The sequence below is a fragment of the Mirounga leonina genome, unplaced genomic scaffold (assembly GCF_011800145.1).
Source record: "Mirounga leonina isolate KUSES-001 unplaced genomic scaffold, KU_Mleo_1.0 Mir_454, whole genome shotgun sequence".
Taxonomy (NCBI): Eukaryota; Metazoa; Chordata; class Mammalia; order Carnivora; family Phocidae; genus Mirounga; species Mirounga leonina.
Genome location: NW_023270763.1, coordinates 7586040 through 7652799, shown reverse-complemented (window position 1 = coordinate 7652799; position 66760 = coordinate 7586040). Strand labels below are relative to the sequence as shown.

The 66760-nt window shown below is 55.1% G+C and overlaps 6 protein-coding genes across 8 annotated transcripts in view; 4 read left to right on the top strand and 2 right to left on the bottom strand.

Moving 5' to 3' along the window:
• PLOD3 (procollagen-lysine,2-oxoglutarate 5-dioxygenase 3) overlaps positions 1–1546 on the top strand; it is a 7712-nt gene extending 6166 nt beyond the window's left edge. For 2 of the 3 annotated variants that reach the window (XM_034988555.1, XM_034988554.1), the window contains 2 exons: positions 218–343; positions 702–1115. In XM_034988555.1, coding sequence (XP_034844446.1) covers positions 218–343; positions 702–857 — 282 coding nt within the window. In that variant the 3' untranslated portion in view covers positions 858–1115. Of the gene's footprint in view, positions 1–217; positions 344–701; positions 1116–1203 lie in introns of those variants that run through there. The other variant, XM_034988553.1, reaches the window with a different exon arrangement.
• A 1473-nt stretch (positions 1547–3019) lies between these two features.
• MOGAT3 (monoacylglycerol O-acyltransferase 3) lies at positions 3020–9442 on the top strand. Its single transcript, XM_034988182.1, has 11 exons — positions 3020–3100; positions 3549–3713; positions 3913–4088; positions 4197–4468; positions 5098–5388; positions 5622–5729; positions 5816–5886; positions 6174–6378; positions 6684–6858; positions 8046–8248; positions 8339–9442. The coding sequence occupies exons 1-11, from the start codon at positions 3020–3022 to the stop codon at positions 8491–8493; spliced, it is 1902 nt and encodes a 633-aa protein (XP_034844073.1). The 3' UTR covers positions 8494–9442.
• A 12094-nt stretch (positions 9443–21536) lies between these two features.
• Positions 21537–25986, top strand: NAT16 (N-acetyltransferase 16 (putative)). The gene is given in 5 exon segments (XM_034988552.1): positions 21537–22225; positions 22228–22364; positions 23134–23256; positions 23258–23323; positions 23895–25986. Coding segments are annotated over 5 exon segments (1152 nt in total). The 5' UTR covers positions 21537–21969; the 3' UTR covers positions 24465–25986.
• Positions 25987–31144: 5158 nt separating this feature from the next.
• Positions 31145–34169, top strand: VGF (VGF nerve growth factor inducible). Its single transcript, XM_034988549.1, has 2 exons — positions 31145–31342; positions 31850–34169. The coding sequence occupies exon 2, from the start codon at positions 31870–31872 to the stop codon at positions 33721–33723; it is 1854 nt and encodes a 617-aa protein (XP_034844440.1). The 5' UTR covers positions 31145–31342; positions 31850–31869; the 3' UTR covers positions 33724–34169.
• Positions 34170–34918: 749 nt separating this feature from the next.
• AP1S1 (adaptor related protein complex 1 subunit sigma 1) lies at positions 34919–41124 on the bottom strand. The gene is made up of 5 exons (XM_034988550.1): positions 41025–41124; positions 39015–39193; positions 38239–38347; positions 37100–37237; positions 34919–35893 (listed from the first exon to the last, which is right to left on the bottom strand). Exons 1-5 carry the CDS (start codon positions 41025–41027, stop codon positions 35846–35848), a joined length of 477 nt encoding a protein of 158 aa, XP_034844441.1. The 5' UTR covers positions 41028–41124; the 3' UTR covers positions 34919–35845.
• An 8575-nt stretch (positions 41125–49699) lies between these two features.
• SERPINE1 (serpin family E member 1) lies at positions 49700–57202 on the bottom strand. Its single transcript, XM_034988548.1, has 9 exons — positions 57082–57202; positions 56231–56502; positions 55405–55638; positions 54463–54657; positions 53661–53859; positions 52617–52717; positions 52413–52499; positions 51763–51846; positions 49700–51423 (listed from the first exon to the last, which is right to left on the bottom strand). Exons 2-9 carry the CDS (start codon positions 56499–56501, stop codon positions 51386–51388), a joined length of 1209 nt encoding a protein of 402 aa, XP_034844439.1. The 5' UTR covers position 56502; positions 57082–57202; the 3' UTR covers positions 49700–51385.
• Positions 57203–66760: the final 9558 nt, after the last annotated feature.

Sequence of the window (66760 nt, the reverse complement as noted above, 5' to 3'; positions counted from 1 at the left end):
CTTCTACCTTCCCACACCTGGGTCCTGGCTGGAAGTCTCCCCATGGCGCCGTTTCAGCCCCCATAGCATCCGGAGCCTTGTGGAAAGGGCTTCCGCAGAAGGGCAGCCGGGAGGAGTTAGTAGAGAGACCCCCGCGGCCCTCCCCCTACCACCCTCCTCAGAAGGCCCCCGGGACCTCACGGCCATCCCTCCAGTGTCTCCTATCACGTCTCCACAGACCCGGGCAGTGATGAACTTCGTGGTCCGCTACCGGCCAGATGAGCAGCCTGCTCTGCGGCCCCATCACGACTCGTCCACCTTCACTCTCAACGTGGCCCTCAACCACAAGGGCCTGGATTATGAGGTGAGCCCCGAGCGCCCTCCCGCGTCAGGGCACCAGCAGGGCCCCTCCACACGTGCACGCGTGCGCACATGCACACACTTGAGCCCCCGGGACTTTGCTCTCCTGCCCCCTGATGACCCCTACACACCCTTCAGTCACCTGCCCTGCCCCACGGCACGTCCTCTTCACGTTTCTAGTTACTTCGAAGGTGCCATCTCCTGGACCTCTTCCAGGCTGTGTGCCTCGCCACGCCCCCCTGTGCCTCCCTTGTGTGCCGACACCCCAAAACCCCATGCCTGCCTCCCTCCCCACTGTGGCAGCCAGCCCCCCAGCCCCCTGTCTGCTCACTGTCCACTTCCGTTCCCCTGTCCTCTTCCAGGGAGGTGGCTGTCGCTTCTTGCGCTATGACTGCATAGTCTCGTCCCCACGGAAGGGCTGGGGTCTCCTGCACCCCGGCCGCCTCACCCACTACCACGAGGGGCTGCCCACTACTCGGGGCACTCGCTACATCATGGTGTCCTTCGTCGACCCTTGACACTCAACCACTCTGCCAAACCTTCCCCGCCGTTGTGCCTTCCTGCGCCCCCCTCCTTGGAGATGGGGGTCTGTCTGGCGCCTCCCTTCCTGAGTGGATGTTCGGCGTGCCTGGGACTGAATGTGTCGCCTCCCCCCCCCCAACACACGGCCCTCTCAGGAAGCTCCTGGAGCCCCCTTGCCCCTCCCCACAGTCCCCAAAGATTCATGGGGAGAAGGCTTCTGGGGTTCCCCATACAATAAATTATTGTTTCTCAGCCTCCCTCCCAATAAAGGAGGATTTGTAACTCGTGAGTCCGCGTTCGTCTTTCCCCTCCCTGCTGACCCCGTATCCCTCCTGCCCCCAGAGCGGAGGGAAGACCTGGAGCTACTCCAAAGAAAAAGAACAGAGAGGAAAAGGCAGAAAGCAGATGGTAGAGCAGCGTGGGAACCGAGAAGCTTCCCTGGATCCCATTTCTCACTCTGCTGTATTGCCTAGGGGTTGCGGGGGAGCCTGAGAAGGGCCAGGCACCCAGGGCTTCACTTAGATTCAGGTGAAAGCCCACCCTGGCCTCCCCCAGCCTCTTCTCCCTGACGCGCTCTCATCCCTTCAGGGCATCTTCTTCCTTGCATGAAGCAAGGGGGTGGCAGAGCCCTGAGCTGGCCTCTGGGGACAGTGCTAAGGGAAGGGAGGCCCCCTGGAAGCATGTGTTCCAAGGGAAGACACGGGGGGCTTCTGGGACCCAAGCTTTTAGTCAGGGAGGATCAGGAAAAGGGAAGCCTTGGAGGGTCATCCCAAGAAAGCTTCCTGGAAGAGGGGAATAGAAAGTAGCCTTGAAAAAGAGGTGAGACCTCCTGAGAGCTGATGTCTTCCAGCTTCTGGGGGGCCATCAAGCTCTTGCTAAGCCAGCGAAACCCCTGGAGGCACCCTGAGGACCTCAGGCCATGTTCCTTTAGCTTGATCCTTCGCAGGTCCTAGCACCAGCCTACCTTCCTGAATGTCTCTCCCAACTGGTCCCCTGCAGAAGCCTTTTGAAAACCAAATGGGCCCATTTGCTGGTCCTTGGGCATTTCTTGCCTCCAACACCTCACATGCAATCCACCCCTTTCTTGCTATTGCCCGGACTCCCAGGAAAACCTCTGTGACGCCTTCCTTCCTGACAGGTGGGACTGGTCCCCCTTCCGTGTGGACTGAGCATCTCTCTGGCCAGACTTTTCAGTGCATCTCACCCAGTCTCCCTGCGGATGGAAGTAGGCTGAGCAGGGACAGGAGACATTACTTCCTGGGGTGGGGTGAGGGGCAGCCCACAGGAGAGTGAAGCAGGGGGCAGGACAGAAAGGGTGAGCCAGCCTGCGTGGCATTGGATGCTGGCTCATCCTGTCTCCTACCATGCTCATTTACTGAGCATCCCTCACCTGCTGGGCATCTGTCACAGGGTTAGGGTTGATGAGAACAACAGCTGGCTTCTTGTGGCTCACAGCTGGGGTAGACCTTAGCCAGAAAATCGCCATGAAGGAGGGAACGTGGGAAAGTATTTTATGCCAGGAGAGAATGGGACAGAAGATGTATGTCAGACTCGCCTAAAGAAATGACATTCCCTGACCCGGAGAGGGTCCACAGCTCTGGCCCGTGTTGGGGAGGGCCCCGGCCATGTGAAGACTGGTCCCCGCATACTTGGAGGGTGTGCCCTTTTGGGCTGGCCAATTGCTGGCCTTTCTGGCCATTCCTGCTGGAATGTCTCCCCACAGAAGCCTAAGCTACTCCTTAGGGGCCAGACCAGGGCAAAAAGGGGTTTCTAGCTGCTCTCACTCGTGTGGGGAGCCCTGCCATTCGTGGTACATACCAGCCTGGCAACACCCCATTTTCCCAGACCTCTGCCAGCCAGCTCCTCAGAGGCCCCTCAGAGGCCCAAGGTCCTGACCTCCCAAGGTCCACACACCCTCACTCCCAGGCTCCTGGCCACACCCCTGGGCATTTCTGTTTGGTCCTATTGGTCACAACCCTGTGAGCTCCGGTAGTCGTTAACCCTTTCTTGCTGGGGCTCACAAGGGTACAGGGTTCAGGTCAGCAAGGGGGGTGGACACAGGAGCCAAACCAGGGCCAAGGGTCAGGGCGAGGGGGTTGGACCACAGGGAGTGTACTTAAGAGCCCACGGTGGTCCCTATGGGATGTGCCTCCACAGTATGCCAGCCTCCTCCAGCCACCTTGCCGGGGTCTTCAAGTGGTTGCTGTCCTGCGATGGGTCTTCTCCTACTTGGGGCTCGGTGAGGCTCAGCACCTGGCACTCTGCTTCCCTGTTACCAGGAGGGAGGCAGGACAGGGCTCTCTGGGGGCTGCTGAAGGAATGAGAAGGAATTAGCTGGGCAAGAGGGCCTCCAACAGGGACGAGAGGGCAGAGGCAGGTAACTGGGGACTTAAATGCCTGGGTCCTTAATATCCCCCACTCCATCCTCCAGCCCAGGTGTGCCTGGCCACGCTGCTCCTTACTCTTCTAAGCCGAGCAGGGACACGCCGAGGGCAGGAGGCCGACGATCTGCCTGGGTCCGCAGCTGGGCCATCTGGAGACATTTCCCAGATTGCGTCCCTGTCTTGGTGAGGCCATCCAGGAGTGGTGTGCTGGGTGGGGGCAAGGCTTTGGAATAGACTCTTCTCTGGTTACCCCCCAAAGTCTAATCTCACGGTCAGAGTGGAGTATGTTGCCTCTGCCCCCAGCTGGTTAAAACCGCCGAACTGGATCCCTCTGGCAACTACCTCTTCAGCTTCCACCCTCACGGGGTCCTGGTCACCGGGGCCTTCAGCAACTTCTGCGCGGAGGCCACCGGCTTCTCCAGTCTCTTAACCTGGCCTCCGGCCACACCTCCTCATGCTGCCTTGTTGGTTCTACCTCCCTCTCTTCCCAGACTACATCATGTGTAGTGGTGAGAAGTGGGGAGATCCCCCAGTCCCTGCTGTGTCACCCCCCACATCCCTGGGGTGGGGGGGTGGGAGCTCCTGGTCCCAGCTCTACCTTCCTGGCACCCTCCCCCCCCTTTTCTCAAAGACCCAGGCATCTGGGCCCCCTCTCCCCTCCCCCCAGCTTTGGTGCCCGCTGACAAGGCCAGCGGCTGCCTGTCTGTTGTTCCGGCCTGGGGGCGGCCGGGTGGCGGTCCTGGACTCGGGAGGGCCCCTGGAAGCGCTGGAAGCAAAAGCCGGCGAGCTGATTTTGTGGATCCGGAATCAGAAGGGCTTTGTCGCGTTGGCGCGGGAACAAGGGTGAGGAAGCCGCAGTGGCCGGGCGGGACGCTCGCGGGCTACCCTGGCGCGGAGGAGCGTGGCGCGCCGGCGAAACCCGGAGTCAGGCGCGCCTCGGCTCTCCCCCAGGGCCTCCCTGGTGCCCTGCTTTCTCTTTCGGGGCAACGAGCTCCTCCAGCAGTTCCCGAACCCTCCCGGCTCGCGGTTGCGGAGCGCGCGGGAGGCGCTGCAGCCGCTGCTGAGCGTGGCCCTGCCGCTGTTCCCAGGTCCCTTGGGCCTCCTCCTGCCTTTCCGCACGCCCGTGCACACCGTCGGCGAGCCCCGGCCTCTGCCCCCTCGGCTCCCCGCCGGCGCACCGGCTCCCGCGGAGCTCCGGCCCCGCGCGCTCCCGGCGCCAGGAGGTGAAGGTCCCTGCCTGCTGGCCACGCCTTGGCCGCGCCTCATCCCCTTTGGCAACCGGCCAGGCCCTGAACGCTGTCCCGGACGGTCGCGCGGCTGGGCGGGAAGGGCACGGGCTGGAGAGCCCAACCACCGCCCCTCTGGCGTCCCGTTCTGCCCACCGTGGGGGCGCCGATCCCGGTGCAGCGAAGCCCGCGGCCCAGCCGGGCGCAGGTGGACGCGCTGCACGCGCTCTCGCGCAGCTGTTCGAGCAGCGCGAGGCGCGCCACGGCCTCCCGGCCCACCCGCACCCCCTCCTCGCCTGGGCGCGCCGCCCCCGCCCTCCCGGTGCCCGCGGCGGCCGTGGGGGGGGGGGATTAAACGTGGCAACGGAGCTGCGATGTGTGCGTGTTTGTGCGGGGCCGTGCCTCCGGGTGATCCTGACCCTCCCGGAGACCTGCACCCAGATCCGGGGCGCGCAGCGGGGGCGTGCCCGGCCGCCCTGGAGATCCCACGGTCTCAGCGGAGCTTCTGGCCCCCGCCCGCGGCTGGGACCCGGTGGGCGGGCTCCCCGGCTCCTTCTGAGCCTCCTCCCCACATCGGTTCCCGGACGGCTGGCACACTCACTATATCCCTCACCTATTCCCTGCAGCCGCCCAGCTCCGCCCAGCGACCAGCCCAAACCGACCAACGCTTGCAGTTCAAAGATTATTCTGGGGACGTCTGGGGCTCCGGATCCACACACACGCGCAACACACCCGCAGTCCCGGGAGAGCCCAACCTTCTTCGTTTGTGCTCCGGGCCCTGGAGCCTCGCTGGCAGAGGGCAACGACTGGGACAGGAGTCTCCACAGCCCGCCGCGACCCCACCATGGAATCCGTGCAGAAACAGTGGCCAAAAGTAGTGAGCGCCTACCAATACGTGCTCACTTTCCTCTTCATGGGTGAGAGGCCTGGTGCCCTGGGGTCCCCAAAGGGAGCAGGGACCTGGGGGAGAAAGGCTGGGGCCCCATTTGCCTGTGTGCCTAAGGGCAAAGGGACCAGGAGAGGGCCAGAGTTCAGGCTGGGAGATGGCTGGGTACACACCAGCCATCTGTGAGGGGGGAGGAGAGAGCCGCTGCATGGAATGACCCATCTTCCAAAGCTAATGCACTCTTCTTTGTCATCTTTCCCGCAGGCCCTTTCTTCTCCCTTCTTGTCCTCTTCCTCCTCTTCACGTCATTCTGGTCCGTCTCTGTTCTCTACTTGGTGTGGTTCCTCCTGGACTGGGACACGCCTAACCAAGGTGAGTGCTGCTGGGCATGTGCCCAAGGAGCGGAGATGGTGGCCAGGTGCCTCCAGAAATTCTTCAAAGCATCTCTCTGCCCCAAGGTGGAAGGCGCTTTGAGTGGACCAGGAACTGGGCCGTGTGGAAACACGCCAGGGATTATTATCCTATCAAGGTGACAGGTTACCCTCCACAGAGACAGTCTTCCTCCTCCCTCTCCTCAACCCCCACCCCCACCCCTACTCACCCCTGCCTATGCACCCTGGGCTCCCTAAACTCAGACAGTGGGGCATGGGGCAGGGGCTGCCGAGTGGTGTTCCAGAGTAGGCTCTCTGTGCTGCGCACTCCATTCAAGGACCTTGAACTCTGAAGTCGGTTAGGGTGGAGGGCAACTCTTTTCAGCTGGTGTCCTGCCTTCCACGCCTCTTTCCCCTCATCCTACCTAATCCCCTCTGCCCCAAGCTGGTGAAAACAGCCGAGCTGCCCCCTGACCGGAACTATGTGCTGGGTGGCCACCCACATGGGATCATGTGCATCGGAACCTTCTGCAATTTCTCCACCGAGGCCAACAACTTCTCCAAGCAGTTCCCGGGGATTCAGGTCTCATCGGCAGCGCTGGCCTCCCTCTTCCACTTCCCAATCTATCGTGACTACATCATGTCCTATGGTGAGCCTCGAGCTGAGTGGGATGAGGCACCTGTTCCCTCCGCCCACCCTTGACTGCCTCCCACGCACCTCCCACAGGGACCTGGCCTAAACATTGGCCTGGCTCACAGTGGGCATCAGTGAATAGCTCTGGTTGCAGCAAATGTCCTGCATCCTTGCTGGGAGAGGCACTGTAGGTCACACCGACACGGGCGTGGGGATGGCAGGTTTGGAGGGAATGGGGTGTGGGGCTCACTAAAGGGTGGGTGAGGGGCTAGGCAGCCCAGAAGGGCGTGGTGACCGTTCCCCACCTCCTCACACACGCAGGAATATGTTCTGTGAACCGGTGGAGCCTGGACTTTGTTCTGTCACAGCGCCGGCTCGGGCAGGCTGTAATCATCATGGTTGGGGGTGCCCAGGAGTCCCTGTATGCCATCCCAGGAAAGCACTGCCTCATTCTCCGGAATCGCAAAGGCTTCGTGCGCCTGGCACTGAGGCATGGGTGAGTGGGGTGCAGGTGCCCAGCCCGGGGCTGCTGTTGATGGTCAGAACTTCACATTGTGTCTGCGGCTCTACACTCTTTTGTCCCTACCCATCCAGGTCCCTGTAGCCGGGCCTCTGTGTCCCCAGAGCCCACACTGTGCTCCCCGGTGCATGTCAACACTTGAGCACTTTCTCTGTGCCAAGCACCGTGCCCACTTTTGCCAGGCTTCTGCCCTCTCTGAAAGAGCAGGATCATAGTGCAAGTAGCAGGACCTTGGGCTCAGGAGTCCTGGATTCAAAGCCCTTTCTGACACTACCTCAAAGGCGAGACCTTGGACATGTTTCTGTGAGATAGGACTAATACTTACCTTGCTACAATGCTGTAGTTGCAGAGACTTGATGAGAAAATGTATACAGTTGACCCTTGAACAACATGGGTTTGAACTGCAACAGGTCCCTTATACACGGATTTTTTTTACAATATAGTACTGTAAATGTATTTTCTCTTCCTGATGATTTTCCTTTTTTTAAAAGTTGATTCATTTATTTATTTGAGAGAGAAAGTACATGCGTGAGTGGAGGGAGGAGCAGAGGGAGAGGCAGAGAACCTCAAGCGGACTCCACACTGAGTGCAGAGTCCAACTTGGGTTTCGGTTCCACAACCCTGAGATCATGACCTGAGCTGAAACCAAGAGTTAGCCGCTCAGCCAACTGAGCCACCCTGGCACCCCCTGATGATTTTTTTTTTTTTTTTAGATTTTATTTATTTGAAAGAGAGAGAGAGAGCGGGAGAAAGAGCATGAGTTGGGGGAGGGGCGGAGGGAGAGAGAATCTTAAGCAGACACCCTGCTGAGTGCAGAGCCTGACACGGGGCTGGATCCCAGGACCCTGGGATCATGACCTGAGCTGAAGGCAGGCGCTTAACGGACTGAGCCACCCAGGCGCCCCTAGCTTACTTTATTATAAGAATACTGTATATAGTACATATACAAAATATTTGTTAATTGACTATGTTATTGGCCATGCTATTAGTAGTTAAGTTTTGGGGGAGTGTTAAGTTATATGAGGATTTTTGGGGTGGGGGTCAGTGCCCCTTACCCCATGTTGTTCAAGGGTCAAGTAGGGAGGGATTTGCGGCTCTGTCTTGGGATGCTCTGAAAGCCACTGGCCTGACCACCCTTCTTTTCTCTCCTTGTCCCTTCCCAGGGCCTCCCTAGTACCTGTGTACTCCTTTGGGGAGAACGATGTCTTTAATTTTAAGGTTTTTGCCACAAACTCCTGGCAGTATATGTGCCAGATCACCTTCAAGAAAATCATGGGCTTTGTTCCTTGCATCTTCTGGGGCCACGGGCTCTTCTCGGCCAACTCCTGGGGCCTGGTGCCCTTCGCCAGGCCCATCACCACTGTGGGTGAGTACCCATCTCCAGGCAAGAAAGCTGCTGTCGGCTGTGTGGGCAACAGAGCTCCCCCGCCAACCTCTGTCTCTCCTCTTCCTGCAGTGGGCCGCCCCATCCCAGTGCCCCAGCGCCTGGACCCCACTGAGGAGGAAGTTGACCACTATCACATGCTCTATTTGGAGGCTCTGGAGCAACTCTTCGAGGACCACAAGGAAAGCTGCGGTGTTCCAGCTTCTACTCACCTCACCTTTATCTAGCCCCTGCCGCCCCCCCCCCCCCCCCGCCCCCAGCCCTGAGCCCCTCAGCCCAGGGCACCGAGACCCCCCACCTACTGCCTCTCTGTACTGCTCCTTCTCTCCCACCACTATGTTGTAGAATCTGATGCCTGCAGAGCTTGCACCCTGGCTCTGGGGGTAAGGGGGCCCAGGCATGATCCACCCTCATTCTCCTGTACTGCGAAGCTGCTGCTTTGGATTGGGGATCGGAATTCCCCTCCCAGCAAGCCTTAATTCTGCTGCATGACCTTGCGTACATCTCTTTCCTTTGCTGATCCCTTTCTCCCTCTGTGAATGAAGGTGTCTGCTTCCCCAAGAGCTGTAGGGCCTTGGGATTAAGTTGGGGCGGGTGGCTCTAGGGAGGGGTTCGCTTTGCAGGGTGAGCTGGAGAAGATAGGATGGATGGTGGAATAGTCAGCCTGAGCAAAAGCTGAGCTTGGTTAAGGGTTCCTGGCCATATGGGAAGTGGAGTGATCTCCGATGGTAGAAAAGGTAGCGTTGGTCCATAGCTTGTTACTGCACCCCTCTCCATCCTTTATGTTTCCTTGTGGCTGGGAGATGAATGAAACAGGGACCTGTTTGATCAGCACGAAGCCCAGCTGCTAGCCCAGTGTTAGGTCAACATTAACCCAGTCGCTCAGTAAGCACAGGACTCTTGTGATGATCAAAGAATTAAGATGTAAGGGCTTAGAACGGAGATTGGCAAAATATCATCATTCCTCATCACAGACAAGGTGTCAGTCCAAGGAGAGGGTAAGACCGGACAGTCTAAGGGTCCTCATGTGGTCATAGCATTCCCTGACAACATCAGTCCTGTTTGCTGACTGGCTTTGCGTCTGTATCCAGGACTGCAGAAAAACTTGCTGAAATGTAATTGGAATGCAACTGTATTAGTCTCCCACTGTCCTATAAAATACATTCAGTAGAAGAATTTTGTTGTTGTTGTTGTTCCTGGAGGAAAATCTGAGCAGCCCCGGGACTTATCTGGGTCACAGGTGGTAATTTCTTCATTCACCTTAAGTTGGTACATAGACATGTAGCGTGAGTAGTAATCCACACTTGGATCTTCATCCAAGGGTAGGAACCTTCCATCTCCAGCAAGGGCAGCAAGTGGAATACCTGCTTGACCAGAAGGGGCAGCTGGGGAAGGTGGAGTAGAAAGGGGATGGAGCTGACCTCTTTCTTCCCCCACCTCCTCCTCCCTTTCTAGCCTCTGTTACTGAACCCTAGGGACTGGAGTATGGGGCAGAGGAGGAGAAAGAGGATCCCAAACATTCTTGACGACATTGTCCTAGGATAGCTTCATATTCTCTGGGCCTCCAGACCTTCCAAGCTGATTCCTTTGCCTCGGGGCGGGGGGGGGGGGCTCTCCTGGGTTCTTCAGAGTATTCTCTTTTAGATTCCTCTGCCTCATCATCTGTCCCTGGTTTTGGGCCCATGGCACTCGACATAGGATTTCTCCTTAGGAATCCCATTGCTTTTCTAGGCTGGGAAGTAGAAAGAGGGATGGAAAATAAACAGCTCCAGGTTGGAACATGCTTAGCTTGGATACCATTAGAATATAGGCTGGGCTCAATGCAGCCACTTGTCCTTCCTTCTTTCCTGAATGGGAACATCCAGTCAGCTACCATCTAGCCATTAGACTTCTCTGGTGGACACGTCCCCCAAACCCTGGGGCATGCTGACCTCTTTGAGTCTTGCAACCTTTGTCACTGATCCTGTGGAGAAAAGCCTTGCCCTCCAGGGTAAGGCTCGCAGAGCTCAGAAGTCCTTCCCCCACACCTCTCTCCTTCTTGTCCAAATTCCAATCTTTGTCATGGGTCGGGGACTCAAGAGTATCTTCTCAATCATTTACTTGGAATATGTGGTCTTGCTTGGTGCATATTGTCTGGTCTGGTCACCTCTGGAATGCATCGCCTACTTGTTGGAACTTCGTGCCCCAAACTGTTTTTCTCTGGATTCTATCCCAGAGGGACAAAGGCATCAACTTCTAGTGAGAACCTGCCACCAAGAGCTGGTGGTATGAGGATTAGATCGCTGTGGGCCTTCCTCCAAGAACCCCCCTGCCCTTCTCCCCTGTGAGTGGTAGATGCCTATCTCTGGGGAGGGGAGGTTGGGCTGGGTGGTAGGTGAGGAGTGGGACCTTTGAGGACTGGGGGAGAGGGAGGAGAGGACTTCACTCCCCATCAGTCATTTCTCCTGTCTGAAATCCAAGACCAATAGAGTCAGGGGATGGGAGGGATTGGCCTGAGGCTGGAGAGAAACAGGAGAGGCCAAGAAGCACAGTAAGGACTGGGTTGGCCCTAGAGTAAAAAGGAGTAAAGTGCTCCCAGTACTTGTGAAAACAACTGGGCAAGTTTCTCAAGAAAGTGATCATGTCTGATCCCGGTGGAGAGAGGGAGAATTGAGAGGGAACATTATGTTTCATGTGGAGACATCTGGGTGAGAGGAGATGTCACAACACAAACCAGAAAGGTACAGGAAGTTCAAGATCAGGCTTCTGTCTCTGGGAGAGAGACTGGGTGCCCATATCCATATGTGTGTTTTGGGGGTGGGGTGCAGCAAGCAGAATGTGTCATCAGTGCTGAGGGCTTGGCAAGACTATGCAGGGCAGAGGGAGTTGGAAATGACACCCCTGGGGCGCCTGGGTGGCTCAGGTCATGATCCCGGCGTCCTGGGATTGAGCCCTGCATGGGGCTCCCTGCTCAGCAGGGAGTCTGCTTCTCCCTCTGCCTCTGCCCCTCCCCCTGCTTGTGCTCTCTCTCTCTCAAATAAATAAAATCTTCTAAAAAAGAAAAGAAGGTGACACCCCTGGACAATGACAATTGTCCCCTGCTGGATTGAGATACCAGGTGAGACACTCAGAATGGCTCTTTGCACATCAGTCCCCTGTTTCCCAGAAGCCGCTCCTCAGCAATCAGAGAGGTCTTGCCTCTTCTCTCCCATCCAACCCCTTCTCCTGCTGTCAAGATGCTCTTTGAAAAACACTGCTTTCTTCATGTAATTCTCCCTGCTGGATCCTCACTGTCACTGGATTCTCGTTGTTAGAAGGTGTGAAATCCTCAGCCCTGCATTCGAGGTAGCTTTCAAACAGAGCCCAGCCCGGCTTCCCAGCCATCCCTGACTCGGCCCTCCTTCCTAAGTCGAGAATGGATGGAACTCCTACCAAGGAGTCACAGCTCAGCTCCCAGGGCTCAGCCCTCACCATGTGCGGACCTTCAGGTTCACGCACTGCCTCTAATCCTCCCATCTACACCACAGTGTCCCCGCTGAGCTCGAAATGAGGTATGCACGGAAGGGCTTAGCGTGGCACCTGGCAGGGTGCTCAGCAAACATTAGTTATTGTCGCTCTTATCTCGCCCACCTCTTTCCACACAATCTTTTCCTAGCCATGGCCACATCCCAAGCCTTACACTATGGGATCCGCATTATGTGCACCATCACATTATGTGGACTGGTGTTCTGTTACCCCAAACATATGGCTCATCCACGATCTTTTTTTTTTTTTCTAAAGATTTTATTTATTTGACAGAGAGAGAGACAGCGAGAGCAGGAACACAAGCAGGGGGAGTGGGAGAGGGAGAAGCAGGCTCCCCACGGAGCAGGGAGCCCGATGTGGGACTCGATCCCAGGACCCTGGGATCATGACCTGAGCCGAAGGCAGACGCTTAACAATGGAGCCACCCAGGCGCCCTCATCCATGATCTTTTATCTCATATTATTAAATGCGGATGTTAAGGGCGGGAAGTGTGTCTTGTTTGTTTTTGCATTTTGACCGTGTTCTGGTGATGGCCATGCACCAGGCATGAACAAATGAAGCGTGTCCAAGAGACCTGTGCAGAGGGAACCAGCTGCGTCATTTGTAGATTGTGCCCAGCACCAGGAAGCCCAGCTGGGGGAGGGGGGCAGGGGTGCATGGGAATTCCCTTCACAGAGCCAGGGGGGGGGGGGGGGGGTTGCATCCATTGTGGGAAGAGAGGAAGATATACTAGTTTCCTAACAAAGCACCACTCACTTGGTGATTTGGTTTTTTTCTAGATTTTATTTATTTATTTGACAGAGACAGAGAGAGTGAGCACAGGTGGGGGGTGGGGGGTGGGGGGGTGGCAGGCAGAGGGAGAGGGAGAAGTAGGCACCCTGCACAGCAAGGAGCCTGATGTGGGACTCGATTCCAGGACCCTGAGATCATGACCTGAACCAAAGGCAGACATTTAACCGACTGAGCCACGCAGGCGCCCCGCACTTGGTGATTTAAAACAACAAAAATTGTCTCACAATTCTGGAGACCAGAATCGAGTGTCAGCAGGGTCTGTTCCCTCTGAAACCTGTAGAAGGGAAACCCTCCCTCCCTTCTTCCAGCCCTGGGTGGTGCCATCAATCCTTGGCCCACACCTATGTCACCCAGTCTCTGTCTCTGCTGTCACATGGCCTTCTCCCTCTGTGTCTCATCCAAATCTCCCTCTCCTTATAGAACGCCAGTTCTAGATTCGATTAGGGCCCACCCTTATTCAGTATGACCTCATCTTAATTTGATTATGTCTGCAAATAACCCATCTTCAAATAAGGTCTCTTTTGCGGGTACTAAGGGTTAGGACTTCAATATATCTTTTTGAGGTGGGGAGGGGGGCAACAATTCAGCCCTCAACAGCTGCCTTTTAAAAATTCACACGGAAGTCCTCTGCTTATGCCTGGGGTCTGCACAACCCCCCAGAGATGGTCTTTTGTGCAAATTATGTTGGGTGGTGGTGAGCATTCACTACGGGATCTTTTCTTGGGGAAGTGTGCGTGGCAGGTGCATAGATACAAGAACATGGATCACTAGACCTTCCTGAAGTGTCTATTGTATTTTCAAGAGGTCTGGGGCCCACAGTACAAAACCGTTAATGAACTTCCCAGTGTCACTCCTTTTCCAATGTAGCCGAATGATAAACCCCAACACTGTGATTTCTCCTCCTGATCTGGAAGAGTCTAACTTATAAATATATGAACTGAGGAAACCTTATGAGTAACTTGATGCCTCCTCTGGCTTTTTCCTTCCCTGTCATCCTCCATGTGGCCACCAGAGGGCTGTCTCTACTCACAAGGCAAAAGTGTCACTCCTGCTTAAAACCTTCCCCCGCTGCCCACAAGATGGGTACAACCCAGAACTACTTCTTCTTGTGAAGCAGGCTGTTGCTCTGGGCTTTGCTCAGGCTGTCCCCTCCCCCTTGGCGAGACCTTGCCTTTCTTTATCCTTCTGGAGGGGATTTTTTTTTTTTTAAGATTTTATTTTTAAGTAATCTCTATACCCAACGTGGGTCTCGAACTCATAATCCTGACATCAAGAGTCTCAAGCTCTAAGGACTGATCCAGACCGGCGCTCCTGGAGGGGAATTTTTAATACCCAGTTAAGGTGGCATTTCTAGGACACCTCCCTTAACCTATCAGCCTGCCAGGTTGGTTCAGGGCATCCCACCTCTGCATCCCTAAGAGCTCCATCACAACCCTTCTGTGTCACTGTGATGCACCAGTTTATCCAAAAAGTTGGATAACTTGAGCATCTGGAAGGGACGGTAACTGTATCATATTAAACATGCTTAAAACCCATGAGTTCATAGTGGTTCTAAAAATAATAATTGATCACCATTGAAAGTTGTTGAGGCATCAACTTTTTATTTTGAAGACCAACAAATAAAAGGAAAAATTTTAAAGCATTTAAATGTCCATGGAGCCGGACGTGGGGCTCGATCTCACGACCCTGAGATCATGACCTGAGCTGAAATCAGGAGTCGGTTGCTTAAGAGACTGAGCCACCCAGGCGCCCCCAGACATTTATTTCTCATGGGTCTGGAGGCTACAAGTCCATGATCAAGGTGCTGGTAGATTCAGTTTCTGGTGAGAGCTCTCTTCCTGGCCTGTAGACAGCCACCTTCTTTCTGCCTCCTCACAAGGCCTTTTTCTGCAAATTTGAGGGTAGAGAAGGATCTCTGGTGTCTCTTCCTCTTATAATCCTATTGGATTTGGGCCCCACCTTTATGATCTCAGTTAGCATTGCTCACCTGTGTAAAGGCCCCTATCTCTGGGCGCCTGGGTGGCTCAGTCGTTAAGCGTCTGCCTTCGGCTCAGGTCATGATCCCAGGGTCCTGGGATCGAGCCCCTCATCGGGCTCCCTGCTCGGCGGGAAGGCTGCTTCTCCCTCTCCCACTCCCCCTGCTTGTGTTCCCTCTCTCACTCTGTCTCTCTCTGTCAAATAAATAAATAAATAAAATCTTAAAAAAAATTTTTTTTAAAGGCCCCTGTCTCCAAATACAGTCACACCTTCAACATTTGAATTGGGGGGTGGGCACAATTCCATCCCTATCACCGTGATGAAGATTTACTGAAATACCAGAAATGATATGAGGTCTGAAACTTGTTTCAAAATATCGGCGTGCTTGCGGTGTCCAACGATATCAGCTCTGAGCTGGTAATTGTTGAAGCTGATGATAGGCTAGTGAGGCTTCATTATACTGTTCTATTTTTGGGGTGTGTTAGATAGTCTCTAGAATAAGAGTGGTGGGGTTTTTTTGATGGCTAGCTCAACTGAGCTCTTCGAGAGCAGAAATGGACCCATCAAAGCGACGTTAATGTTTGCAAATAAATGACAGACATTACAACCAATGTTGGTTCATGTGGACCGGAGAGAGGAACCTGGTGATGGGTGGGGAGAGAAGATGTGGAATTTCAGGGACTTCTAGGCACAAGCCTTCATACTGAACCTTTAGAAATGCAGCATGAGGCTGGGTTGTGCATTGGCTTGGGGTCAAGATACCAGGAGTCTGGTTTTACCTCTACCCAGTGGGTGACCTTTGATAAATGATCAAAGGTGGTTTCACCTTCCCCCACCCTAGAACTAAGTTGAAGTCATTCCTTCTTTCATAATATACTTATTAAGCACTTACTGTGTGCCAAGACCTGAATGAAGTACCAGAGGTATAAAGATAGCTTTAACAACAGGGCGCCTGGGTGGCTCAGTTGGTTAAGCGTCTGCCTTAACCCAAAACCCAAAAATCTGGAGGAGGAAGTCCTGGTCATCAGAATCCCAGGATGCGGAGGTGTTCAGAGGCCAGGGAAGAAGATCCAAGGTGGTCTGTTGAAGGGGAGCCGTGAAAGACGATGATGGGGATAGGGAGGGCCCTGCAGCTGAGGATGGGCCCAAATAAAAGGACAGGGAGTGATGATACTACCCAACTGACAGTAAGGCACACCCGTCCAGAGAGAAGACACACAATAGGCACTTCCAAATATAAAAGACCCAAATAAACAAGCCCAGCATGAGGGTCAAAGCCAGTATGGATCCCAAAGTCCGAGACAGTGTTTACCAAATTCAGAGCAACTAAGGGAAATCTCCAGCATTAACAGCACTGACGTTTATTTCGTGCTTTGCTGTTTGCAAAGCATTTTCACAAAGTACATCTGACCTTTGAGGGGTGAGTGGGCAGTGGGGTCTGCATTTGCAGCCAGAGGCCCTCATAGTGTCCCTTGCCAGCTATGGGATCTAGCCCACATTGTGGGACTTCTCAGAACCCACTTTCTTCATTTGTAAAGTGACTAAACAGCCTCACCCATCCTACAGTGTTGTGAAAATTAAACCGAAGTGCTGTGCAAACATTCTGGGTGGTTCTGTGGCTCACCACCAGAAGGGGGTGGGGGTGGGGGACCTGGAACCCAGACATGTGAAGCTAGGACTCTCATGTCTCTACCAGCAAGCAGATCACTCCACTCTTCCATCCCCACCGGTCTTAACCTGGGCGGATTTTAAAGCCCAGTAGCACAAGGTGATGGCCCCCCTCCCTGCATCCTCAAAGCACTTAAGGATGTTGAAAGCCTCTTGTTCTCTCTTGCCCAGGAGGGGTAGCCAGAAGATTAGTCATCTTCCAACCTCTTACCACCACCACCCCCTGATCTCCCAGGGGAGTTGGGACAGAAGCAGTCTGAGTGTGGTGATTCTGGAACCACATGGTTTTTGACTGGACCAATGAGTGGCGACTTCTTCATTCTGCATGACTGGGACATGAAGTGTTAGCAACTTCTTCATTCTGCATGACTGGGACATGAAGTGTTAGCAACTTCGGGAAACTTTCTATTCTCATTGGCTGAGGGAACAGAAGTGGTGAACGTTGGACCAATCCCAGAATTTCTGGTGGCAGAAGGCGAGGCTTCTAGCGAAAAGGGAGGGATTAGAGCATGGTTGCATCTCCCTCCTGCCACTCCTGACTTTGTCCTCCAACACCTATAACTTTTTGAGGAGCTATCCCACAATTGAGCATATCCCACCTTAACTGCAGCTTTGTGAGATGTGCAGTGTGTTAGCAGTTTTAAAAATCAGAAATAGGGGGAAGTCCTATTAAGAAAAAAAAAAAAAAAAAAGGAAGAGGGATCCCTGGCTGGCTCAGTCGGTGGAGCATGCAACTCTTGATCTGGGGGTTGTGAGTTCAAGCCCCACATTGGGTGTGGAGATTACATAAATAAAAACTTTTTAAAAAGACAAGAAAAAGAAGAAGGTTAAGTGACTTGTCAGTTACTTATTGGCCTACCTGGGCCTAGAATTCCAGGGATGACTCTCATCCATTTAACCCTTGGGGTGGCCATGTGTATGGAAGCCCAGGAACGGGACACGAACCTCCACCTGATCACATTAGTACAGCCCATTGGATCAGTTTAGCAGGTAATGGAGTTATCACCTTGGAAAGTATTTTTAGAAAGTGGGAAAAGTTAGGTGGGAAATCAACTTTGGTGGGAAGGGGGAGCAGGAGAGCTGGGCAGACCCTGGAGGGAGGGCAAGGGAGAGGGGCCCCCATGCCCAGCAGACCTTAATATTCCCTGCAGCACTTTATAGTTACTATAGGACTTTCACATCCTGCACTTACCTGGTTCCTTACAGGGTAGAACAGCAGGTGGTTTCTATCTCCGGGGGGAGGGGACGTGCTCAGGAGTTAAGAGCCTGGACCACCAGCTCCTTGGGGTGGGGGCAGTGCTCCAAGTCCACACTTGGCTGACCCTCCCACCCTTCCTCCACCCACCCGGTTTAGCAATGGGTGCAGAACCATGTATGCAGATCCTCAGGACGTGCGTGGGTGCAGAGGTCTGTGTTCATGTGCTGAGGGGGGTGGGTTCGTGGGTGTACCTGGAGTCTTTCTGCGTGCTGCCCTGCGGGGGGCCTTGTTGCCTGCCGGCCAGCGGCTGAGCGTGAGCTGAGCCCACCCGTGCACCCGCGGGACGAGGCTACTTCGTGCCCCCGGGGAGCGGTGGCCCTTCTGGCCGGTCTTGGCCTGGCTCCGCTCCCTTTAGCCTCTCTGCTTCTGTCCCCGGGTGTCTCCTTGCACCCCCATCTGCAAGGGTTTCCAATTTCCTCCATCAGTTTTTCCGACCTGGTCCCCAGGGCTCTGCGTGCCCTTTCCAGTAGCTCTGACTTATCTGGCAGCGGGAGGTCAGGGGAACGGGATTAGTTTGAGGGGGTGGCCCCTGGAAGAGGGAGGTCTGCGAAAGCGGGGGAAGGAGAGGGGGGACCAGGACAGAGCGTAGAGGTGCCGGGGGCGTGGGGCGATAACTCAGCCAGCAGTCACCCCCTCCGTCAAAACCCAAGGCACCTCCCACCTTTAGTCCCGCTGCCCAGCCGGGACAAGGGGCGGAGTCTCGTCGGCGGGACTTGAGGTCACCCAGCTGCGCCCGCTCCCGGGCCCGCACGCCGCCCCCCCCCCGGCACCTGCTCTCCGCCCCCCCGCCCCCAGGCCGCCCCGAGTCCACTCCAGATCCGGGCCGGGTTTCCTCCGCGCCACTAGGGTCTCCGCCCCTCGGAGCTGCGGCCGGTGCCCAGCAGAGCGTCGCTGCGGGAGGCAGCCCCCGAACCCCGAGCCTCCCGGAGCGCGCGCCCGCGTGCGGGACTGAGCCGCGACGCAGACCCCACACCCGCACTCCAACTCCGAGCTGGGACTGCTCCGGTCCCCGCGCGTCACCCGAACTCGACCCTCGGGGCTCCGAAGTGACCCCTCTCCCGGCACCGTTCGCTGTCCGCGTGGCCGGCCCGGCTCCGTGTCTCGGCATCCCGGCCCGGGCTCCGCATCCGGCGAGGTAGGGGGCCGCGGGCCTTGGGGGCTGGGGGCTGGCGTGCTCCTCCTCCACGGAATGGGGGCAGCAGAAGGCCACAGCCCCCCAGGGCAAGACAGCCGCTGCGCCCCCTACAGCCCTACCCCTCCGGGTCCGGTGACCTAGATAACTGGGACCGGGACTTTGCCTAGATGTTCAAAGGCACTTTCCCGTCCGTCATCCCTCCCCCCACCCCGTCGCCATTGCGTTCCCACCTGTCCCCAGAGCCTGGCGCCCACGGGGACCCCTGCCAAGTAGGCAGCTTCCTTCGGAAGCTCTCCGCCTGCCGCCCCCACTCCTCACTCCTGGAAAGGGGCAGAGGAAAGATTGGGGAAGACTCTCCAGGACAGCCCCCTAATCCATGGCTGTGGCCCTGGGGCATCCCCCACCGCTCGTTGGTCTATCTTCCTCATCCCCTGCATCTGCCCCATTTCATCTTGACTCCCCTGCCTCTGTTCCCGAGGTCTCTATTCTCTTCCAGACTCTTTTTCTGGCTTTCTCCTCCCCTTGACCCCTTCCCCCTTCGCCCACCGTGGGGAGAAGGAGGTGTATCGTTGCTTTCTATTTAGGTCTCCCTGGGGAGGGCGTGCAGTGCTAGGACTTTTTTGGCATCCGCTGGACCCCGAGTCACGAGGTGTCATGTCTGTGTCTGGTATCTGTGCCTCCTCCCACTCCTCTCTCCCATCCTCTCCTGCCCCACACCTCCCTGTCCGCCTTTGTCTCCTTCCTGCCTCCCTTCCTGTCCTTTTTGCTCTCTTCTTTGGGCGCTTTGTGTAGCTTTGTCTTTGTCTCCGCCTCTCCGCTCTCTGCTCCCTCTGCTCCCTCTCCTCCCTCTTCCAGCTCCGAGAAGCTGTCGACCTCAAGGGCATCAAAATTTCAGGTGTGTGGGGTGCGGTGGAGGTGGGGTGGGGGCCTCCCAGCATGCCCAGCGAGGACTGTAATCATCCCCTCCCGGAGTGATCATTCATATTTATAAGATTGAAAGAATGGATCCAAGGATGCGGGGATATGGAGGGCAAGGGAAACGCTGCCCCTCTTCCTGGAGCTGGGTCCAGGAGATGCCTGAGCTACATCTCCCGCAGTGCCCTGGAAGCACAGGGCTGCCTCTGTCTAGACACCTTATGGGAATGATAGTTCAAGGAGCCAGGTTGGAGGGCGCTATTCTGAGGGAATAGGTGTAGAGGAGTGCCCAGAAAGAAAATGAGAGAGATGAATTTGCAAGCTCTTCCTTCTTTCCTGTGACCCCCTTACAAACAACCTTATCCAAGATGTAGGTAGATGCACCCTTTGGAAAGAGTCTCCCCCATCTTGAAAGTGAAGGAGGGTAATGGAAGCCTAATGTCTTGAATTAGTTGGATGTGTCCTTGTCTACAAGTTTCTCACATTCTGTCCCTTTTGGGGGCAATGGGGAGTTGCTGAGCTCAGCAGAGAACTACCAGCTAGTATTTTTCAGGGACCCGTGAACAGCTGGTGAGTTTGCCTGGAAATGTAGATGGAAGCCACAAGCTACCTTGTTCATTTCCTGAGACCCATCATCCCCAGAGCCTGCCACAAGGAATCTGATGCTTGAGCTGGCCCCAGGCTTGTTGTTGGCATGGAAGTGCTGACAGTGGGGGGAGGGCACTGGGGTTTCCTCCCAGCATCCCATTTCTGGTTCTTAGCCTTTAGTACTTGGGACCTTTGACTCCTGCCAAGGAAGGACCCAGTAATTCCTATCCTTGCTCTTCAGCCTGGGCTTGGAGATCCAAATACACCAAAAAGAGGTCTCCCCCACTGGCCGGGGAGCCAGGAAAACTTAAACTTTAGCCTGGCTCGATCCAAGCTGAGTCACCTTAGGCCAGATCTTAACCTCCTTGGGTGTCCGTTTCCTCATTGTGAAAGAAGTGGGTTGAACCTGAAGGTCTCTGGTGGCTCTAGCAGGAGCTCTAAGATCCTCTGAGTCTGGCTTCCCCTCTTCTCTGATGATATTGGCCTGATGCTGTCTTACCTCATCCAGGTAAGGATTACCTGGGAGGGCCTTAGACAACAGCATCAGGCTGAAAAGAAAGAGGGAAATGGGGCTCTTGTTTTGAAGCTTTAACTGTATAGCAAGCATGCTGTGCTTATGTAAGCTATGTTTGCGACATGGAAGCTAAGACCATCCCTAAACTCCTTGGTGTCATTGTTTGTCCCCTCTCCCAAACCTAGGTCATGTTCTTGTTAACAACAACAAAACAACCAAACCAACATGATCCCCCACAAAGTAGCTGATATATGTGTCTCCTGGGATGTTGGTTAATGAGGCTTAAGGTAGGTTATATGAAGGGACTATTATAACTGGCTGAAAGAGAGGAAGCGGATTTAATTGGTTGATCTGGTTTGTCTGGAGAAGAGAGGTCTGGAAATGAAGAGTCATTAGGACTTGGGGAGGGGGCTTTCTCTTGGCCCTGGCTCTGGCAGGGAAAACAGAAGAGCTGGAGGCCAAACGGTGACAGATCCAGAGGAGCTAACCCAAAAATGAGAATAGGAAGGACACAGAAAATCTTGAGTAGGAGGTAGGGTAAGAATTATAGGAAGAATTTAGAAAGAAGAACAGAGGGAGAGAGAAAATCAGAAGAGACTCTCTGGAGGGAAGGTAAATGGAAGAGGGGCATAGGGGATCTACGTGACATTCTGTTTGCAGGAGCTCCAACAGAGCCCTTTCCCAAATGATCATCTGGCCCTAGAGTGGAGCCAGGTCTCCCTATGGAGAAGGAGGAAGGAGGAAGGGAAAGGCGGGTTTGATAAGCCTGGGAGGAACGACTTGAAATTTTCTCATGTCCGCTCTGGTTTATGTTTGAATATATGTGTCAGAGGTGGGAGTGGAGGGTACTGGAGTGGCAATAGGGGGAAGATCTGGAGTCTACACCCCCCTTTGCCCTGGGATTGTGACTGGCAGTGGTAGGAAGGGGGGATTGAACCCTCTGTTTTTCCCTGGGACCCCTTTTGTAGGGGGAGTGGAGATGGTGGTTTCTCATGTTCTCACAGAGGTCTTGGAGAGGTGGGGGGACCCTTTCAATTTTTGACCCCTCCAAGGGCCTTCTGCCCCTTGTCTGAGTCCCTGGGAGCAACTGGGGGCGAAGGAGATCTCGGGACAGTGTCTGAGGAGCTCATGGGGTTCCTGATTTGTGACTGCTGAGGTCCCAACCCTGGAAGGGTTGGGAGCTCTGGGAGCTGGTCGGAGCAGGAGGTCCTGTATTCCCAGGGTCTGTGTGGAGAGCAGAAGAGAAGGGGTATTTGTGGAGGAAAGGGCTGTGGGGACTGGGTGTGTAGGGGGCCCCATGTGGAACCAGGGGCTCTGACCACAATACTGGGTTGTCTTTTTTCTGCAGGGTAATGAAGTTGGAAGCTAGTTGTGCTGCCAGCTCAGAGGTCCCTAAGCCTGAAAAGGAGGCTGAGCCAGATGCGGAGCCGTACTCAGACACCCGGCCACAGGAGGCGGCGGCCAAGTCCAGATCTGGATCCGGGCCTGAGGCTGAGACCAAGACCCTGGGGGCTGAATCGGGGCCTGAGGCCAAGGCCAAGTCCTTGGGGACCAACCCCAGGTCCGGATGGGGGCCTGAGGATAAGGTCGAGCCGTTGGACTTCGTGGTGGCACAGAACGGGAGTTTGAGGAGGTGCTGGCCATCTCTGGGGGCGTCTACGGTGGCCTCGACTACCTTCTCAGCCTCTACCACAGCCGGCTGCGGCATCCCGACGGCACCTTGGTGCTGGCCAAGCATAACGGAGTGGTGAGACCGTGGGCCCTGCTGAAAAGGGGGTGAAGCTACATTTGGGTGACTGGGATCTTAGGAAGGAGACGAGGCGAGGCTCTCGTCCGGATGCTGAAGAGTGGGTCTGCTTTGGAACCAAAGAGTAGGGCGTGCGGATCCAGGGGCCCAGCCAGTGAGCGTAGAACGGAGGACGTGTAGTACTTGGAATAGCGGCGGAACCGGAGGGCGGGACTGGGGACAGCTTCGGTCTTTGAAGATTCGTTTGAGTTTCTGGGGGCAGAAGCATAAACAGAAAAGAGCAGGCAAGAGAGGGTAGACTGGAGGTGAGAGCAAGAGTGGGGTCAAGACCCCCGAGTGGACTGAACTCTCGCACAAAGAGCACCCGGAAGCGGTGAGCGGCACAGGCTCCGAGAGGGGGTCGGGGCGTAGCTAAGAAGCAGCGGGGGCGTGGCAGGGGCTAGGGGGCGTGGCAAGCTCCTGGGGGTGGAGCCAGGGAAAGGGGGTGTGGCGATCCTCAGGGACCTGGTGCGAGCCGAGCTGGAGCATCTCAGGAAGTGGACGGAAAAAAAAAAAAAAAAAAGAGGTGGACGAGACCCGGACGAATGGGCGTTCTGCCGGCTCTGGAATTCGAGACCCGAGTGCTGAGGCGATCTCCCTGGGCAGGCCCGGGTCTGGCCTGGCGCCCGGGGTGGTGACGACGGAGTGCTCAGCGTGTGGGAAGAGGCGAGTCCTGTGAGCCGAGAGCCCCGGCAGGGGCGGAGGGCCCCCTAACCGCGTCAGGCCGCAGATCGCGCTGGAGTCGGTGCACGTGATCGACGCCCGGGAGACCGCGCTGGTGCGGGGGCTGCGCGTGGCGTCCTGGGAGCGCGGCAAGGGCGTGGCGCGACAGCACCCGGGGGTCAAGGTGGCACAGGTTCACCCGGGACGACCAGCTGGGCCCCCGGGAGCTGAAGAAATACCGCCTAATCACCAAGCAGGTGAGAAGGACTCGGGAGGTCAGCTAGCCAGGTGTCCTCCCCCCTCGCCCAGTCACCGGCTTGCTTTCTCTGCAGGCTCTGCCGAGGGGGGGCGCGCGTGAGCCCAGCCCCGGACTCCCAGTCCCGACCCAGACCCTTTTGCCCAGGGGCAGTCAAAAAGCTCCCGACTCCCAGCCGTCAAACCCTCAGTCCTTACTCCAGATGGCTGCGGAGCCCAGGCGTCCGGAGTTCCGTGACCCTTCCTCTCCTCTATTGATTCTGCCTCCCTTCAGGGACCCAAAGATCCTAATCTGAGGCTTTGTCCTTTCCCTCCGCTTCCCCTATCCTACCGACTGATCTATTTCCCACCCTTCCCCTCCCCTCGGAGACCCAAGGCCCCACACTGAACCCGCCCCTCCTTGGGGATCCAGGCACATACTCCGAGGCCTCGCCCCTGGTTCCTCCATGCTACCTTCGGGGGGCCGGGGGCAGGCTTTCACATACCCCACTCCACCTGGCCCGGCACGGTTGGTCCTCCCGAGGGGCCCTACTGGGATCCCGTGAGTGTGAATGTGGGAGTGAAGACGCCGAGAGGCGCTGGGCTCTCCAGGCCTCCGCGCCCACCCCGCGCTCACCCTTGAACCCCGCGGTGCTGCGGGTCTCTGGCACCTTCTCGCGGCTGCCCACCGAGGCCGTATCGTCGGAGGCTGGTGGCGACGTGGCACGCCTCCTGCTGTCGCCCTCCGTGCAGCGCGACGAGCTTCCGGGCGGGACCGTCATCCAGGACGGGCAGCCCTACCGGCCGAGGGAGAGCAACCCGCGCCTGCTGGCGGCCAAGGGCCTGGAGTGGCGCGTGCACAGCCGCGCGTGCCCGCGCGTGCTCACGCTGTGCACGCGCCCCTTCCCCATCCCGCAGGGCGGTGACTGCACGTGGCGCTACCTCAACATCAACGCCTTCGGCAGCGATGGCGTGCAGGTGCAGAGCCAGCTTCTGTGGCACCTGCAGCGCTAGGCCCCGCGCCTCGCCGGCCTCATCGTCCTGTGCCAGCTTTTCCTAGAGCCCCAGTTATGGTCACAGCTGGCTGACTTCTGCCAGGCCGGCTTGGGGCTCGAGCTGGTCAAGGGTTATACAGAGCAGTACCTGCTGGAGGCCGACAGCTAGGGCCTCTCCTGTCGGAGGGGAGAGAAGCAGCACTTTAGATCTGCCCTCGGGCGCTGATCTCCAGAAAGCCCTGCCCGCCACTGTTTGCAAGCTCCGCCCCCTCCCCCTGCGCTCCGCGGCGGGCTCTGAAGCCCAGCCTTCCTCGGAGCGCCCTCCCTAACCGTTTTACCCTTACTTCTCGGTCGGCCATCCTGCCTCTAGCGCGCCCAGAAGCTGTTGCCCACGCCTTGATCCGAACCGCCGGGTTTGGGGGAGGCCCTTGCGCTGCTATTGTCCGCCCTTTCCCCCTTTACTGGCCAAAGAATGGGTTCCTTCCCAGGCTTCAGAGCCTTTCCTTGTCCGTCGCCCTGGCCTGACAGTGAACTCTGCCCTTCCGGGCTTCTCCCTTCTGCCCCCTCGTGGGTGGAAGCGGACAGAAGGGTGTGCTATGCCCAGCTGCCCAACACGCATTACTTTTCTTGCTCCCGCCCTTTCTCAAACTCTCAGGGCTTGCCCGGCCCTGCCCTCCTTGCCTCCCTCCCAGCCTTCTGTGCTTCTGCGTCAGTGTCCTCTCCCTCCTTCTCTCTGTGCCCCCATCCTCCTCCTCCCTGGGCCTCCCAGACACTTAGCTCCTCTCATGGTCCATTTGTCTGCTCCTCCATTCCTCTTCCCCTTGACCTTTTCATCACCCACCCTGTGTGCAATACGGTGAGAGAGGCTGTCAATGTCCTAGAATTATAATGCCCTGTTGACCCTCCGGTGTCGCATCTTTCCAAGCCTGCCCCCTCTGACGGGTTTCCTCCAACTTTGCACCATGTTGCTATTTCAGAGGCCCCCTTCCCATGCCCCCAACCAGTGGCCTGAACTGGGCCGTGGACCAGGGGGTTTGGGCTGGAGAGTTTGGTGTGGGGAGGGCAGATCCCTCAGCCCAGTATGGGGCTGTCTTCCGGTTCTAACCAGGCTGCCTTCTGGCGCCCCTGGAACCCCCACCTCCAGATATTTCTGGACATCCCTCCCTTCCTCGGGTTTCTTTATGCTTTTTGGACTTTGACAGTTTTCTATTTGAATGCAAGTAGTAACAGCTGCAATTGCTCAGCTGTGGATCCTCACATCTACCACAGAGGGAGGAAACAGAGGCTCGCAAAGACCAAAGTGCCTTCCAAGTCACTCAAAGTAGCTGGGAGCCCGGCAGGGACTAGAATTCAGGTGTCCCACGCCCCGAGCATGCCTCAGAACCGCACTCCGTGTGACCGTGAATGCTTGAACTTGTCGTTGGTCGATGGACAGTCGGCGGGGATTTGTTGACAGCAAGCACAGGGGTCGCTGGGGATGGAGTCAAAGACGTGGGCAGAGGAGGGCGCCTGGAGGTGGAAGAAGGTGGGCAAAGAGGACAGCCGCTGCTTCATCACCTCCCCCAGTCCCGGAGGCTGGTGGCGACGTGGCACGGCTGTGCGGCACTGCCTTGCTTGGCTGCCTTGGGCGCCTGGCCACGCTGCCACCCTCCCTGTCGCTTCAACCGCCGCTGTATTGCAATAAAACGGACCCTTAGCCCTCCCTCTGTGTCTGTTTCACTTCTCAGTGGGGGAGGGGTGAGACGCATTATCCGCCCCCTCTCCCTTCCCCAGCAGCCTGTATTAGAGAGGATCTCTAAGCCCTGTGGCAATGGGGCTAATGACTTCCTGGAGCTGGAGAGGGCTGCTGGCCGCGGCTGCCCCCACCCCCACCCCAGCCAAGCGGCAGAAAGAAGCGGTTGCTCAGGAGCGAGGAGGGCAGCTGCGCGGCGCCCTGGCAAGCCCGGGTCTCTCTTTCCCCTGGACCTGGGAGTCCGCTGCTCCCCAATTCTATGGGCTTCTCTCCCAAGTTCCCTTTGGCATCCAGGACCGGCCTCCCTCAGCCCCACAATCCAGGCGTCTAACTCCCGGCTCTCGGCTCTCTTGGCCAGAGCGCTCGCTTTCCGGATTCCTGGGTGGGCACCGCGCGGAAGGGGGAGGAGGTGGAGGGAGCTTGGGCGCCGCCCCCCGGGAGCCGAGCTCCAGAGCGCCGGAGACTGCGATTCCGAAAAGTAACACGCGGGGGCGCCAGGACGCGCGGACGCAGGCGAGGCAGCGCAAGGTGGTTTCCGTCCGTGTGAGTGTGTCCATGGGCGTCTTTGTGTGTCTGCGTTTCTGTACATGTGTGTACGAGTCACAGGGTGTCCGGGTGGGATGTATTCGGGACAACGTGCCTGGTGTACCCCAGAATCAGGTACTCCAAGTGGCTTTTTGATGAGGAGGATGCTTGATATGTTACTATGTATGTGTGGATGGGGAGGTAGGCAACTGTGTATCGTCGTGTGTGCAAGGCGTAGCCTGTGAGTCCCTGAAACCGCATCTTGGATTTTTGAAGTCACATTCCTTCAGGATCCCTCCCACCATTCCATGTAAAAGGAACGAGGGCTCTCAACGCAAATCTCCATTACCCTGGTCCCATCTTCAGCATGTGTCTGAGTGACACTGCCAGGCTAGGTGTGATACTGTGTTTGTGTAAGTGGGTGTGTCTCAGAATATCAGTGTAACTCTGAATAACAACAGTATGTTTGTGTGTGACAGGTGGATGTTGGAGGAGGCTGGGTCAGAATTATGAAAATACACAATTCGCTTTCTCTGGTTAGTTTGTGGATATCACCTTCGTGGCGTGTGTGTTTTCCCTTCTCAGTCTCTCCAGAAGCTGTCTCTCTTTGTGTCTCCCCTCATCTCTGTCTCTTTCTCTCTCATTCTCTTGGTGACTCATCTCTGCGGCTTTGCCCTCCCCCGGCTTGCTGGGTCTCCCATCCCCCACTCAGGAGTGGGTGGGGGTATGAGAGAATGGGACCCTGGAACTGAAAATCAGGGTGAGCACCCCTTTCCTATTACTCATCATTCCCAGACCCACCAGTGGCCCCCAGCCCCCTCTCAGTCCCCTCCCCAGGACTCCCCACTCTACTGAACAGGGCTGGTAAGGGGATAGGGCAATGATGCTTTTTAATGGGGCCATTTTTAGGGGGACCCTCAGCACCTTCTTTCAGTTCAGAGTGGAGACCCCTGCCCCTCTCATAAAGTGCCCCCCTCCCTGCCTGTCCCCCCATCGCTGATGCAATGAAAGGCTGCAGAGGTGAGTCACCGGTTGGGGGGAAGGGAGAGTTGGGGGACGGTGAGCTGCGGGGTCCCCAAGCCCCTGCCCTCTTTTTCTCTTCCAAACCTTCTCAGGGAAAAGACACAGTACTCTGTCCACCCCCCTCCCCTGGCTTTCCAAATCTTCAGTTTGGATCACTACTCCATTGGACCCCATCTTCTCCTGCTGCCCTCTTGGAGAGTATGAGAGATTCAGAAACAAAGACAAAGAGAAGGATTTATACTAATAACTCAGCAAACACCAGGCATCCCCTCCAGGTCCCCATCTCAGCACTGGCTTTTCTAGCTCTGTCTCTCCATTCTCTCTCTTTCCTGCCATCTCCTTCCTCTACCGATTCCAGGCAACTGTCCCCAGTCCAGCTCTTTTCCAGAAGCCCCTAGAGGCAGCAGGGTATGAAGGGCACAGCACATCTCTGAGAGGTGGGATGTGTGTGAATGAGCAGACCCACGTAGGGAACTGAGATGAAGACAGGCAGAAACAGACCCAGAGATTCAGAGTCCATGTAGACATGATCTGGATTGTGTTATCACCAAGCCTATTGCTGTGGATGCCCTGGCTTGGTGCCCACCTCCCTACCTTGCTGCCCCCCTCCCTCCCTTACCCCATGCTGACTGAGATTCTTGGGATGTCAGGGTCTGAGAAGCTCCCCTGGGCTTCTGGGCTGAGTGGAGGAAGGAAAGGGTGAAGAGTTGGGGAAGAATGGAAGAATAGAGGAACACTCTGAAAACAAGGGGGCAAGGACCTGAACTTGCGGGCAGCAGATGAGTGGGTTTACTGTACAGAAATCTAGAGATAGTGAATGTGGGGGAGGGGCAGGCAAGATCAAAGACACAGAGACATCTACATAACTTGTAACATAAATCAAAAAGCAGGGAAGGATTCAGAGAAATGCACAAAGACGCATGGGTACACACACACACACTATTGACACAGCAAGCCAGGCTCACTTTTCAGACACCAGCAGGTGCCCAGACTGGATGCACTCAAAGTCTCCCAACTACACAGGTATACAGACACTCAGAAGGATCGAAACCCACACGCACTCAATACTTATACAATGACATCTGGAAACAGGCAAAAAAACATGGCCACACAGATTGCAAGAGAAGATTTCATATTTAAAGTGGAACACTATCATGCCCATCCACTCTATCTGATTAAATACACAATTGGTCTTCCAATTCCCTTTCTCCCCCCTCCCATATGTTTCATTAAACTCTGCACACACATAAACCCACATGCACACATATGTACATGTGCACATAGGTGTGTGTGCACATATACAAGCCCACAGGAACACAAACCGTTTCTCTAGGTGCCTGTCTCCCCTCATCTTACACTTAGTTGTTAGCCCCATCAGCCTCTCAGTCTGCCCCCCTTGGCTCCTTCCCTCCCCTCTTCCTTCTCTCTTGGATGGCTTCCCCTCCCCCCTCCAGATGTCTGAGCCATCTCTCTGATTCATCCTCCTCGGGAAGGTAACGTGACCCCCTCCCCATTCCACTGCTCACAGTAACCAGGCTGGGAAGATAAAGGGGAGAAGAAGAGGAGGAGAAAGAGGAATGAGGGGGAGCCCCCAGGTTAGGCAGTGGTCCTAGATAATACTGTGTGTAAGGGGTGGGGGGCGAGGCACAGCCTTGGGGTCTGCTGCCCCCTCCTCTCTCTGCTTTCTTTGGTATTTCCACAGTCACCTTGGTTCTCAGTGCTGTGTTGGTGGTTTTTTTTGTTTTTTTTTTTTCTCCTTTAGCCTGTTCCTTCTACCTGTTCCAGATTCCTTCTTTCCTCCCTCCCTCTCCTGCTCCCATCTCTTCTCTCTTTCCTCTCTCTACTCCTCCCCACCTCTTTCCCTGCAGAGCTGATGGGCTTTCTTCTGGGAAAGTCGAGCCACTGATGGAACCGAGAAGCCACTGCTGGCTATAGAAGAAAGCACGTGAGTGAGTGTGTGTGTGTGTGTGTGTGTGTGACAGAGAGAGAGAGAGAGAGAGAGAGAGAGAGAAGGAGGGTCAGTGTTAGGAAGAGATGAGGAGGGGGTTGAGGACTGTCTCTGAAAGAGTCTCTGAGCCCCTGACAGACAGCCCTGATCTCGGTTTCCAGAGTCTTAGGGTGCGGGTGCCCTGCGTGTGCCCACAGGCACCCCTTGTGTCCGCAGTTCTTGTGTGTCTGGCATGTGTCATTGTCACTCCCCCCTTTCCCTGCCCACGCCCCCGCACAGCTCTTTGCCTGCACCGCAGCCCCCTCCAGCCTCCCTCCTCCCCTTCATTCCTGCAGTGACTGCTCCCCTTGCCTTCCTCCCTTCTCCCCTGCCCCCTCCCCATTTCCGTCCTCCCCCCACCCCCGCCCACGAGCTGGTCTCCCTTCACTGGACCCGGCTCGCTGATGGATTCTCTTTGCGCAATCTGTGCGTCATCGCCCCCCCCAACCTCTAACTGTCCAAGCCCCCAACCCCAACGCCTCTGGCAGGAGATACGGACGAGGGGTCTGGTGGTAGAGAGGGGCTATGTCTGACGTTGCACACCCACACCCACCCCTCTGCAACGCGTTCAAACCTTCCCTTTAAGCAGTGGAGAGAGCTGGAGTTGAGTCACCCCCCCAACCTGCGCAACCCCCTCCCCACCTGGTCTGCTCTCGCCCTCCAAACGTCCTTTGGGGGGAAGCAGAGGGAGGGAAAGAAGCAGGAGGAGGGTGGGGGGGAGAGGTGGGCTGACAAGGGGCAAGCCGGGCCGCCAACATACGCTACAGAGTGAGCTGGACAGAAGGACAGACACACCTTTTTCTCCAAACACGCACCAACTGTGAACAGACACGACATAGAGGCACACACATCCTCAGTCTTTCCCCTTTCTTCCGACTCGGACCCTTTCCAACGGGATTACCAAAACCGCAAGATCCACCCATCTGCCCCGGCCCAGGGCCGGCACCCCGCACCGCAGATCCACGAACAGCGCCCGCAGGCGCGCAGATCCGTCCCTCCTCTCTCGGGTTCACGCCGTCCTTGGGTGTGTTCCCCGTGGACCGTGCGCGCGGTCCGGAGATGGGGAGTCCAGCCCCTTCCTCGGCTTTGGAATCCTTATCCTCCCCCCTCCCCAGTATGGATCTCCTACTGATGCCCAGTCAGACTCTGGGAGTGCCCCCATCCTATTCGGCTCAGCGACGCGGGCTCCCGCAGCTGCAAGTTGCTCTGTAACCCACCCTCCCGCCTTGCAGCGTCTCTGCATCCACCCTTCCATTCATTCTCCCATTCATTCATTCATCCTTTTCTCCTCGTCCCTCCTTCATTCATTCATAGCCCCCTGCCCCGCCCGCCCCGGCGATTTCATTCATTCATTCATTCATTCATTTCCCCGGTGCTCGGCTAGCGCACGCCCCTCCAGCCGAGGCTCCCGGCGCGCAGGCGCGGGCCGGGAGAAGAACACCTTCTCCAATCACTGGGCTGCCCCCCACCTCGAGGCGCCCGCCCGCTTCCCCATGAATGAACATTGACGTCAATGGGGCGGGGCGAACCCACGTGACCCCGCGCTCTCCCCTTTATAAGGCGGCAGCGGCGCGGGCGCTGTCCAGCGTGCTGAAGCCGGAGCGAGCGAGTCGCCCAGAGCCGCGCGGACCCAGCTGAGCCCAACCCACTGGACGCCAGAACTCGACCGTCGCTCCTATCCCAGCCACTGCTCGGAGCCGAGGCGGACGCGTCCCGATCTTCCCCTGTCCCCACCCCGCCCAGACCCTCCTCTCCACCTCCCGCATCGTGACACCAGCTGGTAAATACTCCGCTGTCCATCCCTCAAACCCTCGGCAGCCGTGGGCGTGAGGGAGGGTTCTCTCTCCTCCCGGATGGGGCTATTAAAAACACAGCGGGGAGCCCCCGGTAAGGGTCCCTGGTAAATGGGGGAGTCGCCGCTTTTCTCTTGCTGCTAAAGTCGCCCACGCACCATCCGGGGAGTCCTGTGGGGAGGGAGCAGAGATTTTTTTCCCCTTATCTTAGCTGCTTAGTACGTGGGCGCTGGCAGTGAGATGGCTTAGGCAAGGGGGCGAGGAGGCACTGGGGGGAGCGAGGGTTGCGGGCGTTTTCCCATTTACACGACTCCAGAGATCGGCACAACATCTTTCTCCTTTGCTCCTAAACGTCCCTCTTCTGGGTAAGGTTATTAGGGGGATGAGGGAAGCCCTGGATTTCCTGATTAAAGGTGGGGGAAGGGGATATAGAATCAGAGAGCGGAAAATTCTTACAGAAACCCTCTTTCTTTGGTCCCTTCTATTTTTCACAGTCTCCGGCAGTCCTTTGGTCATGAAATCGCTCACGTTGCCGGCTTCCACCCTCTTCTGCTTCCTTCTACTGATCAAGGGGTTGGGAGCAGCGCCCCCGGGGCACCCTGAGGCGCAGCCACCTCCCCTCAGCTCTGAACATAAAGAGCCGGTAGCTGGGGACGCAGTGCCCGGGCCGAAGGATGTTAGCGCCCCAGAGGTCCGAGCCGCTCGAAATTCCGAGCCTCAGGAGGAGGGAGAGCTTTTCCAGGGCGTGGATCCCCGGGCGCTGGCCGCGGTGCTGCTGCAGGCTCTTGACCGCCCGGGCTCGCCTCCGGCGCCCGGCGGCTCCCAGCAGGGGCCAAAGGAAGAAGCAGCAGAAGCTCTGCTGACCGAGACCGTGCGCAGCCAGACCCACAGCCTCCCGGCGCCAGAGACCCAGGCACCTGCGGCCGTGCCTCGCCCTCAGACTCAGGAGAATGGTCCCGAGGCTGGCGACCCCTCCGAAGAGCTCGAGGCGCTAGCTTCACTGCTCCAGGAACTGCGAGATTTCAGTCCGAGCAACGCCAAGCGCCAGCAAGAGACAGCGGCAGCAGAGACGGAAACTCGCACGCACACGCTGACCCGAGTCAACCTGGAGAGCCCCGGGCCGGAGCGCGTGTGGCGCGCTTCCTGGGGAGAGTTCCAGGCGCGCGTCCCGGAGCGCGCGCCTCTGCCACCCCCTGCTCCCCCGCAATTCCAGGCGCGTATGCCCGAGAGTGGGCCCCTTCCTGAAGCCCACCAGTTCGGGGAAGGAGTGTCCTCCCCCAAAACACATCTAGGTGAGGCATTGGCACCCCTATCCAAAGCGTACCAAAGCCTGGGTGCCCCTTTCCCCAAGGCGCGCCGTCCGGAGAGCTCACTCCTGGGCGGCTCTGAGGCGGGGGAGCGCCTGCTACAGCAAGGTCTGGCGCAGGTAGAGGCCGGGCGGCGCCAGGCAGAGGCCACACGGCAGGCCGCGGCGCAGGAAGAGCGGCTGGCAGACCTCGCCTCCGACCTGCTGCTCCAGTATTTGCTGCAGGGCGGGGCCCGGCAGCGCGGCCTTGGGGGTCGGGGGCTGCAGGAGAAGGAGGAGGAGCGAGAGAGCGAGAGGGAGGATGCGGAGGCGGAGCAGGAGAGACGCGGCGGGGCGGAGAGGGTGGGGGAAGAGGATGAGGAGGCGGCGGAGGCGGAGGCAGAGGCGGAGGAGGCGGAGAGGGCGCGGCAGAACGCGCTGCTGTTCGCAGAGGAGGAGGACGGGGAAGCCGGAGCCGAGGACAAGCGCTCCCAGGAAGAGATGCCCGGCCACCGTCGGAAGGAGGCTGAGGGGGCAGAGGAGGGCGGGGAGGAGGAAGACGACGACGAAGAGATGGACCCTCAAACGATCGACAGCCTCATTGAGCTGTCCACCAAACTCCACCTGCCAGCGGACGACGTGGTCAGCATCATCGAGGAGGTGGAGGAGAAGCGGAAGCGGAAGAAGAACGCCCCTCCGGAGCCGGTGCCGCACCCCCGGGCCGCCCCCGCCCCCACCCACGTCCGTTCCCCGCAGCCCCCGCCCCCTGCCCCCGCCCCCGCCCGAGACGAGCTGCCCGACTGGAACGAGGTGCTCCCGCCCTGGGATCGCGAGGAGGACGAGTTGTTTCCCCCCGGGCCCTACCACCCTTTTCCCAACTACATCCGGCCGCGGACACTGCAGCCGCCCGCTGCCTCGCGCCGCCGCCACTACCACCACGCCCTGCCACCTTTGCACCACTATCCTGGCCGGGAGGCCCAGGCGCTGCGCGCGCAGGAGGAGGCAGAGGCGGAGGAGCGCCGGATGCAGGAGCAGGAGGAGCTGGAGAATTACATCGAGCACGTGCTGCTCCGGCGCCCGTGACCTGCTCTGGTCTCGCCCCCGTGCGCCGCCGGTGCGCGCTCGGCCACCCCCCTCCGTGTTGCTCCTCTCCCTTCTCGGTGTTTGCATGCACCCCAGTCCCGCCCCTGGACGCCTCCAGGCCCCGCCCCCGCCCTCGGGTCGCCCCGCCCCCGGGCTGCGCCGGGACCTGTCCGACCGCTTCCCGGATTCGAAGCCCGAACTCCCCAAACTCACTCAAGGAGGCCCCCCGGGGCCACCCCAGGCGGGCGGGCGGTTTGTGCGAATCCCCTCCCCCCACGGGCCTCTGTCCCCACCTAGTCCCTCTCGGGACGTCCCCGTCCAAAACCGGAAAAAGCTGTTCCAGTTAATTGTGTGAAGAAGTGTCTGTCTCCTGCCCTTTGGGCCTCCCAGGAGCCTCTCCACCCTCTCCAGATCGCTGTGAATTTACCTATTCTTTCCCTTCTCTGTTGTAAATACCCCTCACGGAGGAAATAGTTTTGCTAAGAAATAAAAGTGACTATTTTATTAGGACTTTGTTCTCCGTTATTCACCCGTCCCCTTGGGCCTGCGTGGTCCTTCCCAAGGGGCGGTGAGGGAAGCGCCAGCCACAACACCCATCTCCTCCTGTTCAAAAGCCAGGGTGGTGGAACCACTTTCAGCCGTATTTCAGAGTAGAATATGGCCCGTATCTATGAAGAAAGCCTAAATTCCACTTGCAGCCTAGGGGTGGGGGTGGTGGTGGTGGTGGTTAAAGTCATTGGTCCCCAGGGTGGGGCAGCTCCAGTCCACTTAGAAGGCTCTTCTATCCATGATCCTCCAGCCACTTAGGTGGCTCCTCACAGCCCCTGTTCCAACCTCACCCACCTGCCTCCCTTACCTGCCCCCTAAATTCCCTGGTCCTGTGTACTTCACAACAAACAGGGAGGAGGGGCCTCCAGCTACAGAAACACCCTGCTTTTAGCCACTCCTCAACCCTGTGGTAAGCATACAGGGTTGGCTATACCCCTGAACCCCTGATTCCTCTCTCCAAATAAAACTAAACCAGCTGAATGAAATCTTCCACAAAGAATCCTCCCAGGAGTGAAACCATGTCCCCAGGAGTTGCTCCTCCCTGGCCAAAGGCAGCTCGGGGAGCTGGAGGCACCATGTTCAGAGAGGCACTGAGCTCACAAATTCATCTGGAATAGGGGTGCCAGATAAAGTACAGGACACTCAGTTAAATTTTCACTATAGATAAACAACCAGTGTATTTCCATAGGACACGCTTATCCTAAAAATATTCATTATCATTCAAATGGCACCGGATGTCCTCTATTGTTTGTTTGTTTGTTTTTTCCCTTTAACTCTGGCAATCCTAGTCCCCTCCTGACTGATCCCAGGAGCCTTTCCTTCCTTCACAGAGCCTAAGCAGGCAAAGTCCAGAAATGCTTTTCCTTTTATTTCAGAGGAAAGGAAATAAAGTCAGACACTTCCCACACCCCACCCCTTAGCTCCTGCCTCACCCAGAACATGGAGTGAAGGAGGGACAGTCTCCCATAAGCCTGCCCTTCCCCCATCCCTCACTTCCCTCGAAGTGGCAAGGTTAGAAAAAAATTAACTATGTTCTTCCTCCCCTGGCACTGGACAGAGTCCCCACTGCAGCCAAGGAGGAAGAGGGTAGATGAGGGGAAAGGCCTTCCCTCTCAATACTCAGAAATTCCCCCCACCCCTACCCCAGGCAGAGAAGCTGCCCTGGCTGGCTACTGGGGCAGGGTGGAGGTAGGTTATGGGGCAAGGGAGAAGAGAAGAGCCCTGAAAACCTTTTCCCTTTAACCTGACGTATTTATATATTTACAGTTATAAGGAAGGGGAGCAAGTCTGGGATAACATTAGTTCTTCAAAGGCAGGGAATGAAAGCCAAATAGCACCCCCATTTTGGTCACATTTTCCTACCCCCTAGCTCCTAAAACCTTCGTTGGGGAAAGGGGAAACAGGAGATAGAGGTAAGGGAAGGAATGTTTGAGGGTCCTGAGCCCACAGCTCACTCCAGGAGAAGGTGAGGCAGCAGAGGAGGGGCAGCTGGGTTCCACCAAGAAAAGGGGTACTCATGCCCTGCCTCTCCACCAGCTCCCCATATCTCCACGGTGCCCAGGCGGGGTGGGGGCTATGCCAGACCCATCTCCTCCAGCACACTGCGAGGCGACTCATCCTCCTGAGCCAGAGACACCAGGAGAGGCAGACAGGGAATCGGGGGGCGGGGGGGGCAAGACAAGGACAATCACGAGTGGACGGAACACAGAGAGACACGGGGAGGGGGGAGAGAAAAGCCAATGTGAGCTCAAAGCTGGAAAAGTCTCCAGTCCCCAGTCTCCAGGGACCACCCCCCAGAGCCAACGGTGGCAAGGAGGGGGTCCAGGTTGAGTCCACCACCATCCAGAGAACCCAAAACCAGAGCTTGGGGAGCAGGGGGCTCAGTCTCTGAGGGGGAAGGGAGGGAAGCTGGGACTGGGGGGTGGGAAACGCTTGCTGGAGGCTGGGGGTGCCAGATGGTTGGGTCCTTTGATTCAAAGTGGGGGCAGGGAGTAATAAGTTGGCATCAGGTCCCTGAGGGAAGGTGAACCAGACTGCAGAGAAATGAGTCATTAGGGTCTGAGCAGAGCACTAGTAACGGGGGTGGGTGTGTGTGCCAGGGCATGTGTGTGTGAGTGTGTGAGTGTGTGTGTGTGTGTGAAGGGGAAGTTGGACCAGTGAGGTGGCAAGTTCAATTCTGCCCTTACTCCTACTGCAGCGATGAGCCCCCATCTTTCCCCCTCCTCAGAGCCAGCTCAGGCCAGCTTGCTTGTCATTGCAGATTCTGGTGACTCATCTTCCTGCACCAAGTCTCAGCAGTGGCACAGCAGAGAGGGGGCAGGCAGTAATGGGGTGAGGGCGGGGGCGTCAGATAGCAGGAGAACCAACAGCCAGGCACCCTCTACCCCAACCCCCAAATCCCCACAGCACTTTGCTTCTGAGGAGCAGAGACTTTTGAGTGTGTCTGTGTGTGTTAAAAAAAAAAAAGGGTGGGGGGACACATCAGGGAAAAAAGAATTATCTATCGTGTGCCCCTCTCCAATTCCCTGAACAACCCTAAATGCCAAGAGAAGTATGGGACCAAGGAGATCTGGCTTGGTCTTGGGAGAAGGAGGAAGAATGGGCACAGGCAGGCTGCCTGCCACCCCGACCTCCCACCCTGAGCAGTCAGTCAGTGCTTGAGGGCAAGCTGGCCAACCGGGCACCGTGAGGGCCAGATGCCACAGGGAGGGGGGCCCCCTTGGTGGCCGGAAGGGGACAGCTGTGGCTGGCAGGCAAAGTGTCCAGGGAAGGAAGGGCCCCCTCTGCCATGGTACTCTTCCTCCTCCTCACTGCCCCGGGCCCATACCTCCTGCAGCAGGTCGGCCTGCTCGATGGCCTTCAGCACACTCTTCTTGGAGGTGTCCTGGACATCACCGCCCATCAGAAACTCATCCAAGATGAAGTAGGCCTTCTCAAAGTTGAAGATGATGTCCAGCTCACACACCTGGGAGAACGGGGAGAAGGCAGAGTTGAATGTCAAGGGGCATTTCCACCCGACCTGCACCCCAGCCGCCCACCTCTTTTCTTCTCATGGCTCCATGGTCTTCTTCCTGACCACTGCTCCCACCTCAGGCTCCTGCCCCAGGCCTATGAGCCCCTGAACCCCGAGGCTTAGTACTCAGTTTGACTTTTCCTTCTCCTGCTCTTGCCTCTTTCTCTGTGAACATGAAATATGAGTTGCCCTAATCTACCCTTGACTGTGGTTCCTGCTGCCTTCCCCCCAAAATCTGTGCACTGTTCCCACCAGCGGCCAGGCTAGCCTCCCTCCCTGGGCGCTACTGGGCAGGGAAGGAGGAGATTCTGGATCACAGGTGGAAAGACTTGATTGCCAAGCACGGCTCTGCCACCGTGCAGCTAGATGGAGAGGACATTTCATTTCTGAGTCTGGTTTCTCTTCTGAAAATTGAGATAACAACACCTACTCACAGGATAAAATGAGGAGCAGGCACAAAAGCCTGAAAGCACTTTGTAAACTGTTAAGTGGAATATCAGTGATGGAATTATTACTTTTCCCCGTCTAAGATCTGAGCTGACTGTCCATGCCTGGGCTATACCCCTGATCAGTTAATCCAGACTTGCTGGGCATGGGACCCAGGCATCACTAATTAAAAAAAAAAAAAAATCAACTCTCCAGAAAATTCCAATGCAAAGTCAAGGTCAGAAGCCACTGAGAAAATCTGAATGTAGTCTCCAACCTTCTGTGGGACGTCCAAACTGAGCTCTAGATGGACTGATGGAGTGGCCAATTCCGGTGCGTACCCCCTCCCCAGGGCTGATTAAGGGATATGGTTAATAGGCTTAAGGCTTAAAGAGGGGAATTAATTACTGTTCTCACTGCTCCAACTTCACCTCTCCCAGATCTTCCTGGCAGCGACGGGAAGGGTCCCAGGGTTTGGTAGAAAGAGGGGACTGCTGAGTACGGACAGGGTGGGCGGGGAGACTTACACTGCCGAAGTACTTGTCCAGGAGTTCCACATACCGGTGGATCAGCTCCAGCGTGATGAGCTCATTGTCTTGGCCCTCGATGGCGCAGCAGAAGTAGAGGCTGGCGTATCTGAGGGCAGGGGCACACGTGGGGTTGCTGGAGGGGCTGCTGGGCCTGCTTCAGGACCCAGGTGTTGTGCACCCAAACCTCCCATTTCTCCTCATTCCCAGTGCAGGGCCTGTGTCCCTACTGGACACAGGCAGGGTAGCCCCGGGGTATGCAAATAGTAACAACTCGCTCTGCCTCTTGGCAGTTCTCACAAGACAGAGGCAAACACACAAGCTCTTTCCCTCTTGCCCTCTGACCTGTTCAGTTTGACTCAGCAAAAACCGGAGCCAACTAATCCACCTGCTCAGAGAAGGAACTGGCCGGGGTGTGTGTGTGTGTTTGGGAGAGGTGGTGTGTGTGTGTGTGTGTGTGTGCGCTTGTTTGGGGAGAAGTGGTGCCGGATCTATAACTGTTGAATGAGGCTGCAAGGGACATGTGTGATGGACAGGATAAGGCCTTGGCGACAGAGGTAGGTGCGTTAAGTAGGTGTCAGGCATGAGCGAAACAAGTGGGGAACCAGAATTTCTTCCAAGTAATTTTGGAAAGTAAAGGAAGCTGGAGGTCATCACTGCCCTCCAGAGGTCCTTAGCTCCCAGTTCTCCCTGACCTTATTGTTCAGCCATTTGAACCCACTGCCAGACCCCCATCCAGCAGGATCCAGACAGCGTGAAAGTAGGTGGCGAGTCACCTCTTATAGACGACTTTGAGATCCCTCCACTCCAGGAAGCTGCACATCTTGGGCTTGCGAGCCAGAACAACCTGCATAAGCTCCCGGACCATTTTCTTTCGCTCCTTGTCTGATGTGGCCAGGTACCATTTCTGCAGCCGCAGCTTCCCCTGCCGGCTGAACAGCAGCATGAATCGCATCTAGTGGCAGGGGGCAGAGCTGAGGGTCAGAGATTTGGTTCTCTGGGTTTGTTTACTCCAGAAACACAGCCACAGAGCGTTCCACAAATGCTTCTAATGCTTCTCTACTCACAGCTCCCACTAGCTCAAAAATCAGCCCTTGCTGTCAACTCTGGGTATTCCCACCAGCAGGTGCCTTTCCCTCTGGGGCAGGTCAGAGCTTCGGAGTCTGTCATTTAGGTTCAAATCCTGGCTTGGGTAGTTGAGAAATTTGCCTCGGGCGATTATTTTATGTCTCAGGGCCTCAGTTTCCTGGTCTGTAAGATGGATGTAATAAAAGTACCTACCTGTTTGGAGGGATTAAATGAGTTGATATATGCGATTGTGCCTGTCACATGGTAAGCACTAGAACACATTCAGTGTCACTATTATTATTCCTTCACCTCCTGTTTCCTACCTCTGTCTTTCAAAGGTCAGTAAAATGCCTAGTACAGGGGCAAGCAGCTCATAGCTGAAGTCAAAGAGATGTCGGCTTTCTTCTGTGGTCCTTCTATCCACCATCATGGTGAAATGGGGTATTTTGTCTCTCTAGAAGCTACCTCAAATCTCCACCCCATCCTAGCCATACACGCTTGCTGATGTCCCCAATGCACTGCCCTCCAGTGCCAGGCGTATGCCCAGGGGTAAATTCTACCCTCTTCTCTCCTCAGCCATCCAGGCCTCTGGCCACCAGCAGTCCTCTCTTTTTTATTCCTTTTAGGGTGCCTCCTGCTGTGCACCCCTCCCCTCCAGATACCAGGTGACCAATTTCCCTTTCAGTTCCTTGGTTAGGACACGGCCATCCTGCGTGGTTCCTGGAGCTTTGTGGAACAAAGTGAATGCTGAATAGAGTGGGGAGGAGTGCAGAGCCCTCAGTACCCCGTGCACCCCCAGTTTCCCAGTTCCAGGGAGTCCAGTCTACACCCTGGAGTTAGCTCCTTCTCCCTGCAGTTCTCCTCTCCCTGGGCATTACCAAGGGCTGGAATCCGTGGGTGTTTGGAACAGTACTTGTTTAGTAGGCTAAATCAGAAATCAAGGGGGTTTGGTGGTGGGGAAGGGGACACGCTGCTTAGCGTGGCGGGAGGGCAACAGAGGGGCGCAAGGGAGCACTGCGCCTCTGAGATTGGGGGGCGGGGGAGCGGGAAGCCAGCAGGAAGACGGAAGGCCTGGGCTCCGGAAAGAGAATGGGATGTGGGGCGGAGAGCCAAGAGCACGGGAGCCGGGGATCCGAAGCCTGGGTCCTGGAGAGCAAGACCTCGAGCCCACTTGGCTTTCCCACCTCACCCCAGCCTGTAGTAGAGCAAGGCGATAAACCGAGGCAGGACGTCCACTCCTCGGACCCGGAAACTCTCCCCTCCCACACACCGCTCTCCCCGCGGGCCGCCGTTCCTCTGGGCTGCACCGGAACAGAGGGTCTTGGTGACCCGCCAACCCCGCCGCCTCCCTTCGCCGGCAGGCCCCCGCGCCCCCTCTTCCTCGGGCGACTTCCCTGCGGCAGTGATCGGGACCCCCTGGACCGCCACCCGCGCGCTCCCCACCCCCCCGGCTGGCCCACCCGCCCGGGACGGTCCCTCCGCCCCCTAGTCAGCCCCCTCTCGCCCCACATATGCGCCCCCTCCCCGCCCCTTCTCCCTAAAGCCGTTTCCAGCTGTTCTTCCTTGCGAGGCCGGCTGGCCCACCGGCCCGGGTAAGTGGGGCCTCTGAGGACCGGAGGAAGAGAGGGCGGCCCTCACAGAGGGCGGCCCCCAAGGACCCCCGCAGGTGCAGCCCACGCCCCTCGGTTCCCCCTCCCCTCCCTCTCCGCACAGCCTACCATCCTGCAGCCTCCGGCTCGGCGCGTCCCTCTTCGGCCACCGTACGCGCCAGCTCCGCTCCCTTTCTTACCCTATCTCCTCCTTCCCTCCCTCTCGTTTGAAGCCCCGCCCCGTCCCGCCCAGGCTCGGAGGCCCTTCGAGTGGAGTACCGCGCAGGCGCCAGCGCTGCGGGGCGCGCGGGCGGGGCTGGAGGCGGAGAAGCGGAAGCCATGGCAACCAGGTCCTCGACTTCAGCTTTGAGTAGCTCTGTCGTCATGGTAACAAGGCCGTCTGGTGGGCCTGTTGGAGGATGGGGGAGGAGGACAATGAGGTCCTCGCGCTTCGGAACCTTGGGGGAAAAAGGCGGGAAAAGGGGTGAGAGGTGGAGGGGACGCCTATCGGAAGCAGGGAGGACTGATGGAGGGGCGGGGGCGATGGAGAGGGCGCAGGGTGGGAACTGGATGTAGGGAAGGAGTCCTGACTTGAGGACTTGAGGAAGACTAGACAAAGCGGGGTGGGGGGGGTGCTGACATGAGACAAGTATGGGGCCCCAAATAGATATGTACTGAGAACCTGCTAGATGCGGCACCCGCCAGAAGTAAGGGAAATGTGTAGGTAATGAGGGAGATGTGAAACAAAAGAGAAAAGGAGGAGCTGATATGAAAGTGATGTGAGGAAAAGGGGGAGGAGCATGAATGAAGGCGAAAAGGGAAGAAATAAAGAGCATCTTAAAAGGGTAGCGCGGGTCGAAACTGAAAAGGGACAGATGTAACCTGGACACAAGTGTAAAGATGAGGCTGTGAATTAGAATACGGGCTTTTCCATCCACCGCGTGCGTATGTGCGCATGCGCGCCTGTGCAGGTGTGTTTCCTCGCGGTCGAGTGACGCAACTGGCACTTTGGGATACGAGAAAACCTTCCATTTTGTCATGTTGAAAATGATGCTATTATTTTTTGAATAGCACTTAGAGCTATTGTTGGTAAGGCCTTACCCGTCTCCATTTTATGTTCTTTTTTTCTTACTCTTGGATATGGAAGGAATATGCTGTCGTTGCAAGACAGGGGGCCTAATCCACCTGGGATAGGGTCTCGTCTCTGACCCTTACTAGATGTGTGGCTTCAGGTGAGTCATTTAGCCCTCAGTTTCCTTATTGGAAAACTGAGGATGGGCATACCTGCCTTGCAGGGCTGTTCTGAGGATGTACAGAAAGTATCTGGCACATGGTCAACACAGTCAACACTCGATATCGCTTCTCACTTTCTCCCTTTCTCAACTTCTTTCTTCTACTTTTTCTTTTTCTTTCTTTTTTTTTTTAAATATTTTATTTATTTATTTGACAGAGAGAGACACAGCGAGAGAGGGAACACAAGCAGGGGGAAGTGGGAGAGGGAGAAGCAGGCTTCCCACAGACCAGGGAGCCTGATGCGGGGCTCGATCCCAGGACCCTGGGGATCTTGACCTGAGCAGAAGGCAGACGCTTAACGACTGAGCCATCCAGGTGCCCCCTTTCTTCTACTTTTTCTTTTTCCTCTTTGTCAATCCCCTTTTTCCTCCGTGTACACCTTCAGCTTGCCACTGAAGTAGACGTTGGTTTAACTATCTTGGGTTTTTTTGTTTTGTTTTGTTTTGTTTTGTTTTTAGGTCAAGCATAAGATCGATAAAGCCAGCTGTTGGAGTTAGGAAGGGTAAATCATTACGGAGTGAAAAGAAGGAAAGGAGATGTGTAGGAGGGGCAGAACGCAAAACGAATGAAAAGAAATATGCTCCTGGGAGGCTGGGGGGAAGGTTGTAGATAAGGAAGTAATGAGCGGTGAGGCAGAGAGGTAAAGCAGAGAGCTGAGCAACAGCGGGTGGAAATTTGGAAGCTCTAGAGATGTGAACTCCTACACTCCTTGGAAAGCTGATACTTTCTAGAATTCCTTGTCTCAAAGTGGTATGCCTCACTGAAGAAAAGAGAAGATTCATGAGAGAATTGTTAGAAATGTGGATTTTGCTCATGCCGAGTCCTTAGACTTCAGGTGGTTCAAACTAGTTTGTAGCCGGTGGACTGGATCTCTTCACTGTTAGCAAAGGACGAATGTAGCGAGTCTCTGAGTTAGTGATCCAATTTGGCTGTGTCTGCAGAGTTCAGATTTGATGCAGTGGGCAGTTGGGAGGCATTATGGTTGCCTGAGCTGGTGGATAACTTGGTGAGAATGGTTTTAAGAAAGTTAACCTTCTAGTAATACGGGGGACAATTTGAAAGGATAAATGGAAGGCTGGAGGATCATCTTTGGGAATCCAGGCACAAAGATGAAATGGAGAGGGACAAATTGGAGAGATGCCTGTAATGGGCCCATCAACTGACATTGAGAATTCATCCAAGTGTGCTCGCTTCGGCAGCACATATACTAAAATTGGAACGAGAATTCATCCAAGTAAAGGAAAAGGAGGAAGAGTCAAAGATAAGTCTGGAGGGTTAGAGGGGAGATTCACCTTCATAGGTTCAGATGACGTTTCTATTGTCACCCTACAAACCATGCTGAAACCTCCCCAAGCCTTTCCTCTTCTGCTTGTAGGCGGTGGTTCCTGTGGTGGTTGGAGGGGTGGCCTGAAGTCTTCCATCTCTATGAGTTTATGCTCTGTGTTTCTCCCTCTTGTGATGCCCTCTGCACCCATTTTTTAAAAAAGATTTTATTTATTTATTTGAGAGAGAGAGAGAGAGCAAGCAGGGGGAGGAGCAGAGGGAGAGGAACAAACATGCTGTGCTGAGCGCCGAGCCCCATGTGGGACTCGATCCATGACCCTGAGATTATGACTGGAGCCGGAATAAGAGTCGGACGCTTAACCAACTGAGCCACCCAGGTGCCTCTGCAACCGTTTTTTGCACATTCTTTTAAATAGTCCATAGTTCCCTAATGATGTCATTTGTAGCCATCTTTGTTTTTTTGTTTTGTTTTGTTTAACTGAGCAGTTGGGACCTTACCATGTGCTGTTCCTAACAGTCTGGACAGTTAGAATACCTTCTGTGGTAGATGTTTGCCATTGTCTTTCATCTCCCAGGCTCTAACCCCACTTCCTAGGGCTTGGGAATCCCACCTTATGAGCCTAGGGAGAGATGGAACAGCCTCCCAGTGAAGCATGTGAAGTTTCCTGACATTCGCTTTTGCAGCCTTCTTTGGGACCACAGCATCGCCATGTCGGCTGGACTTGGCCAGTCTGCGCATCTGCCCCGACTTTGGTCCGGGAAGGAATGAGGTGATGGAGGGAAGGTAAGACTCTGGCAGAGGGTCACAGGGTCGAAATTTAGGGCACCAAGGCAGCAGCACCAATGGCGGTGTCCTGTGCCCAGTGAAGGTTCGGGCGGGGGCACCGCTGTGATTTGGGGGCACTGTCTCTAGTATGAGACCTTCCTCCGGTTCTCTGGCTCTCCTGGCAATTCCCTGAGCTCCCCAGTTTCCTGTGCCGCTTCCCTTAGCTAGAGTTGGTTTCTGTTCCTGGTAACTAAGAAGTCTGGTAAACTTGGTTAGCATGCCATATTGTCCCCTGGCTGCACATGTAAGCCGCCTTGTCTCTTCCGCTGGATTGGAAGCTCCTTCAAGGATGGTATCTTATTCCTCTTTTGTTTCTTCACAGCATCCTCCATCATAGTGCTTGCTGATGGGCATCAATTATGATTGGTATCCATGGTTATCAAATCTAGATGTTTAAATCTTCTAATCCAAAATATGCTACATTCTAATTTTGTATATAGCGGTAGCATGTCCAATGTCTGTTATTTCTGCTAGAGGATAAACTGTCTTCTTTTGCTGTTTCTACTGTGCCCAGCACAATTCCTGATGTATAGCAGCAGATACCCAATATTGGTTGAATAAATGGACACTGGATCCTCCATTTGAAAATTCCATTGTTGGGGAGCCTGGGTGGCTCAGTTGGTTGAACGTCTGTCTTCAGCTCAGGTCATGATCCCAGGGTCCTGGGTCGAGCCCCCTGTCGGGCTCCCTGCCTAGCAGGAAGCCTGCTTCTCCCTGTCCTTCTGCAGCTCCCCCTGCTTGTGCTCTCTCCATCACTCTCTCGCTTTCTCCCTCAAATAAAGAAATAAAACCTTTTTTCAAAAAAGAAAATTCCATTGTCATCTCAAGCTTCACTGAGGTGCCTTCTTCCTTCGCCCTCCCCTGAAACCATCCCATCTTTTGGTTTCCCATTGTGGTAAATGTCACCACCTTTTCGTAGGCTTGCAGGCTATAATCCTGGGACATGAAGGATAACAAGAAAGCATGGCTGATTCAAGGGACATAGGCCAGACTTGCCTGACTAGATCAGGAGAGGGTGTTTCGAAGAGGGGGAGAGTTGACTGGCTGGGTTATCAGAGGAGAGAGACAGCAGTCTAAAGACCAACCTTCTCCTCAGATATGTGCCTTGAACATGACTTGCTAGTATTGTTCCTTTGTCATTTTGTCCACACTGTTTTCTGAAATGCCCTACCATGCCTGCCCCACAGACCCAAATCCACCTTATCCATCCTGTAAGTTTCCATCAAGGTCCCAGTCCTGATGAGCCTTGCACTCTAGTGTAGACCATGGCGATCATTTTGACAGTGTTCCCTTCAACCATCTTTGGGCAGTGACTCATGTAGCATTTCAGCTTTTTGGTGTCTACTCTCCTTAGGTACTTGATAGTAAGAAAGATCACTTATGCTTTTTAAAAGGGCTTCACAGTACCCAGTATCAAGTTAAGCTTTTAAATAAATACTTGTTAAATCGTATGGGGCTCAAACTTGGCCAGATTTTGGCAGAAGCTACAGCTGCTTTGCTTCAAAAAGAGCTTTCCACTGGAGTCAAAGCGACATCTGGTGGCTAGGAAATAAAGGAAAAGGCTATGTGGTGGTAGGAGGCGGGCGTGCAGGCTGAAGGCGGAGGTATAAGGGCATGCTGGTGCCTGGCACGTGGGGGCAGGGAGACCTGTGTTCACAAATGCCACAGAGCGGGGTAGGACAGTGTAACAAAGAGCACAGAGGCATCTGGGCTGTTATGTAATAATAATAATAATAATAATAATAATAATAGTGACAAGTTTCTCAACCCCTCTCTGCCTGCTTTCCTCATCTCGACATAAGTATTTGCTACTATTGCAACAAAACTTACTTGAGGAACCACCTAAAAAAAAAAAAGAGTGGTTTGGAAAACAGATGGTGTCTCCTTGACAAGTTTCATTCTGATGGAATATTTTTACCATGGAGGGATTTACAGAATGAGTCATACTCATTGCCCACACGTGGGCAGATAAATAATTCCACTGTGTGAGGTTTATAAGAAATGTGCTGTAATGATGGCTGGAAGCAAATCTTGTTGGCTTTTCATTTCTAAAGAGATGGAGGAAGAGAGATTTGGAAGGGTGGAGGAGGCGGGCCAGGGCGAAGCCAGGCAGGGCTGGGCAGGCTTTGTACTGTGAGGCCGCATCATCATCTCTGTCCCCAAAATATCTGAGAAAAGCAGAGGGCACAGTTAAATAGGGCACCTCCCGGAGCAAACTCTCTCTGCGGGGGTGAGGCCTTCTGATGAACCCTTCTCTTCTGAGACTTCTCAGCAAGGATGGATGGGTTTTTGAACGGTACACTGTCGAACCAGGCTAACTTGCTCTGCTTTTCAAGACTCTTTCAGTTTCTAAGCAAATCTGTTACCGATGGGTAAATCCTCAACAGCTAGCCCAGTTCATGGAATTGGTCATCTTTTCAGGGGTAAGGAGGACAGATCTGTCTGGGTCCCTGTATCCCTGAATTCTTGGACCGTTACCTTCATGACTCCAGCTCCCCACTATGAGCCCAAAGGGAGAGCTATACAAGAGGAAGGAAGTATTCTTGCAGAAAGAGGAATACTTTAGTACCAGCTGAAGTTTTGGCTACCAATCTCAGTGATCTTGTGAACTGGATCAGGCCACGTCTAGTTTGGGCATCTCTGGTCTGAGCCAGCTAGAAGCAGGCCAAGTGGCCTCTATGGCCCCTTTTCTCTAGTTCTGTGACGAGTTTCTAGTTCCATCTTGGTCCCACAGAGCTTGCCAGAGAATTGGAAAGGAAAGAAGGAGCATTCACTGAGGTTGAGATCATCTTTCGAAAGCTCAGAGTAGCTTCAGTGGGCTATGCATACTGGCCTTCTTTCCTTACGCCCCATCTCCCTCCCTCCCTCCCTTCCTCCCTCCCTCCCTTCCTCCCTTCCTCCCTTCCTCCCTCCCTCCCTTCCTCCCTTCCTTCCCTCCCTTCTACCTTCCTTCCTTCTTTCCCTTCCACCTTCCTTCCTTCCTTCCAAAATTTACATTTTAATTCCAGTACAGTTAATCCATTGGCTTTCTAAGAAGAGAGGAGACCTTCCTTTCAGGTTTGATTGGGCTTTGGGGTCCCTCTTACTATATGGACCCTTAGGGGAGAAGAAAACCTAAAAAAAGAGACAAATCCAAAGAGAGGAAAACATAAGGAGAAGGTGCCAAACAACCGCATCCCCTTTGAACATCTTAGTGTACCACTTTGGAGGCATCCAAGAAGGTCTCTAACTGTCCCTCTAGAGGGAAACAGGAATGACAGGGTCAGGGAGAAGGCCTTTAGCAAATGTTGAATGATTGGGGAGTGAGTAGGTTGAATGAACGCCCTTTCTGGATTTACAGCATAATCTAAACTTGCTCCAAGGAAGTCTAACACAATTTAGAGAAAATTATAATGTGAAGGTTCCTTTAGTTCAAGGCCTAAAATCTATCTTCATTCACAGCAGTGGGCTTATTTAGGAAAGTTGTGAAGGCTTATTTAAGCTTGAGAAGAAGTAAGATTCTAACCAGGCAGAATGATCACTTTTGACTGTTTTGTGCCTTTTGAAAATGTTTGTATTACCAGAGTCACATGACTGCAGGGTTGAGAGTTTCTTGAAAGATCCTTAGTCCTGCTGCTAGGAAGTTACCCTATGGACACACAAGCACACATGTACTGGGATGAATGTGCAAAGATGTCTATCTCAGCCTTGTTGGTAACAAAAATGGCAATAAAAGGGGTGCCTGGGTGGCTAAGTTGTTAAACGTGTGCCTTCAGCTCAGGTCATGATCCCAGGGTCCTGGGATTGAGCCCCGCTTCGGGCTCCTTGCTTGGCAGGAAGCCTGCTTCTCCCTCTCCCACTCCCCCTGCTTGTATTCCCTCTCTCGCTGTATCTCTCTCTGTCAAATAAATAAATAAAATCTAAAAAAAAAAATGGCAATAAAAAAAGGCCATGGAACCACCCAAATCCATCAACAGTGGTTAAGGAATTATAGTACATCTATACATGCAACTGGTAAAGAGAATGAGGGCAGGTGTGTAGGATATATCATTAGGTAAATAAAGCAAGTTGCCAAACACTGTGTGTGTGTGTGTGTATGTAGGTATGTATATATATATATATAATTATATATATAATTAGGTATGTATAATCTTATTTGTGTGAAAGTGAAGAATATTTTAAATATGCTTATAAATGCTTAGCAAAGTTCTAAAAGAACACAGAAGAAACTGGGGACCAATTAAGTTCCCATTTTTACCTTTCTGAGTCTTACTATGAGCTTGTGTTTGGTATCACTTAAATAAGTCACCTGACATTTAAAATTAAATTTAGATTAAAATATACATTTTACATTTTAAAAAATATACCCTGACTGCAGAAGCATCGCCACCAAGAGGTTATCCTGGCTGTCCTTAAACACTTCTAGTGATGGAGAGCTCACTACCTATTAACTGTCAGACAGCATTTTGCAAGAGCCCCCAGATGGTAATTAGTTCCTATTAAGGCAAGAACTAGGGACTTGCTCAGTCTGAACTCACTCTTGATCATGAGTTCATGAATTCGAGCCCCACGTTGTGCTTAGAGATTCCTTAAAAGAAATAAAAATTAAAAAGAGAGAGACTTAGGTTTGCAGGGGGCTGGATCTATCAATCCTATCTTTAGGGTTCTGGAGGTGGACAGCATATAGTTTCGACAGCTAATTCTTGGTATTTTTTTCAGTTTAAAAGATGATTTTTTTGAAGATATGAACAGAAACTAATTGGGGGAGGTATGTCCCCTGGCAAGAGCCTTCATGAGACTAGAGGAAGAGAATAAAAGACTTTCCAGGATGTCGTTTTCAGGAGGATATTAAGAGAGTCTATATCACAAAAGAGCCTTGTTTTCAAAGGAACCCGATCTGTACATGGGGATGGTGAGGGTAATACACTCAAAGTTAAAGAGCACACATGAATACGAGCACTGTTTCACACCCGGAAAAAGAAATCTTGTTAAATGCCAAGTAGAGAGTGATGGTGTGGACCAGACCCATGGGGAACACCAGGTTGAAGAGCCGGACTTGGTCTGGGTTTTGAGAAGTGGGGTGGGGGCATTTGACAGGGAAGGCAATGGCATGAACAGAGATGGGAACCCACAGGGACAGTGCGCATGAGCAGGTGTCAGGGCAGGTGGAAGGTGTTTGAGGGACCCCTCTTTCCTTTTTGAGGGTGACGCCCAGGGGGAGAATTTCGCCCTGCACAACATGTCCCATGGGCCTTCTTGCAGAGTCCCCATGGTCAGCCCCAGCGACCTGCCCAGGGCAAGTCTCCGTGCCTTGGGCTTGTGGGCGTAAAGATCCCCTTTAGTGGAGAAATCTATGGACTGATGGAATTCTGATTTTGTACTGTGTGAAATGTGGAAAGTAAAGACAGGGACTCTTTTGGAATATTTTAATTAATTTATTTTATTATTTTTTTAAAATATTTTACTCGTTTATATATCAAAAGTGAAAAAGCATATGATTCAACACAACTTCAAGAATGTTGGACCCCACATTTGGGTATCCTTATGGGTACTGTGTGTAGCTGTCATGTCCAGTGCATTATGAGAAACAAACAAACAAAGAACAAAGATTTTTCACTGAAGAGCACGGGGGTGGGGGAGGGAGGTTATTAGGGTCCTATTTGGATTACATTCATTCATTCGACATCTCTGTGCAATTCTTTAACAAATTGGTCTTCATACCATGGCCTCTAGCTTGCTGGTTTTCAGAAAGATTATCTAGCTAGGGTAGTTAAGTCCGAGCTCATGGTCTCTCTCATTCTCCTCTCTCTCTCAATCTCTCTCACCCTCTCTCACGTGTCCACTGCTTGCACACAGCAGCCGGAAATGACACATCGAAGTGAGTCACCAATGCGGCTGTGAATCACCCTGTAATTGGGGAAAGTTCTGTCCTGCTAGGTCGTGCAGCCCCTTGCTCTCCTGTTCCTAAATATATTGGAAAATTTTGAAACTACTCTGTCCTCGCTGTAGTCTCTCTGACCCACCACATCCTTTTGGTCCCTAAAGGTGGATAATCTTGGCGGGGGTCTTAGCCATCAAGTGGAAGGGCCAGGAAGGGAGAGGAGCCATCGGGCTCGGGAAGCCACAAGGTGGCAGTGTGGGCCCCACCACGCTTGCCGCCCAGAGGGGCAGCTAGTTAAGGGGCCAGACTCCTGAGATGCAAGACACAAACCACCAGGGAACATTACAAGCAAGTTCATATAATACGTTTTTCTTGAGCATCCTCGTTCTCTCTCACAAGCACACAAGGACGAGGATGTAATAAATACTGAAGCACATCCCTGGCATCCCATCCTCCCCACCAGGAGTTGAGAGCCAAGAGCCAGGCACACATCTCACTTTTCTTCCTCCATTCCTGCAAAATAAAGTTGGTGGGAAGCAGAAACCCGCTCCTATGAGTAAACAAGTCACCTGCACTCCAAAAGAACATACGCACACTGTTTCTTGGGAGGGAGACGGCCAAGCCAGGGCGGGTTTCCACACGGGGTGGGCAGGGGCACTGCCCATCCGCGTGACCTCTGAGCTGGGGCAGCACAGACCTCGAGCTGAAAGGGCGCCTCTCCCACTGGCCTTTGGCTCGCCGCCAGCCTCCTTAGCAGTGGAAGGCAGTGTGAGAGTGACAGCAACGTGACTGGAACACAAATCGTTTCTACCAAGCACACAAAAGCTCCCATAAGCCTTGGGGTGCCATCCTGCCAGGGTCTCAGCAGGGTCCAGGTCCGAAGACCCGGAGGGCAGAGCGCTGGGCAGAAGCAGCTGTGCTGGTGGGTTGTACAGAGTTTTACAGTCTGGTGTGGAGACCCAGCTGTGCTTCGGAGTCTCTCCTGGGGGCTCCATGAGAGAGTTTTACTGAAAGGTCCTCTTCCCCACTCCTGGGAGAGGCTGAGGTCTGGGAGGCAGATTTGAAAGATTTACCTTTTTTTTCTCTTAAAAAAAAAAAAGGCAAATGCCTTTTTTTTCTTCCAGAAAAGTTAATTAAAATATATATATATATTTTTCCCCTTTGGAGTTCCTTCTTTCTCGGATACATCTCCAGTTCTGTCCCAGATGAGGGCTGCTTTTCTCACGGTCAGGGTTCCATCACTTGGCCCATGAAAAGGACCGTTCCTGAGGACGGAAGAAGCGTGGGAGATGAGAACGGGAAGAAAGGGCATAGCTCACCCAGGCCCATGTTTATGGATGAACTGAGATGTGAGAGCGTGAGTGAGCTGTCTGGAGTCCCAGCTGCTGTTGTGACTAAGCTAGGGCTGGGGTCCTGGCACGGTGCTCTGATGGTGACAGAGCATCGTCCCTGAATGGAAGAGGTGGAGCAGAGCTATGGATTCTTTGTCTGGAGTCCCATTGGGGTGGGAGGGAGCGTCTACACCTGTCTAGACTGGTGCCTGGGGCGAGAAAATGGGGCGGGGGTGGGGGAGAGGGCAGGGGAGCATCACAGCCCCGGCTCACCGGTGGGGTTATGCCGCACCACAAAGAGGAAGGGTCTGTCCATGATGATCTCCTCGGGGGCCATTCGGGCTGAGACGATGATGGCTAAGAGAGAAGGAACAATGATCTAGAACAGAGGGACTGGGCACTGGCGCCTGGACTGATCATCAGGAATCCCCTGACACCAGCCTTCTGATGGCAGCCTTGGGGGGTGACTAGGAGGCTTGGTCGTTCTGGCCGTGAACCTGAACGGTTTAGGGAAGTTCTTGGAGGCCTGGTTTCCTCCAGGAGTTTCGTAGAGATCTATCCACTCCTCACAGCCATTTAGGTGAGCCCTTTTAGAGCGACTTGGTGAGCCAGTTCCTTAAGCTGACTAGCCACCGTGAGAAGCCAGGCTTCCTTGCGGGGGTGGGGAGCTTTTCACCTTCAGGGGACCTCTGGAGCCATCGGGTGAGGGACTGGGCTCCCAGGCCAAGTGGGCTCACCTTCTAGGCTGAGAAACTCTGGTGGGGTTGGGGCGATGCCCTTGGCACCGGGGGCGGGAGGGGGTGCCGCTCCATGGGGAGAGGCAAGAGGCTGGTAGAGCAGAGCCGTGGAATCCATCCCAGATGTGGGCCCCTCCTGGAAGTCCTGGGCTGAGACCCACCAGGCCTCACCTGAACCTGACTCACCTGTAGAGGAAGATGCCACCGTGCCACTCTCATTCACCTCGATCTTCACTTTTTGCAGTGCCTGGGACACATACAGTCCCTCTTGATCTGAAACACAAGTGGATCCGAGGGCAGATCAGCTGGGGTTCTCAGGGACACACTCCTTTGTCCTCTTAGGGGCCCCACAGTCCACCAGCGGAAGAAAGTGAAAGGAAAATCTCCTACCTGAAAGACTCGAGAAGTCCGCCTGGTGTGGCCTAAACATGTCGGTCATCCCCAAGTTCTCCAGGGGCCCCCGGAGGTTGACTTCGCTCTCCAGGGAGAACCTGGGAACAGGAGCAGGAAACAGCTCAAGCTCAGGCCGCCCCTTGCAGCCTCTCCCAGTCCCTGACATCGTATCCCCTCCCTGGGCTGGCTGGCTGGCCCGACAGGATGGGGACAGATGTGGAAGTGGAGGGAGGCTCGTCTTTTCAAATCTGCGTGTAAGGCCTAATAGAAATGAACATTCTCTGCCATCTCCCCACCCCCTGGAACCTGATCGGTAGATTGTGTTTCTGGGAGCTAATTCTGAAGAGGACTCCAGCAGAGAGGCTTTGGGCTCCCCCTGCTTCCCATCAGGGCTCTCATTAACTTGGGTTTCACTTTCTAGGGCTGGGGGCCAGGGAGGGGCAAGAGCCCGCAAACCAGCTAAATTCTCCCCTTTCCCCAGGCCTGCCATTAAAGCATCTGGAAATTGGGTAAGTGTGGTGGGAGGCTTCCTATAATTCTGGAATGACCCAGCCTCAGCCTTCTCCACCCTCTGTGCTTCTGCAGAAAGATTTTTAAAATCTGCTTGGTTGGAAGCCAGCTAGAAAGAAGCTGCTCGGGCTCCTTTTGTCTCCATTGTTTGGATGTTGACTTGAGCCATGCGGGTGGGAGAGGGTCTTTCACAGGCCGATCTATCCCCCCCACCTCCACCATTTCTCCGGCTCTTCCTTTGGCTGGCTTTGGCTGGGTATTCTGAGGGTGGTAAGTGTGGGGGCATGGTCTAGAAAAATTCCCCGCCGCCCTCCACTGGAAACAGGAGGAGGGAGGATGGGAGGAATCTTAATCAAACCCAGGCCGGAGTGTTTCCCATCAGCTTCCCACACACGTCCCTGCCCTACAAATGTCACATTTGGGAAACTCGATGAGGGGGTGGTCCTTTCAGGGAGCCCTGCGGGATGGGAAGGGGGCAGGTAGAGGGGGTTGGGGTGTTGGCAAGGGTGGTGAGAGCAAGGGATGACTTACTTGGGCAGAACCAGGAGGCGGAGGCGCCTGGTCATATTCCCTTTCCACTGGCTGATGAGCTGGGCATCCAGGATGTCGGTGAGGGCAGAGAGAGGCACCTCTTTCTCATAAGGAGCAGCAATGAACATGCTGAGAGTGTCCCCGTGGTAGGGCAATTCCAGGATGTCGTAGTAACGGCCGTCGGGGGTAGAAAACTCGGCTGCGAAGACAGCAGATTGGCACACTGAAGATGACCCCTCTTGTTGGTTCTCACCCAGCACTGGGTTTGCAACGAGTTCTATCTCCTCTTTCTGGAAGCCAGCTTTCTACCTGGGCTTTGGAGGCTCCCCCAGTCAGAGTTTTTTAATCCCCATTTCCCTTCTCTTCTGCCAATTCAGTGTCTTCTGGTAACTCTGTCTCCTTTGGGCCTTCTTGGCCTTCACCCCCCTCTCCCCCACACTCAGCCACTAACTCATTCCGAGTCTTCTCTCCTTCAGCTCAACTTCCACACAGGCCTGCCCCCAGCAGGATTTGTGAGCCCCCCCGCCCCCCCTGCCCTTGTAATCACACTAGAAACACTCGGGGACCAGAGACCGGGGTCACGTGGTCATAGGCGGGCTCGAGGGACTTCCTGGATGTCAGCTTCCTCTCGCATGAGCTAAAGCTACTTTCGGCTGCTCCCGTTATCCCAACAGCTTCTGCTTGGGGAGTCTTTGGCAAAGCTGGGCTACATTCGGGGTTTTCTCCTCCCCCGGAAAGGGAACTCCCCAGGGGGATGAGGTATAGTAGTGGTGGGACTTTTGGAAAGAGGTCTTGAACTTACTGTAGTTGAACTTGTTGGTTTGAGCCATCATGGGCACAGAGATGGTGCTGCCGTCGGATTTGTGGAAGAGGCGGTGGTGGGTGCCCGACTCGGGGAAGGGTGTCTTCCACTGGCCGTTGAAGTAGAGGGCATTCACCAGCATCAGGCGCGTCAGCTGATCCACAGCCCCTCTGCCCAGTAAGTCACCAATCATGCCTACGAGAAAGCCAGGTGAGCCATGAGGGGGCTAGATAGGCTTTAATCCTCTTAGCGGGTTCCCTTCGGTCCTCAGATTGGATGTGTGTGTCTCTGAGGGGATCCGGTCAGGAGGCAGACTGGGGGCGTAAGTGAGCCAGTCTAGCTGTGTTCAACCTGTTCCATCTTCCCAGGAGTCTCGGGAGGGTTTTCCGCTCAGCACATGCTCTGGCCCTGGGATCCTGCCCAAGATCAGACGCAGAGAGTGAGTCCTCCCTTACTTTGCTCCCTAAGCTGGAGACTGAGAGAGCTGTGTATTCTTCTTGTGGTCGTAACCGTTCTTATGACAACTCACAGCACTTTTTAGGGCTGCCCTTAGAGGTGGTTCTTGAGATGGCCTACTTATGAAAACAAAGATGCTCTGATTCTTAAAGCGCCTGACCCAACTACAGAGAAGAGCACGCTGCTGGGGAGAGGTTGGGATGCTGGAGATTTGTTTCCAGATCCCCTTCCTCTGCAGGCCCTCGGGCCCAGCCTCCTCTCCCTACCCGCTCACCTTTTTTTTTTTTTTTAAAGATTTTATTTATTTATTTGAGACAGAGAGAATGAGAGACAGAGAGCATGAGAGGGAGGAGGGTCAGAGGGAGAAGCAGACTCCCTGCCGAGCAGGGAGCCCGATGCGGGACTCGATCCAGGGACTCCAGGATCATGACCTGAGCCGAAGGCAGTCGCTTAACCAACTGAGCCACCCAGGCGCCCCCCACTCACCTTTTGTATGTCTCTTCACCCAGTCGTTGACGATGAACCTGGCTCTCTCCACCTCGGAGAAGTCCACCTGCTTGACCGTGGTCTGGAACAGCCTGAAGAAGTGGGGCATGAAGCCACGGACCAGCTTCAGATCCCGCTGCACGAAAATGGCATCAGCAGTGCTGATCTCATCCTTGTTCCACGGCCCCATGAGTTCCTTGTACAGTTGGCGGAGGGCAGGGGCCATGCCCTCCTCTGTGCCCGGACAGGACAGAAAGGACACATCAGCTTACGTTGAGCCAAGGGCCCCCGAGTTGGGCCAACTTCCCCCAGGGGAGGCCCCAATCCTGCCCATCTGGATGGGGCTCTTCTGCTCCCCCAGGGGTCTATGGAGGGAGATTTCCTTCCAAACCTTAATCTCTTCTGCGTCTCCCTCTTTTCCTCAAAAATCTCAGGTCCTGACCCTTTTGTGGGTTAGAATATTTTTCTCTGCTTTTAAGTTCTGAACCCTACATTTTTTTCTTATCAGAATAATAGCGATGAGAAGCATTTCACCCGCATAATTCTATTGAATCCCTACAGCAGCTCCGTGTGGGAGATAATTTTATTGTCCCCATTTTGCAGATAGGGGCATGAAGGTCATGCAGTTAATAAGTGGTAAGGCACATCTGCTTTACGCCACGTCCCCTGGCCTGTACCCCCGGTGACGGACCCAGGGCCCAGTGATGCAGGGTGTGCTGGGGAGATGTGGCGCAGGAACTGGCCCTCCCCCTGCTTCTGGTTGGTGACGCCCCTGTCCCGAGAAGACGGGGTGAGCGCCCGACCCCGGCTCTGCCCCATCTCTCACCATTAATCTGGAACTGCATGGCCTCTTGGATCTGCTGCCGGGTCTCTCCTGCTGTTGTCAGCTGCAACATGGCCAGGACTGAGGCCACCCCATACGGGGAGAAAACCATGTTGCGGTCCTTGGAGGCCAATGCCACCTGCTGAAACACCTTCACTCCGAAGTCTGTAGCCAGTTGCACTGCTCTAGTCTGGCGGGGGCGGGAGGCCGACGCTTCACCAAAGACGAGGGCCAGGCCCAGGGCTAGGCAGGCAAAGACTGGAGACGTCCGCATCCTAGAGCAAGCAGAAAGGATCTGGTGAGGGGAGAGTTCTGGAAGACGGGCAGGTGGGGTGATGCATGAACACGGGGGCGAGAGTCCTTAAGGAACCCTGATGGCCCCGATTCTGAGCCTGTCCCCTCCGTCTCAGCCCCAGGGAGTCTTAAGCGCAGTTCCACCTGTGGGACTCTCCCAAACCCCTGGCAGCACCCTACAGTGTCTCTCCCTTGGGGGTGGGGGGGCAGAACAAAAGGCCAAATTATACTAACGCCTTTGATTTGCATAATGCTTTTAATTCTCTTCTAATGCTTTCACAACCCTTCATTCATTCAAATTAGCGGGCATGAAAAGCCCCTTTCCAGAGGTGGGCAGGGTGTCCTGATGCGGAAGGCCCGAGAATCCAGGCCCTTGTTTCTGGGTGGTGGGGTTGTCGGTGGGGCCGCCCTCCATCAACTCAGGTCTGCAGGTCTCCAGCAGGGGGAGAAAAGAAGAAAAGCGGGGATCGTGGACGGAGGGCATTTCGCGGAGGGGCGTTCTTCGCCTTAACCCGAGGAAGAGATGGAGAGTTGTTGGTTTTTTTTAATTTCTCTCTTACCTGAAGTTCTCAAAGGTGCCTTGTGATAGGCGTCTGTCCTGTTGCTCCTGCTGACGGTGGCGATTCTGCGGCCCCAGAGGGGGTGTGGCTTTCTCGACGGTGCTCTTGGCCCTGCAGCCAGACGCGGCTGTGCTCCTCGGGAGCCTGCTGCCTCCCTTTATACGGCCGTGGGCAGGAAATAGATGAACTCATGGCTCAGCCCCACCCACTTTCTGGCTCTGGAAGTCTGGCCAGGCCCCCTCCGCACCTCCCTCTGCCAAACTGGCTGAGGCATGTGTGTGTTTGTGTGCGAGAGGGGTCGGGAACAACGGGGCAAACCCTGCTTGCCTTGGCCCAAGGGCCTCCCTGGACTTGCTACCCTCTGCCTGTGTCCCTCTCTTTTGGGATGATCTGCCAGGTTGACCCCGGGCAGGGCCAGCCCAAATACCCGGTGTTTGCGATGACCTTCCCCTGTTTACATTCTTCCTTTTCTTTTGGAGAAACAGGTCGCCTCCCTCCTCTTGGCCTCATCCCCGCGGCCAGAGGGCACAGAGCGTGCCATGTGATTGTCTGGGTTTTGACTGTCTAGGACATGAGCACGCAGAGGACTCCCTTCTGTTTTTCCCCTCTTCCCTGCCAAGGGCCCGCCAGCCCGTCGATGACACACAGCTGACTCTCGCACGTGTCCAGACTCTCACGGTGCCTCCGGGGCTCTCTTGGGTGCCAACAGCCGTGTCTGGAGGGGGTTTGAGTGTGCTGGGTGGGGTGATGGAGGATGAAAGGGGCCGGGGATTAACGGGGTAAAGTCTTGGCAAGGAATTAGGAGCCTGGGGAGAAGCGCACCTCATCCTTTCCTCGAGACGCAGACACCCGCAGGGCCAGAGCACCAGTGAGAGAGTCCATTTGTGGCGGGTTTGTGGGGTGTGCCTCTAGGCCATTGGGCTTGGAGGTGGAGGAGTGACCCAACAATGCTAGAAAGGTGGGAGTTGGTGTGTGGGACCGGACTCGGGCACCTGGGGGCTCGACGGGGTCAGGCCACGTGCCCAGGCTGTTGTGGGCAGAGGGGGTAGCTGGGTGGGGAGATGAAGCCCTTGATCTGCTGGTCTACACACTGTCTTGCTTGGTGTAGGTGGTGGGGTTCGACTGGGAGTATCCTTGGAGACAGCCGATAGCAGAACCACAGGAAGTTTAAGTGGGTGGAAGCGTCGGAATATTTGTTTTGGATTTTTCAGTAAGCAGATGCCAAGGGCAACAACAGCTGGCCGGCTTTTCCCACTTGTACTCTGTCTCTGCCTCCGTTTGTTTTCTCTGTTGTCCCCGGGAGTCAAGTGGGGAGGGGGCGGTAGGGAAAGAAGAGCAAACCTCAGTCGGAAAGTTAGGATCACCCACCCTTTTCCAGTACAGGACCGTTTCCATGTATCTTCTTGTTTATGTCCTTTTCCTCTGCTGGTCTGGTTTGGAGTCCCTGAGAGAGTGGTTAAGCATGAGGAGGTGGTTACCCCTGACCTCTCTCAAGTGGAGACAGAAGTGCAGCCCTCAATCCATCTCCTACCCCTGGAAACGCCCCCAGTGCCCTGCCCTCCACCCCTGGGGGCTCAAGGGGGACGAGGGGTTGGGAGAGCCAAGCCCCAAGCTAGCAGGGCAGTGGGTGGAGAAGCGGCTGAAAGGGGGTCCCTGGAGGCACCGCGCTGCCCATCCTCTGCAGCCGCTGGAGCTGAGCCTCCTTCCCTTCTTCCGTTGGCCATACTGGGAGCCGTTGTCCCTCACCCCGCCAGGCCTTAGCTGTAAAAGCCCCTGCTGTTTTCTGTGGACAAGCTGGGTCCTGCCAGTGCAGTGACTGGTTCCATCCCTGCTCCTGGACCTGATGGATGACCCTGACACCATTCCAGAAAAGACACACTGTTCCCAGGTATGGAAGGGAGCAGCTCTATGTCCTGTTGGGGAGAGTGGAGACACGATTTATGTTGGAAACACAAAGGGCCGACTTAATAAAGGGTTTTTTCCAAACTGGAGGGAACTCATAGGTATCTGGTGGGTGTGAATTAGAAACTGAGGCAAGGCCCAGTGTCACTGGATCCCATGCTGGGGATTCTGACTCTTCCTTTGACTTTCTGAAGAGCTAGGGCCGCTAGGTGATCTAAACCCAGACTTGACCGTGGTCCCTGTCACTCCTCTGTGTGGTCAGGGCTTGCTTCCACCCTGTCTGCCCTGTGGAGACCTTCCACACATCACGGTGCAGCCAGATCTCCCGCTGCCCCTGGACGGACTTCCATGCGACGCCCTTCTCAGAATCCATCCTGACTCAAGAAGCCATCATTTTCCCTCCTTTTCCTGAACTCCAAGCGAACAGCCTTGATTCAATCACCTTGCTCAAGCCATGGCTCTTTTGTAAGGGGTCAGACAGACAGAAAGAGAAAAGTCCCTGCTTTTGAAATTGCTCCATCTCTGATTCCCAGAGGGTCAGAAATAAGAGGGTGAGTTATAAGAGTGTGAATTTCTGGGGAAGTTTCAGTTCCAACCAGTTGGGAAAGATATTGCTATCTGTCCATCAGCAGGTGGTTCGTGACTAGACCAGAGTCACACTTTCTGTGACTGTCCCGCATCCCACGCCCACAAACCCCAGCAGCCCTGGTTCGCTTCTGGCCTCAGAGCAGCGGGTCTTCCCCGAAACCCTTCACCTCCTGGCTTCCAGCTGCCCTCTGGCCTGCTCCCCTCTCTTCCTCTTTGCTTTTCCTTTGCTCTCCCAACACCACCACCCACTGGCCTTTTCACTTTCCCTTCCTCTCCCTAGGACTCCCTCTTCTTGACTTCCCTGTTCAACCCTTGGTCAACAGGTTTCTGCCCCTAGTCTCGACCACGGGAGATCTCTCCCACTTTCCCTCTCTCTCTCTTCCGCTCTCTCTGACTCAGTCCCCCTTCCTTGGCTTCTCCTCTTGCAGAAGCCCTTTTACAGTCAAATGCTGTGTTCCAAGTCTTCCTGTGGGGAGGAAAGCGCTGCCCCCATCAGTTACACAGGCTCCCTGGAATGTTGGAGCCGACCTCCCGATTCTTGGTGATTTCACTGGGAGAGCAGGGGGTGGGAGCAAGACAGGGTCCTAGTAACTCACAGCACTATTTCTGGCCTGGTTGCTCTCCAAACAACACAACACCAAAAATAGCCTGTGTTTGGGCTGGCCTGGCTCAGCCCCTCTCCCGGGAGTGAGCTGGGGTGAGTGCCCTGTCTCCTGGCCTCTGCTTGCTTAAGATCATGCCCCTGGGACCCCGACAGAGACGGGCCACCTTGGCGTGTCCAGGGTCCCTTCTCACACTGGTGCCATGCCCGATGTCCCCTCCTCCTCCACAACCCCCTCTCCCTTCTCCGGCCACTGCAGGCCTTCTTTCCTTAAACTCCTATAAACCTATAGCCTGAAGAAGGCAGAAGGGCAAGCCCCCAACCCATCTCCTAGCCCCAGCCCTGCTTGTCCGCGGCTGCTTCTTTTCTGCAGTTCTATCCCAGTGTTTCAGAGCAGGGGGCACTGAGAACCATTTAGTCTGGTCCTCCAAATTCGCAGGCACGGGCCCTGAGGTCCACAGAGGGGGCGTGAGGTGTGTGAGGCCACACGGCGCCGTCCAGTGGGGGAAAAGAGCAGTCACTGCAGTGGTCAGACCTGCCCGGGCACGCGGATCTGAAACCTTGCTGGTTGTGTGTCCTTAGGCAAAACTTAACCTTTGGATGCCTCGGTTTTCTTTATTGTAGATAGGCATGTAGATGACAGTTTATAAAGAGGTTGAGAATGAGCCCCATCTTTCGAGGTTGTCGGTATTCAATGGAATGTTGTCTGTGAGCGTGTGGCGTGTTCTAGGCTCTCACTAAGTGGCAGCCAGCCATGCTTGGTTGGGACAGAGCCAGAACAGGAACCCAGACGGCTCGAGCTGTTAATTTTGATACAATGCGAGCTTCTTGATGTTAGATGTTCTTGTTCGCTTCCCTTGGCTTGGGGTGAGTGTTGGCATCAAATGCCAGCCCCCCTTGTCCGCTCCAGACCAGATCTTCTCACTTCCGCCCCCGGCCTGATGGGTAACTCCTGGCTGATTTTGCAGATTTTAGATCTTAGGAAGATCTTGCTGTCTGGGCTGTGGAATCACACATGGACCTCCCCGACATCCGACACTTGTCCCGATCCCCCGAACATACTGGGAAGGAGGGGAGCTTGTTTTAGTAAAAGGTAAAAACCAAACTGAGCTTGACCGACTCTTCTAGTCCTAGCCCTCTTGACCCATTCTCTGCCACCCACATCCCCGATCCCTTGTCGAGTCCCCATACGCTTCACCCCTTGCACACACTTCCCCTGTCCCGCGGTCATGTCTGTACTTGGGAGCTTACTGTGCTGTCACCACGTCTCATTGATTTTTATGTCCTGGGGGGCCCAAGGCACAGTATCCCCTTGGGGGCTCTCTCATAATGTCGCTGTTCAATGAGCACCAAAACCCCTACACCCCCCAGGCAAGAATGAGCCTCCTCTCTTGGGGGAAAGAGGCAGAGGGAGCGAATGGGGCCCAGTGTGGCCATAAGGGGAAGTTTGATGAGCAGGGAAGGGTGGGGTGTGCAATTTCTGGGGTAGCTGTGACCACCGAGTCTGCTGGGGTCAGCCAGAACAAGGCAGTGCAGGCCTGTGGGGCACCCTAGGGACACCTTCCATTTCTCTTTACTCACATATGTGGATTGTCCAGCTCTGATTCACTTCTTTCATCCTTACCAGAACTTGTTCCTCGTTCTCTGAATTCCTGAAACTCCCTTTGTAACTTTCTCTGGACACGTCCTGTTTTATTTTACCCTGGCTGTTGTGTGAATCTTGCTTCTCCAAGATGGCCAAATATTTATTGACAATGAATGCTCGTCGGTGTGATTTAGAGAAATAGACATTTCTCCCTCCCTGAAGGAACAGACACATTTACCGGAGCAGAAGATTTAATGTGCACGCGATCATTAGATTAAAATGTAAAACTGTCTCTATGCCAAGTTGTGGGCCAGGCTGTCAGGCACAGGCTCGAATGGGGTGGGGGGGAGGCTCCCCAGAGGCAGAGGGACTGGTGCTGGGTTATGAGGGAGAGAGACAGCATGGCCTTGGCGGAGAAGCAGGGAGGTCCGTAGGGATGGGGTGGGCCCAGGGGGCACAGAGCCACATGGGGGGAAGGGAAGAAAACACGCCCACCCTCTCTCCACGCTTTCCTCTCCAGGGAGCAATTTTTTCTCTTCTGGCTGAGGCTTCTTGTCTCTGTCTTGCCCTCCCAACGATGAGCAGGCCTCTGCTCTTTCTGTACCCGCCTTCTGGCTCCTTGAAATAGATGTTTTTGTTCTAGTCTTGTTCCTGGTCCTGGACACCACTGTTTTACTGAGCAAATGCCCAGAGAAACAGTGACCCCGGGTCAGTGGGGGACCTGTGGGTGGCAGGGGTCCCAGGGATGAAGCAGCCTACGTGATACAACACAGATGGAATTTGCCACCGGAGAATCAGGGGCCTCTCGAGTCACTGACCATTCCTCGCCCTCACTTCCTTGCCATATGGAAGCAGACTCTCTCTGCATGTCTTTCCATCTGAGTCACCCTGGGCTACTCGGTAAGCAGCTGCCTTGATGAGCAGTAAGGCATTTGGGCTGCTGGTGTCCTTGGATATACCAGGGCCCACAACCCTTCCCATCACCTTCTCAGGATTTGCAGCTGGGTCTGGGAGAATGGGCGCAGGGTGCTCTCTCTCGACACAGGATTCTCTGATGGTCATTGGTGTGACCAGACAGTCTTGGCTCTGGTTATCACACTTCCTTCCTAGAGCTTCCATCTCCCTAAGACAGACACCACGGCTCGGAACAAGACGCCTTGTGTAGAAAGAGGCAGACGTGGCCTGAGGACCAGCAGGAGCCTCCCTTGTTCCTCTAAGCCTCCATTTTCTCTTTGGCAATGTGGGGAGGATGATGCCATTTTCGTGATAGTGTCGTTAGGATTTCAAAGGATGGCGTGGGTGAAGTGATCGAGTGTATCTGTCCATACAGAGAAAGTGGTCTGTAGGTTTCAGTTGACTCTAAAATGTGCATTTCTGGGGCGCCTGGGTGGCTCAGTCAGCTAAGCGTCCGATTCTTGACCTCAGCTCAGGTCTTGATCTCAGGGTCGTGAGTTCAACCCCCGCGTTGGGCTCCACTGGGCATGGAACCTACTTAAAAATAAATAAATAAAAATAAAAACTTATATTCTCCATTTTTCTTCCTGTGTGTCCTCTCTTGAGCCCCTTGGTTCCCAAGGGGAGACTGGAACTCCTGTGCTGGTGGGGGGGTCAGCTCATCGGGCCCTCAGGTAAGGAACCCCGGAAGCTCAGCAGGTGGGGTTGGACAAGACCCCCACTGGGGCAAGGAAGGCCATCAAGGGTTCTGGCCCATGTCTGGCACTGGCAGGAGAGGACCAGGCTTCCCGTGGATGCCTGAGGAAAGCATGATCACTGTGTTAAGAACTTGGCTCTGAAGCAGGTGCTTAAGGCTGGCAGTGCCTGCCGTCTTTCCTCATCCAGGACCCAGAATTATACCATGCCCTCCTCCTGAGTCCCTTGCCTAGGTGGCCTTGCTGTGCCCACCCCCCCGCCCCAAGTGTGTCAGGAAATAGCAGGACTGGGAGTAAAGGCTGATGCAGGCAGAGTGAGGAACTTATTCACGTCACAGCTCTACCTTGGGGGTAGGGGTGCTGGCGGGAGAAGCCGGGGCTGCAGGGGCGAAGGGAGCTGAGGTGGCAAGGTGAAGCCGTTCAGACCTGACAAGGGCTCCGGGGCTGGCAGGGCAGGCTGACCTGGGGTGCATTTAGCACCCCAGGAATCGTACTTGGGCTCTTTCCTGGAGCCACCGTGTGGGACAGCGTCTAGGGCAGCAAAGAGGAGGCAGGAACCCCCCCATCCACACCTGCCCCTTCTCCTGACCTTATGCAACCCCACGGGAAGTGCCATGGGCAGGGGAGTCGGCACAGACCGGACAGTCTTGTCTATCACCTCTACCCCCGTCCCCTGCCCTGCGACCCCCGTTGGAGACTGGCCTCAGTCTTGGCCTGTCTAGCAGGCCTCCTTGACTCCCTTAGAGCCAGGGGGCGTCTTGCACCAAATCCCAGGGGAAACCAGTTGGGGATTATGAAGTCCCAGGTTGCAGGTGTGTCCCCATCTGTGTGAAACCTCCTCATGTGTCCCCCCCAGGCTTGCTCCCTGGGCTCACACGGCCCACTGCAGGATGGGAGGGCTTGCCCACCCACAGCGGACACACTGCAGGCCCCACAGAAGAGGCCCGAGGCCCTGACCAAGGAGGATGGTCAGCTTCCCACTTCCCTCTTCCCCCTTTGCTGTCCTCAACCCCTGTCCGCGCCACGAATGGTCGAGGTCCTGGCTGGCGGCCAGGGCTGTCTGGACAGGAGGAAACCAGGATGTGAGGCCCGGTGGTGGTGGTAGACACAGAGTAGTAACACAGAACATTGAGTCCTCAAGAGCAAAATTCCACCGGAAAGAAAACAATACACGGGAGACCGAGTCACCCTCCAGAGAGCAAGGGGGCAAGGAAAGAGACAGGGCCTTCCTGCCCCAAGCAGGTAAACAACCCCCAGCCTGGGGAAGCCCCATCATGAACTGTCTTCCAGGTAGGGATGCTGGCATGGAAAGCTAGAGGTCTGGGTCCTGCTTTGGGACGACTGGGAGAAATGGTCCCCTGCCCCCTTTCTGGCCTTCTAAGGCAGATGAGCTCTTACAGGGGAAAAACAGGATCTCCTGTCAAGGTCAGGAAGATCAGAGGGAGGCCAAAGGCAGAACTGAAAGAGTATTTGGCAAAGAAGACCAGCCCCAAATGGCCAGTGGGCTGCCGGAAACCAAGTAAGACAACTCTAGGTTCTAGGGCAGGATTTGTGGAGATCGGAGCCTGTGGGAGCTCCATGTGGGATGAAGGAAGCCAGGCCAGTGTGGAGGCCAGCTTAGGGTCCCCCACTTTGTTCAGAGCCCAGAAGAACTGGCAGCTGAAAGAGATGGAAAGAGACATCCCAAGAGCACCGCAGTGCCCCTGGGATGCATGCCAGCATCCCACGCTGGTGAGGCTGGGGTAAGAAGGATGCTGAGCGTCTGAAAACCCCTGCCAGGCTGTCTGGATACTTGGGTGCCCCTGTTGATGGGTTCAGGCAGTTTCTGACCTGCACATCCATTGATTCCTAAAGCGCTGGGGTCTGTATGCCTCTTCTTTAGAGGTTAGGGGGAAATGTCCCTTCCCCATACTGCAGTGGTACCGCTAGCTAAGTTGTGCAGAAGGGTGGCTGTCTGCCAGGCCCTGTTGTATGCTCAGTACCTGCGTTCATTCTCATCTGGCTCAGAGACCAGGAGTGGCACTGTCCCGATCCACAGGAGACCCACACACAGGGGTGCTGGATCTCTTGCTTGAGGTCACTCAGCTAACGAGAGGAGCTGGTTTCAGCACCCCTAGCTCTTAACCTGCCTCCATACTGTTTTTCAGTGCTTCAGCTGTCCCCCTGGGGTCCCCTGCACATCTGTTCCCCTAAGCCCCCAACCCAGGATGGGCCCAGGCTTCTCCCTTACTATGACCCACAGCTCCCCTTCTCACCCCTGGCTCCTTCCTTCCCCCAGATCAGCTGCTGAGCAAGGAACTGGTTCCCACTCAAGCCGTGATGCTTTCACACTCTCCCCAGCCACACTTGCTCGGGAATGGTGACTTTCTGGTCTGGTCCAGTGGCTGTCCGCCCCAGCTTCACCTCAGGCTTACCCAGGAGCGTTTGAAAAGTCCTGAGAGCCAGGCGCACCGCTGATGATTTGAATCTTGAATCAGAATCCTGGGATGCTGGTTTGGTTTGGTTTTGTCTTCACTGGCTCCTTCCTGGGATCGAGATTACAACCTTAGACCACCCAAGCGAGTGGTGTGCAATTTCAGACCCTTGTGGCTCCGAGGTGGCCTTTGGAGGCAAGGGATCTCATTGCACTAGAAAGAATCTGCCTGACTCTTCCCCGAGGCCTTGAACCTGGGTCGCCTGGTGACAGGGAGCTGTAGCCTCTGGAGGGGGCTGGGGAGGAGGACATGCCACACTGTCCTTTGACCCATCTGCTCCATTAGCACTTTCTGGGCGCCGTTCATGTTTGTGAGCTGGTTATCTGTTGACCCTGGACTTCAGGCTCGACTTTGAGATGGGTGGAGAAGGCCGAGAGGAAATGAAAAGCTGGTCCCAGGCACGGAAGCACTGTCTTCAACTTCAGGGCCAGAGAAGCCAGAACGGGCCTCGAATGCCTTAGAAGAGGGACACATGAAATGCTCAGGAAGGCCCCTGTGAGAGCCAGCCCGCGAACTGGATCTGCAAGATGTCACTATCCTAACTGTCATCAGCAAGCTCTCACGGAGAGCTGCTTTTATTGCCTTTTCTGCCCGTGGGGCAGGTAAATGTGCTGGGGCTGGAGATAGGGCTTTGGCCCTGGAGGGATTTAGGGCCCTGTTTTGGAGAAAGGCAGTCATAAAGACAAGGATTTCAGAGAAAGGGTGTGCCAAATGCCTCTTGAGTGATACAGGAAATCAGGCATCCAGCCAAGTGAGATCTGAAGCCTGGGGCAGGCAGCGAAGGGTCCAGGGGCCTGACCTTTGCGATAAGGAAGAGGGGCCCGGTGGAAAGGACAGGGAGGTCGTGTCAGCCTGGAGAAGCAGAGTCATGTGGGGAGAA

Coding starts and splice junctions, on each gene's coding strand:
- AP1S1 (XM_034988550.1), bottom strand. Junction 37,238..38,238: donor TGGACAAGTACTTCGGCAGT/GTAAGTCTCCCC, acceptor CCGTTCTCCCAG/GTGTGTGAGCTGGACATCAT. Junction 35,894..37,099: donor AGGCCGACCTGCTGCAGGAG/GTATGGGCCCGG, acceptor TCTCTGGCTCAG/GAGGATGAGTCGCCTCGCAG.
- MOGAT3 (XM_034988182.1), top strand. CDS start 3,020: ATGCCAGCCTCCTCCAGCCACCTTGCCGGGGTCTTCAAGTGGTTGCTG. Junction 4,469..5,097: donor CGCGCTCCCGGCGCCAGGAG/GTGAAGGTCCCT, acceptor TATTCCCTGCAG/CCGCCCAGCTCCGCCCAGCG. Junction 8,249..8,338: donor CAGGCCCATCACCACTGTGG/GTGAGTACCCAT, acceptor CTCTTCCTGCAG/TGGGCCGCCCCATCCCAGTG.
- VGF (XM_034988549.1), top strand. CDS start 31,870: ATGAAATCGCTCACGTTGCCGGCTTCCACCCTCTTCTGCTTCCTTCTA.
- SERPINE1 (XM_034988548.1), bottom strand. CDS start 56,501: ATGCGGACGTCTCCAGTCTTTGCCTGCCTAGCCCTGGGCCTGGCCCTC. Junction 53,860..54,462: donor AACCAACAAGTTCAACTACA/GTAAGTTCAAGA, acceptor CTGTCTTCGCAG/CCGAGTTTTCTACCCCCGAC. Junction 52,718..53,660: donor CGCCTCCTGGTTCTGCCCAA/GTAAGTCATCCC, acceptor TCCTGTTCCCAG/GTTCTCCCTGGAGAGCGAAG.